The following is a 68,400-nucleotide window of genomic DNA, read 5'->3' on the forward strand; positions in this document are numbered from 1 at the left end:
TTTCCTAGCTGCACGGCTTTGAGCAAGTCACTTCATCTGGTTATCTTCCATTTATTTATTTATTTGTTTGTTTGTTTTGTTTTTTTTCGAGACAGGGTTTCTCTGTTTCTTTGTGTAGCTTTGGTGCCTGTCCTGGATCTTGCTCTGTAGCCAGGCTGGCCTCAAACTCACAGAGATCCGCCTGCCTCTGCCTCCCAAATGCTGGAATTAAAGGTGTGCACCACCACCACCACCACCCGGCTTTATTTAATTTTTTGAGATTTTTTAAATTTATTCTTTTTTTAATGTATTTATTTGTATTTTATGTACATTGGTGTTTTGCCCACATGGATGTCTGGGTGAGGGTGTTGGATCCCCCAGAACAGGAGTTATAGATGTTGTGAACTGCCATGTGGGTGCTGGGAATTGAACCTGGGTCCTCTGGAAGAGGATCCAGGGCTCCTAACCTCTGAGCCATCTCTCCAGCCCCCTTTTTATTTATTCTTTATGTGTTAGGGTGTTTTGCCTGCATGTAGGTCTGTGGACCACATGCATGCAGTGCCCACAGAAGCCAGAAGAGGGCGATGGATGCTGTGGAACCAGAGTTACACGTGAGCCGCTCGCTGTGTGGGTGCTGGGAATAGAACCCACCTCCTCCAGAAGAACAGCCAGGGCTCTTGACCGCTGAGCCATCCCATCAGCACCCGTCCTCCTTCCCCACACATTTTATTTTGTAAATAAAGTAAAGCTATATGGGTAGGATACTGTGATAATAGAATGTGATCGAATGTGTCAAATGCTTGTCAAAAACCAGGTGTCAGCCAAAAGCATACTAAGAGAAGCAGTGGGGTGGGCAGGATGACTTGGGATAGCCCCTAACTGGAGGGCTGGAGCCCTGGAGCAGTGAGGTGGGCAGGATGACTTGGGATAGCCCCTAACTGGAGGGCTGGAGCTCTGGAGCAGTGAGGTGGGCAGGATGACTTGGGATAGCCCCTAACTGGAGGCTGGAGCCCTGGAGCAGTGAGGTGGGCAGGATGACTTGGGATAGCCCCTAACCGGAGGGCTGGAGCCCTGGAGCAGTGAGGTGGGCAGGATGACTTGGGATAGCCCCTAACTGGAGGGCTGGAGCCCTGGAGCAGTGAGGTGGGCAGGATGACTTGGGATAGCCCCTAACTGGAGGGCTGGAGCTCTGGAGCAGTGAGGTGGGCAGGATGACTTGGGATAGCCCCTAACTGGAGGGCTGGAGCCCTGGAGCAGTGAGGTGGGCAGGATGACTTGGGATAGCCCCTAACCGGAGGGCTGGAGCCCTGGAGCAGAGATACTGAAGGGTAGAATTCAATCTCTGAGCAGCTCTGTAGGTGAGAACCCTGTAGTCTGACTGGTGGAGACTCTCCCTTGGAAAGTGGGATCCTGGACCCCATTTCTACTTCAGGGCTCCTTGGTCCCGGATGCCAGAGCCCAGAACACCATCAGGACCTTCTAAGTCCTGCCTGTGCCCCCAACACAGACAAGACTACATCTGCAGACACGTTGCCCCTCTGAGCTTAGGTCCTACCTAAGTGATGCCGGGAGGAGACCGTGGGAGTCCTGGGACTTTCGTGACAGTCGATGGCACACTAACCCAAATGTAAAGAGAAGCAAGCACTTGGGGACTCGTGGAGAGGAAGCACGGGGTGGGGGTAACCACACTTCTAAGTTGACTTTGAATCTCTAAGCTCAACTATTCCTCGCTCTTCAGCTGCCGCTGGGTCCTTAGATGGGAACCAAGGGCTGACTAGGGAAGGATCATTGAGGACACTGGCCTATCTTGGGGACATGGAATGAAGGTGTGCCCCAACCCTGGATCTGGACCAGAAAGGCCTCCAGCTAATGCTCGGTTACAAGGAATTAGATGTATGCCGTTGCTCCCGTTTCTGTCTGTCTGTCCTGTGGCAGAGGAAGGTGAGCAACATTTTTGAGCACCTACTGCGAGCCTCACCAGAGACTGTCACCAGCTCTGTTCTCCAGAGGAGAAAACGGAAGCTCTGAAGAGACAGTAACTCACCTCGGGGCATGTTGTAAATATCCAAGCTGGTGCTCTTCTGCTGGGACCACTCCCTTCACCCTGCCTTAGCATCCCACATCCTCAGAAATATTTTGCAAGTCTGGCCATCCATGAAGACTGAGCTCCCAAATCACAGATCCATGTATTCCGCTGTCTGGAGACAGCTTAGCACCCACAGTTCCAATTCCTCTGTGCTTCCCCCACTGTTTGGCTTTGCCAGGATCCAGCCGGGCACCTCTTTGCTCATCTACTTCCCACTTTGCTTATACACTACCTCTCCTCACCCAGGAAAGGGTCCACAGCACATAACTGACTGACACTCTTGCTGGTAACCTACGCCTCAATACTCACCTTTTTTTGCAACTCCCCGCATGCATGCGGCCATTTCTCAATAATCCTGCGGGCCAACCACGGAAGCAGAAGGAGCAGTAATAAAAACCCTGGCCAAGCACTAAGTGCTTTACATTTTATAGCTCATCGAATCCTCCCAATGATATGAAGTAGATGCTATTATTAGCATTCCCATTTATGGATAAAGAAACTAGGGTGACCCCTTCAATAAACCCGAAAGCACACTGCTCATTAGGTTGAACAGCCATGTCCTGAGCCCCAACACACTAAGGAAGGACAAGCCTGCCTTCCTCTCCAGCCATCAGTGAAGTGGTACTTGGCTCTGTCTACTTGGGGTCCAGCACTGCTCTTAGCCACCAGCGAGGCCAATCCAAAGGAAGCCCAGATCCTCCTGGCCCCGGAGGCTGGCAGCATGACAGAAGCAATAAAAACAATAGAACCAACTTACTTTTTCAGCTTTTACAGCGTATGTGATAAGCACACACATATAGTTATTCATTTAGTCCAGTGGTTCTCAGCCAGTGTGTCGTGACCCAACAAGGGTTGTGTATCAGACATTTACATTATGATCATAACAGGAGCAAAATTACAGTTAGGACGTAGCCACGAAATAACTTTATGGTTGGGGGTCACCACAACACGAGGAACCATATTAAAGGGTGGCAGCGTTAGGAACGTTGGGAAGCACTGGTTTTAGCTTCAAGGCTATCACCCCCACTTTACTGAGAGGGAAGGAAGGCCAACACTGAGGCTGAATCTCTGTGGCAGGCAGGGGTGGAAGGGACGCAGCTAGACTAATCGTACCTGTGACTTTTTATCATCTGTCTTTCTCCTCCAAGAGCCCCCAGGCCTGGCTGCTTGTCAGTAGGCACGAAACTTCCTCTGCTTTTTCTTGGCTGTGTCCCTCACACGGGCTGGCCCTTCCTCACTCCACCCTAGCAGAGCCCTACTGGGAGGTTTTCCCCTGAGCTGGGGGCTTAAGCAAGAGGCAGAGGTGGACAGAAATTTCACCTGTAGCTCCCCGGGTCAGGACCTCCCCTGTTCTGTCCAGCCCCTACCTCAGTTATTCTGGTCTCCAAGGCACAGGCCTGCCACCGGCTCCCAATGCTGGTGCTGGTCCTCCGGTGGCCTTCCTTGCCCTCTCCATGTCTCCAGGGTTCATCATTTGCTCTTGGAGTCTGGGTTGGACGGAGCCCTGAACCAATGGCAGCAATTTCTCAGAGCCCAGGACTGCAGCAGGAAGCGCCGTGGTACCAAGGCTCCCAAACCTCACCTCTGACCTGCCAACCCCTTATCCCAGCCCAGATGGAACCTTACCCCTCTCCACTCCAGGAGCTGGGGTGGGGCAGGCCCTGGCTCTGATTCACCCTGTCCTCTCTTCTTCCCAACATCCTTTTCTCATTCCCTTAGCAACCAAGCTAGATCCATCAAGGAGCAGGGCCTGGCAGCTGAGCTGGGAGAGACTAATAGCCCGGAAGGAAGGAGGGGCCTGGAGAGAAGAGGAAGGCTAGGGATGTAAGCCAGCGCTCAGGCTGGGCGTTGGCTCCGGCCCATCTCAGAGGACACACAGAAGTGGGGGAGCTCTGCCCTGCAGTATGAGGGAGCTGGCCAGCAGGGAGCCGCCCTCCCTCCTTATCCCAGTCAGGTGTCCAGCCTAGAACCCCAAACCTGCTTCTCTCACACCCATGACCCATCTGAGGTAGACCTGTCCTGCTTGAGAGTCCCAGAGTCCCTAGCGGCAGCAGACACATGGCTCCCAACAGACCTAAAAGGCCTCAGCATCCTTTCTCCTTCAGAGCATCCAAACTGCCTCTGTCCACTCCTGGACAGCCTGTGTCTGCATTCTGCAAGCTGCGTGACATACAAAGACCGATACCAGCCCTCTTGCTAACTGGTGTGTGTGTGTGTGTGTGTGTGTGTGTGTGTGTAAGGGGTGTAGTTGTGTATTTGTGTAATGTCTGTACACGCAGGCATCTGGGGCAGGCTGCACACATACATATTTGTAGGATCTACAAGGTGGCTCAGTGGTTAAAAGGCATCTGAGTGTGGACTTGTCCGAGGAGATCTCTCTCTCTGTCTCTCTCTGTCATCTCTGTCTCTGTCTCTGTCTCTCAGGGCACAGTGGGTGAGTACCCTTCCCATCTCACCTCCCTTTATCCACACCATTTCTGGGTACCTGAACTTCCTCAGCACTGGAGACTGGTGCCTGCCAGTCTCTTTGTCTCTCAGCCCTGGCAGCTGCTACCCCTCACCCCCCTCCCCTCCCTACTTCAGGAATTCCTCTGGTTCCCGTAAGACCTGTGACTGAGCCGCAGTGAGAGTGGAGGGGGAGAGAATCCGGTAAAGGCAGACAGATGGACTGCACACCACAGGTGCACTCCCCTCAGCCTCGGAGCTGGCAGACACCTATGAGCCCGACACCCTCAACCCCCTGTGAGGTGGCCACCTTGTTGAGGCAGGTGTTCAATCCAAGTTTGGGGGCTGTGTCTTTAAGGTGGAAACAGCAGCAAGCAACTTCTGCTGGACAAGGGCAGGGGGGAGGGGAGCTGGTCAGTCCATTAGCTGCAGAGCTGGCGCCAACCACCAGCCCTTTACCGTGCCCTGGGGAGCAGGCGGAGAGAAGCCCTTCCCCAGCCCCCTCTGCCTCAGCCCTCCTGTCCCCTATTTCTCTTAGTTGTGGTCAAGGAGCAGGCGCGGAGGGGAGGGGGGCAGCTGACAACAGGTGAAAAAGAACCCCAGTTTCAGGAGACAGGAGGAGGTACAAACTCCCCGGTTTAGGCCAGGCTAGCTCTCCCTCCACCTACCTCCCTTCTCATAGCCAAAAGCTTGCCTTTAACCTCAGTTCCCTCCTATTCCCTAATTTTTACCTCCTCTTCTGAGGGGGCACCCCGGGTCAAGTCAAGTCCTCCCACCCTAGGCTCCAGCGTTGGAGTCATGCTGGGACCCCCTAGGCCACCTCCATCCTGCTTGTCACATCCCTGATCTCTGCCAGCAACAAGGGGGAATCAAGGAGGCCGGGTGCCAGCAACCGGGAGAGGGAAGGGGTGGTGTCGCCGCTCTGCAGGGTGGGGCATCCCCCTCCCCACACAGTCCGTCTGTAGTCAGGCCAGTGGGAGGAGCTGTCGTGCCCCCCCCTCCCGCACCCCCCTGAGACCGCAGGGCTATAAAGCTGCCCCGCATCGGTCTGCGGCTCCTTCCCGCCCGGCCTAGCTCTGCCAAGCGCCGAATGCCATCCTCCGCCACCATGAGCCATCACTCGGGCCTCCGGTCCAGCATCAGCTCCACCTCGTACCGCCGGACCTTCGGGCCGCCGCCCTCGCTGTCCCCCGGGGCTTACTCCTACTCGTCCAGCTCTCGCTTCTCCAGCAGCCGCCTGCTGGGCTCGGCGTCCCCGAGCTCCTCGGCGCGCCTGGGCAGCTTCCGTGCCCCTCGCGCGGGGGCCCTGCGCTTGCCCTCGGAGCGCCTCGACTTCTCCATGGCCGAGGCCCTCAACCAGGAGTTCCTGGCCACGCGGAGCAACGAGAAGCAGGAGCTCCAGGAGCTCAACGACCGCTTCGCCAACTTCATCGAGAAGGTGCGCTTCCTGGAGCAGCAGAACGCAGCCCTGCGCGGCGAGCTGAGCCAAGCCCGGGGCCAGGAGCCGGCGCGCGCCGACCAGCTGTGCCAGCAGGAGCTGCGGGAGCTGCGGCGCGAACTGGAGCTGCTGGGCCGGGAGCGCGACCGGGTGCAGGTGGAGCGCGACGCGCTGGCGGAGGACCTGGCGGCGCTCAAGCAGAGGTCAGAGGGCAGGGCAGGGCCTGCCAGGCGCTCCCTCCGCTCCTCCCTTTCTTCCCCTGGGAGCCGACAGCCCCAGGGCGTGGCCGGGCTGGCCAACCCCAGCCGGTGCCGCAGCATCCTGGCCGGCCCCCTCCCGGCACTGCGCTCGGAGCGCCTAGGAGAAGTGGCCAAGTATTAAGGGGACTTTTCCCCCCCCTGTTCCCAGCCCGTTAGACGGGCGGGCTGAATCCCTCGCTTGAGGTCCAGGGCAGCTGCAGGAGCAGATGGGGGCGGGGTGCTGCATGTGGCCCGAGGGCTGGGAGGTGACCCGGCAGTTCAGTGTCTCCCCACTCCGCCTGCCAGGTTAGAAGAAGAATCCCGGAAGCGGGAGGACGCGGAACACAACCTGGTGCTCTTCCGTAAGGTGAGTGGGGGCCACGTCGAGTCCCACCACCCCATCTGCACCCCCAGCGGCGACTCCAGGGGGGTGGCATCAGTGGGTTAGGGGAGGCAACTCCGTGTCTCCGAGGCAGGCAGGGAAGGCCTGGCCCTTCCTCTGCCTGAAGAGCCTTTTCTCTTTCTCTTGACGACCCCCCCCCCTTCCCACACACAAAGGATGTGGACGACGCCACCCTGTCCCGCCTAGAACTAGAGCGCAAGATTGAGTCTCTGATGGATGAAATTGAGTTCCTCAAGAAGCTACACGAAGAGGTGGGTGATCGGGGTGTCTGGGAAGACTTGGGAGAGGCCTCGCTGCAGCGGCGGCGACCACAGGCATGCGGTGTGATGACAACCCCACCCTTTGCCCGGGCTACAGGTGGGTTGACTCCCACCCATGCGCCACCTGTTGGCGGTCGGGGTAGCTACACCCTGAACCTGACGACGGGCCTCGGGGCATCCCGGGCTCAGGTCTCAGAATCCTGGGCGCGCCGCACTCCCTAGCGCCCCCTTCTGTTTATGCAAGTGCCTCCCCGCCCCACACACTTCAAATTTTTTTTAAATTTTATTTATTTAATTATTTTGAGACACGGTCTCAAAGCCCAGATTGGTCTTGAACTAGTGAGTTTTCTGCCTCGGCCTCCCGAAAGCTGGGATTACAAGCGTGTACCTCCATGCCCGGCTAGGCATTCTTCTTTTCTATTAACAACCTCCACCCTTCCTGGCTGGTAGGAGCTTCGGGACCTGCAGGTGAGCATGGAGAGCCAGCAGGTGCAGCAGGTGGAGGTGGAGGCGACGGTGAAGCCAGAGCTGACGGCTGCGCTGAGGGACATCCGTATGCAGTATGAGAACATCGCGGCCAAGAATTTGCAGGAGGCAGAGGAGTGGTATAAGTCCAAAGTGCGAGAGCAGGGGAGGACTCTGGGGGGGCGGGTTCCTGGGGGTGGGAGGCACTGGGAACGGCGTGCATCCCAGCCGGACCTGTCTACCACGCCGCAGTACGCTGACCTGTCGGACGCCGCCAACCGCAACCACGAGGCCCTACGCCAGGCCAAGCAGGAGATGAACGAGTCCCGACGTCAGATCCAGAGCCTGACGTGCGAGGTGGACGGGCTGCGTGGCACGGTGAGCACTCCGCTGCTGCTGCTGCTGCTGCTGCTGCTGCTGCTGCTGCTGCTGCTGCCTGGACCGGTGGGTGGATGCTGAAGGACTTTCCGACGGGCCCCCTTCTTCTTCCCTTACCCCAGAACGAGGCGCTGCTCAGACAGCTGCGGGAGCTGGAGGAGCAGTTCGCCCTGGAGGCTGGAGGGTACCAAGCCGGTGCTGCGCGGCTGGAGGAAGAGCTTCGACAGCTGAAGGAAGAGATGGCCCGGCACCTGCGGGAGTACCAGGAGCTCCTCAATGTCAAGATGGCCCTGGATATCGAGATCGCCACCTACAGGAAGCTGCTGGAAGGAGAGGAGAGCCGGTGAGTGGCGCGGCTGCTGGGACAGGGAAGGCATGGTAGGGCACTGGGCCTAGTGAAGGGAATAACCAGGCTGTGTGTGTGTGTGTGCTTTGCCCGCAGGATCTCAGTGCCGGTGCATTCCTTTGCCTCCCTAAGTTTAAAGACGACTGGTGAGTCCTCTATGTCTGGCTTCCAGCCTGCATCTCCTTTGTACTTCTGCTCTGATTGCTTTGCCCACTCTCATCCGGGATTGACTCCTGTTCCTCGAGTAGTGAGGTTCCTGGCCTTCAGGGGTGGGAGTCTAAAAGGAGAGAATCCCAAACCTTCCCCTGTCCTCTCTCCTGTTTTCTCCAGTGCCTGAGGTGGAAGCTCCCCAGGACAGCCACAGCCGGAAGATGGTTCTGATCAGGACTATTGAGACCCGGGATGGGGAGGTGAGACAAATCCCTTGATCTGGGACCCACCATTTCTAATGTTTCTGGGACCTGATCTGGCCTGGCTGCAGATCTTAGGGTGTTCAGGGTACATGGTTCCTGGGAGAGACGCCAGATAGAAGGTGTGTGTGTGTGGGGGGGTGCACACCTGTGCCATGTGCTCATGTGGCGATCAGGGGACATTTTCAGGAGTCAGTTCTCTCTCTTTACTGTGAGTTTCAGGGATCAAACTCAGGTTGTAAAGTTTGTGTGACAAGTTCCTCTATCTTCGGATCCAGGGAGGGACACCAGACAGAAGATGAGTGGATAGCCAGGTAGTGGTTGCACACACCTTTAGTCCCAGCCCTCAGGATGCAGAGGCAGCCCTGAGTTTGAGGCCAGCTTAGTCTACAGAGTGAGTTCCAGGACAGCCAGGGCTACACAAAGACACCGTGACTTAAAAAACCAAGATAAGGCAAAGGAGGGGATAAACTGTAACCTCAGCAAGCTGTGACAGCCGGGGCACAACACGATCCCAAGGAGGGGGGTGCTGAATTATCCTTGTGTGCCTTGACCCAGCAGGTGGTGACAGAGTCCCAGAAGGAACAGCACGGTGAACTGGACAAGTCTTCTATTCACAGCTACTGAGCCCTCATCCGAGCTCGGACCCTGACCCAAGCCTACTCTATAGCTCCAGGCCTAACACTAGTGCTCATCCAGCCCCTCTCTGCATGCAGCATGATTCCCTCCCAGCCAAGCTGCAGCCTGGCAGCGTGGCTGGGCCTCTCCCTGCCCTGACACATAGATGTGACCCATAGCTTTCCTGTCCTTGTAAGAGGCAGATGAAGAAACCCAGGACAACAGGTCTGTTCAAGGATGCTCCCATGGCCAGTGGGGTGGGCCAGTGAGCCTCACTCTGAATCAAATAAAACTGCTACTGAGAGAAACTCCGTTGTATTTGTCTGGGGTCCTTTCTTCTCTGACTCATTTTCTTGGTGCTCATGATTCAGTGGGTCCTGTTGCGTTTTCTCAAACCTCCCTGTTCCTTCTCAACTTAAACAAAAAAAAAAAAAAATCTTTGTATGTAGCCCAGGCTAGCCTTGAACTACCTTTCAATCCTATTTCAATGTCTCAAGTGTTGAGATTACAGATATGTGTGACTATGTCCATCTTACTAGACGTTTTAATTGACTTTCTCTCTCTCTCTCTCTCTCTCTCTCTCTCTCTCTCTCTCTGTGTGTGTGTGTGTGTGTGTGTGTGTGTGTGTGTATGTGTGTGTGTGTGTGTGTGTGTGTGTAGGGGTGGCAATGTACAGTTTTGGCTTCTTTGTCAAAAATCAGGTGTTCATAGGTGTGTGGATTAATGTCAGAGTCTTCAATTCAATTCCATTGGTCCACATGTCAGTTTTTATGCCAACACCAAGCTGTTTTTATTACTATAGCTCTATAGTAGAGCTTGAGGTCAGGGATGTTGATGCCTCCAGAGGTTGCTTTATTGTACAGGATTGTCTTAGCTATCCTGGGTTTTTTGTTTTCCCACATGAAGTTGAGTAGTGTGCTTTGCAGGTCTGTGAAGAATTGTGTTGGGATTTTGATGGGGATTGCATTGAATCTGTAGATTGCTTTTGGTAAGATTGCCATTTTTACTATGTTGATTCTACCTATCCATGAGCATGGGAGATCTTTCCATTTTCTGATATCTTCTTCAATTTCTTTCTTTAAGGACTTAAAGTTCTTGTCATACGGACCTTTCACTTGCTTGGTTAAAGTTACCCCAAGGTATTTTATATTATTTGTGGCTATTGTAAAAGGTGATGTTTCTCTGATGTCTTTCTTGGCCCGTTTATCATTTGTATATAGGAGGGTTACTGATTTTTTTTAGTTAATCTTGTATCCTGCCACATTACTGAAGGTGTTTATCAGTTGTAGGAATTCCCTGGTAGAATTTTTGGAGTGCTTTTAATTCTAGTACTTGGGAGGCAGAGATAGATGGATATCTATGAGTTCAAGCCCAGACTGGTCTACAGAGTGAGTTCCAGGACAGCCAGGGCTACATAGAGAAATCCTGTCTTGAAAAACCAATAATAAGGCCAGGTGGTGGCGGCGGCGGCGGCGGCGCGGCGCGGCGGTGGTGGCGCACGCCTTTAATCCCAGCACTCGGGAGGCAGAGGCAGATGGATCTCTGTGAGTTTGAGGCCAGCTTGGTCTACAGAGATCCAGGACAGGCTCCAAAACTACACAGAGAAACCCTGTCTCGAAACAAACAAACAAACAACCCAACATGATCAAGTCACACTCAAAGTGGAAGACAACTTCTTGTAAGTTCTCTAACCAGATCAAAGAACTTTCTTTGAGTGTGGGAACAGGCAATGTTCGCCGGGTGTGGTAGTTAGTGCGCTCTTGTAACCCAGCCCTAGGTGATTGAGGCAAGAGACTCCCTAACTGGTTCAAGGCATTTGATATGCTACACAGATTAGCCTGGGAGGCATAGTGACAATTTATATCAAATAATAATAACAATAATAGTAATAATAATAATAATGACTGGTTAGTAGTCCACAGTTTAGATAACAATTCTTGGCTTCATTCTGATAAGAGGTAAGTTTGATGAGTAATGTAGTATTTACATAATCTCAATGTTCCCCAGTCCCCTATTCTTACTAATTAACAAAGTAAAGAGTAATTTACAGGGTGGGGGAGGGGAGATGGCTGGAAGGCTAAGAGCAATGACTGCTTTTCTGGAGGACTGTGGTTTAGTTCCCAGCACTCACATGGTAGCTCATAGCCTTCTTCTGGCCTCTGAGGTAACCAGGCACACAGATAGGGCAAAATTCCATGCACATAAAATAAAAATAAATAAATCTGCTGGGCGGTGGTGGTGCATGCAGAGGCAGGTGGATCTCTGTGAGTTTGAGGCCAGCCTGATTTACTGTTGGTGTTTTTGCTCTTTTGGGGGCCTGCCACCCTGCTCCCAAATAAATCACACACAGAGGCTTAATTATAAATGCTAGGCCTTAGCTTGGCTTGTTTCTTGCCAGCTTTTCTTAAATTAACCCATCTGTCTTTTGCCTCTGGATTTTTACCTTTCTCTAGTTTTGTCTACCCTTCTTTTTTACTCTGTGACTTGCTGTGTATCTGGGTGGCTGGCCCCTGATGTCCTCCTTCTTCTCTCGCTCCTAGATCTCTTCTTCCCAGATTTCTCCTTCTATTAATTCTCTCTGCCTGCCAGCTCTGACTGTCCTTTCTCCTGCCTCACTATTGACTGTTCAACCCTTTGTTAGACCATCAGGTGTTTTAGACAGGCACAGTAACACAGCTTCACAGAGTTAAACAAATACAACATAAAATAATGCAACACATCTTTACATCATTGAATAAATGTTTCACAGCATAAACAAAAGTAACACATCTTAAAATAATATCCCCTAACAATCTACAGAGTAAGTTCCAGGACAGCCAAGACTCTTATATAGAGAAAACTTGTCTTGGAAAACCGAAAACAACAACAACAAATCTTTAGAAACAGAGCAATTTATAGGACAGAAATCTGGCAGACAATGTTTCAATCAGGTCAAGTTCGAATGGGAACCACCTAACAGGAGGCATTAGGAAGAAGTCATGTGGGCCACCACTGCCTGGCCGGTGTTTGTTCTTAATGTTAATAAAGTAGACAATTCTGTATAATAATAGAAGTCAGGTGGTAGTGGGGCACACCTTTAATCCCAGCAGGTGGATCTCTGTGAGTTCGAGTCCAGCCTGGGCTACACAGAGAAATCCTATCTCAAAAAAACCAATAAATAAATAAATAAGAAAAAAGTCGGGTGGTGGGGGCACACACCTTTAATCCTAGCACTTGGAAGGCAGAGGCAGGCAGATCTCTGAGATGGAGAGCAGTCTGGTCTACAGAGTGAGTTCCAGAACAACCCGGTCTACACAGAGAAACCCTGTCTTAAAGCCTTCCCCCCTAAAAAAATAGTAAGAAAAACAACTCAACAAAATCAAGTAAAAATATTGGCGGCGGGCTGGAGAGATGGCTCAGAGGTTAAGAGCACTGCTTGCTCTTCCAAAGGTCCTGAGTTCAATTCCCAGCAACCACATGGCGGCTCACAACCATCTGTAATGAGATCTGGCACCCTCTTCTGGCCTGCAGGGATATGTGCAGACAGAACATTGTATACATAAAATAAATAAATCTTTTAAAAAAAAAATATTGGCGGCAATGTTACTGTTAGAGAGGAAGAACAGATTTTGGTGACTAGAGTTAACAAAGTATGTTTCTTTTTGTTATTGTTAAGACAGAGTCTGCTATGTAGAGTCTGGCTGGCCTGGAACTCACAGAGATCTGCCTATGCCTCCAGAGTGCTGAGGTGTGCACTGCCATGCCCGCTCTTCAAAAATTTTTAATGACTTCTTCATTTTTTTTATTTGCCTGCATGCTTATGCACTATGTACATGCCTGATGCCTGGAAAGTGAGGAGAAGACATCAGATTCCCTGGAACCAGACTGTTGCACAAATCCTAAATGGTCTTATAATAAAAATCTGGAGCCAGATATTGGGGTAAATGATGAAAGATCAGAGAGACAAAGGAACAAGCCACAGCCACTTCTCACCTAGCCGATCTCCATCCTCAGACTGAATGCCTCTGAGTCCTCAGCCGAAAGGGCCTAGTTCCTGTCTTCTCGTGCCTTATATGCCTTTCTCTGCCCAGCCATTTCACTTCCTGTCTCAAACCTCCTAGTGCTGGGATTGATGGCGTGTGTGCTTCCCAGATACTGGGATTGAAGGTGTGTGCCACCACTGCCTGGCTCTGCTTCTCTCCTACACTGGATCAATCTCAAGGAATCCAGGGTGGCCTTGAACTCAGAGATCCAGATGGATCTCTGCCTCCAGAGTGCTAGGATTAAAGGTGTGTGCCACCACTGCCTGTCCTCTATGTTTAAGTCTGTGGCAGCTCTGTCCTCTGATCTTCAGGCAAATTTTATTAGAGTACAACAAAATATCACCACACCAGACTTCCAGATGGTTGTGAGCCACCATGAATGCTAGGTCCTCCCACAAAAATAACAAGTGCTCTTAAGCTCTGAACCATCTCTCCAACACCATATAACGCATGGTACATTTTAGGCCAAGCATAGTGGTGTATTCCCTGAACCCCAGCTCTCTGGATGAACAAACAGGCAAATCTCTGTGGGTTCCAGGTTAGCCAGAGCTATAAAGTGAGACCCATTTTTTAAAAAATCACGTATTTCAAATGGTTACAAGATTTTGAGTGGCCTCATTCCAAATAAATAATATTTAATGGGTATGCTAAATAATTAAATCACCACAAAATTTATACACATTTAAAACCACCAAATATGTCCCAAATATATGTGTAATTATTATGTATCAATTGAACATAAAATTGGGCCAGTGTGATGGCTGTAATTTATATATATTTAAGAACCCAACTGCACATTTTCACACAAACAACTTATGCAAACACAGCTTAACTGGGACAGGACAAAAAAGGGCATTTAAGATTAAGGCAGCAAACTTATTGCTGCCGACAATATATATATTTTTTTAAGTCTCAATAGAACCTAGGTCTCCATTATTAGGTTAAGCTGGCTGATCAGCAAGGCCTAGAGATCTCCTTTTCTATGCCTGCTCAGCACTGAGATCAGAAGCATGAGTCACCACACCCAGCTTTTTATGTGGTCCTCATGCTTGCACTACAAGCACGTCACTCAACCCCCATATTTTTGAGACAGGGTCTCACTTTGTAGCCCTGATTAGTCTTCAACACGTTCCTTTTGCCTTTGCCTTCCAAGAGCTAGGATATCACTTCTTACAGGTTTTCCCTGTTTCTCCATGCACCCATTCAATCATTTATTCATTTATCCATTAACTTACTCAGCAAAGATTTAGGACTTTATAAACACTCACTGCAAACCACTGGAAATATGGAGGCAAATGAACTAGGGCAGCAGTTCTCAACCTGTGGGTTGTGAACCCTTGGGGTAGCATATCAGATCTCCTGTATATCAGATATTTATATTACAATTCATAACAGTAGCAAAATTAGTTATAAAGTAGCAATGAAATAATTTTATGGTTGGGGGGGTCACCACAACATGAGGAACTGTATTTTTTTTTTTTTGGTTTTTCGAGACAGGGTTTCTCTGTGTAGCTTTGCGCCTCTCCTGGAACTCACTTGGTAGCCCAGGCTGGCCTCGAACTCACAGAGATCCGCCTGGCTCTGCCTCCCGAGTGCTGGGATTAAAGGCGTGCGCCACCACCGCCCGGCTGAGGAACTGTATTAAAGGGTCACAGCATTAGGAAGGTTGAGAACCACTGAAATAGAGGTGCATCTCATCACCTTCTATCAGGAAAGGCAGAGTTTAATACTCATTGTATTCTCATTGATGAATGTATAATTACCAACTGAGCTACATACATGCTCCAAGTTAATGAACACTACCCGAAGAACACATAACCTGTTTGTCACACAGCTCAGAGGGTACAGAGAGCTGGTAACCAAGGCATCTTTCGCAGACTGAGGCAGCTTGTGTGTGGAAAGACTCCAGGAAAGCCTCCCTGAAGATGTAACAATGGATATTAATTTGGAGGCATAACTAGGCAAAATGAGAGCAAGGAAGCATTCCAGAGGCACTAGGGGAAGTATGACAGACCTGAGAACTTAGATGAGGTCATGGAATTAGTGTCAATGCAAAAACACAGGTCTCAAACTCAAAGACAGTAAGAGGTAGTTTATTCTGGTTCCAAATTCTTTTTTTTTTTTTTTTTTGGTTTTCCGAGACAGGGTTTCTCTGTGTAGCTTTGCGCCTTTCCTGGTACTCGCTTTGGAGACCAGGCTGGCCTCGAACTCACAGAGATCCGCCTGGCTCTGCCTCCCGAGTGCTGGGATTAAAGGCGTGCGCCACCACCGCCCGGCTGAGGAACTGTATTAAAGGGTCACAGCATTAGGAAGGTTGAGAACCACTGAAATAGAGGTGCATCTCATCACCTTCTATCAGGAAAGGCAGAGTTTAATACTCATTGTATTCTCATTGATGAATGTATAATTACCAACTGAGCTACATACATGCTCCAAGTTAATGAACACTACCCGAAGAACACATAACCTGTTTGTCACACAGCTCAGAGGGTACAGAGAGCTGGTAACCAAGGCATCTTTCGCAGACTGAGGCAGCTTGTGTGTGGAAAGACTCCAGGAAAGCCTCCCTGAAGATGTAACAATGGATATTAATTTGGAGGCATAACTAGGCAAAATGAGAGCAAGGAAGCATTCCAGAGGCACTAGGGGAAGTATGACAGACCTGAGAACTTAGATGAGGTCATGGAATTAGTGTCAATGCAAAAACACAGGTCTCAAACTCAAAGACAGTAAGAGGTAGTTTATTCTGGTTCCAAATTCTTTTTTTTTTTTTTTTTTGGTTTTCCGAGACAGGGTTTCTCTGTGTAGCTTTGCGCCTTTCCTGGTACTCGCTTTGGAGACCAGGCTGGCCTCGAACTCACAGAGATCCGCCTGGCTCTGCCTCCCGAGTGCTGGGATTAAAGGCGTGCGCCACCACCGCCCGGCTCCAAATTCTAATGACTATGCATTTGGTTACCCCAAGTTCCACTATTCCAAGGTGAAAGCATGGTGTTTTTACAAGAGTAGAACAAAGTAAGTTATAAATCAAGGCATTTTATTTTTTAATGCATTTTATTTCACTTTTGAGACAGGGTATTACTACCTAGCCTTGGCCGGCCTGGAATTGGCTATGTAGACAAAGCTGGCCTCAAACTCACAGGGACCCTGCAGGCCTCTACGTCCAGATTAAAGGTGTGCATTACCACAACCTGCCCTTCAAGACATTTTAAAAATACACGGGTGGAAACTGGAAGACGGCTCAGTGGTTAAGAGCACCTCTTGTACTTGTAGAGGACCTGGGTTTGATTTCCAGAACCTACATGGTGGCTTATAATCATTCATAACTCCAGTTCCTGGGGCTCTGATGCCTTCTTCTGATTTCTGTGGGCATCAGACATGCATGTGGTGCACATACATATATGCAGGCAAAACACACAAATAAAATAAATCTTAAGTAAAATAAAAATACACTGGTGGAAATATCAGAAAGGTGTGTTAGCCCATGTAAGGGAATCTCAACTATAGGCCTCCGATGGCACCTAATAGCATTTTTAGCTCTTTGATGGGTGGAGAACTGGGTTTTGTTAATACATCCCACAAGTTTAATACATTCCTCCTGTAGTTTGGATGGTAGGTGGGCAAGCAATGGCTCTGTGTGGGGGCTAAACACGGCCTCAGAGAAATTGTAGTTAGCTTCTGAGCTCCAACATTCCAACGGCTTCAGTCATTGAAGTTTTAATTAGCTTTCGTGGACACAGCTTCTTTTCAAGGATTCTCCTCACAAAAGGCAGAGTGCAAGGGGGCAGAGTGGCATGGCACAAAAGGTTAGGTGTGAGTGTGTTAGTCACCAAGGCACAGCAGTTACCAGATTTGCATTTTGGAAAAATTTCTCTAGCTACCATAAGAATGGATTCACGTAGACAGAATGACTGGAGGCTCCCGCCAGGGCTCAAGGAACTATTCAGAAAAGCAGGCAGAAAGACTGTAAGAGGGTCTGAAAACTGTAAGGCAATGGCTTCTTCCTGACACACACAGAACTCACAGGAACTGAGCCTCATGCACAGGGCCTGCACAGGTTCCAGCCAGACTGGGTTCCATCATTGAGAGGTGGAAGAGGACACGGGCTCCAATCCCTAAGTAAGAAGCTATCTCCAATTGACAACCTGGAAAGGAAAAATTAGTTTTCCCAAAGGGAGTCTCACTGGGTATATTAACCACACTTAGGGGTGGGCCATGCCAACCCAAAACTAACTCAATGATATCTATGTAAATTTTTTTGTTTCATATTGCTTTGTTTGGTCATTGTTTGTCTAACTTGTTTTTTGTTTGTATATTATGGTTTCCAATTTTGTGATTTTATGGGTGGGGTGTGTGTGTGTGTGTGTGTGTGCACTTCTAAAGCTTTTTTTCTTTTTTAAGATTTATCTGTTTATTTTGTATACAGCATGTATGACAACAGGTCAGAAGAGGGCACTAGATCTCATTACAGATGGTTGTGAGCCACCATGTGGTTGCTGGGAATTGAACTCAGGACATCTGGAAGAGGAGTCTGTGCTCATAACTTCTGAGCCACCTCTCCAGGCCTTTTTCTTTTTTTTTAATGCCGAATGCTGTTTATTGAAGGAGGGAAGAGGTCTTAAATACAGGCTTACGGCACAATGGGAGAACCCAGGAGGGCAGAAGTTCGCTCCGATGTTTTACAATCTTGCATCTAAGCTGTTAACACCCATTATGCAGGATACACAGACAAGGAACTTCCCTTCAGCATTCAGGAGGGTGGAATCCGGCAGGGAATTAGCATAGGGAGGATATCAAGGTCAAGGTCAGCCAGCAAAGCAACAGTTACCCAAAACGGGGGCCAGGATCCTACAGGTCCTTTTACTAAAAAATGAGCTTCTGACTTAGGTTGCGTGGGACGTCAGCAGGTCACCTTACCTGTCATGGAGACGCCTGCCCAGGCCACACAGGTGCTCTGTCTTAGGTTGGTGAGCACCCCCCCAGGTATTACCTGTCTCTGGTTTCTTTTCTTTTTCATTCTGGTGTGTTTGTTTTGTTTGCCTGTTTTTTTTCTTTTCTTTTTCTTTCTTCTTTTTTTTTCAAGACAGGGTTTCTCTGTGCAGGCCTGGCTGTCCTGGAACTGCCCTGTCTCTGCAGGCCACTTGCCTCTGTCTCCTGAGCCCACCACTACCAGCCTGTTTATTTTCTAGAGAAAGAAAGGGCATGGAGTTGGGTGTAGAGGATCCGGGAAGCTTTTGGGGAAAGGAAACCGTTATCAGAATATATTGCATAAAAAATTTATTTTCGGGCTGGAGAGATGGCTCAGCAGTTAAGAGCACTGACTGCACTTCCAGAGGTCCTGAGTTCAATTCCCAGCAACCACATAGTGGCTCACAACCATCTGTAATGAGATCTGGCGCCCTCTTCTGTATACATAATAAATAAATAAATTTAAAAAAAAATTTATTTTCAATAAACATATTAAAATAAACAAAGACTAGAGGGGTTGGGCAAGGAGACTATTTGGAAGATAATTGCGATTCCCTACATAAATGTGGTGGACTAAGGTGGTGATAATGAAATAGCTGATACATAAATCTATATATATGTCATCCATCTATATCTCAACATATGTGTATATATATATATATATATATATATTAAGACAGTTTAAGTCACTCGGGAGGTAGAGGCAGGTGGATCTCTGTAAGTTCGAGTCCCGTCTGGTCTACAGAGCGAGTTCCAGGGCAGCCAGGACTGTTAGACAGAGAAACCTTGTCTCTGGAAAAAACAAACAAAAAAAGATAGTCTTTCTATTTTTAATTCAGGGTCTCATTATTTAATCCAGGCTGGCCTAATACTCGCTTTTTAGCGAGTATGCTTCCAATCTGACTTGATGACCTAGGAGCTCAGAGATCCGCCTGCCTCTGCACACACCACTTTATATGGCTAAACAGCTGAATTCTAAAAAATGCTTAAAGGCAAAGTCTGTAGGCATGAAAAGAAATGGGGTATGGAAGGGGCAGTCCGGAAGCAGTTAACGAATAACGCCTATGTTCCTGGCTTGTGTATCGGCGTCCTTTAAACTTCAAACTGTTGTCTACGCAGGGCGCGTGCAATCCTAGCACACGGGAAGCTGAGGCAGGAGGCTGCGAGTTTGAGGCCCGTCTGGGATAGAGTGAGATTCTGTGTGTGCGGGTCGGGGTGAGACATTGTCTGCTTTCCAATCTCCATCCAGCAGCCTCACACCTGCATGCCAATGAGCAGCAGGTGAGCCCTCTCTCCAGATTAGGGAAAGGCGACCTGAAGGTACGGAGACCCCAGCCACGAGGGGGGAGCCCTTCAAGGCTGCTCAACCGGGCTCCAGCCACACCGCGTCTAACCACACCCACCAAGCTGTGGGGTCCGAGGGGACAAACGATTCCTTGGCTCCTGGTTCCTGCTGTGCTCAGCGCAGCCACCTCCGGCCCTCTCGCCCATTGGGGCAGTTCCTCATCTCCCGCAAGCCGTGCCCACGCTTCCCGGAACAGCCCCGGCCCTGCACCGCTACGTTCACAGTATGGTCCACAGGACTCGATGACCACCCCTTCCCACAATCCCGCGGTCCTGCTTGGCTGGCTCCAGGTCTCGCGAGAGGACGATAATGCCCGTTGCAGCCCAGATTCGCCTTCCCGGGCCTCGGAACTGCATCCTCCCTGGCTTTCCTCCAATCCTGCCGCTCGCGCTCCGCTCTCGGATTGGCTGAGAGAGCCGGTCAGTTTGTTTCCCAGCCAGAGAGCAGTTCGACAACTTCTCCGTCTCTGGCCCCGCCTTCGGCCGCTGCGGATTGGATGGCCGGGCGTGACGTCACGCGACCCCGCGTCAGCGGGGACTGGCCAATCACAAGCCTGGCGTATTTTACAAACTGGGGAAGCAGCCGCAGCCGCAGCCGCAGCAGCAGCAGGAACCCAGAAAATCGGCGAAAAGGCTGAGAAAGCCCAGGTGGCCCCGAGGGGCGCCTGGAGAGGTGCGGCACGGGATCGCGGAGGGGATGAGTCCTGTCGCGGTTCTTAGGGAGGACAGCAGTTTGGAGTCCTGGGGCGAGATAGCAGGCTTGGCGTGTCTGGAGGAGTCAGCCCCAGGAGCGGCGGCCTTGCTGCCGGTGCGGGCCTCTAGGCGCATGGATTGGGACCAAGGTGGAAGAATCAGGGATACCAGCCCCCATGCCTTGCTTTGGTCCTCAGTCCTGTCTGCCTTCTCCCGTCTCCATTACAGCCGCCATGACTACCCTCCACACTAGGAAGGATCCCCTCCTCCGAGGTGTATCTCCCACCCCTAGCAAGATTCCAGTACTCTCTCAAAGATGCCCAGATTTTTCATCCGTCAAGTCGTGCTCTCTGGACCAGGAGAACCAAGATCCAAGGGTAAGAGGGGCTGGATGGGTGAAGAAAGTAATAACATGGAGGCAGCTCACGTTAGCAATGCACCCCAGTGCTGAACCCCAGTTTCTTGTTCCCCTCAGAGACTTGCCCAGAAACCACCGCTCAGTACTCAACGTCCGCTCATCGACTCGGCAGGCCTCAGACCGAAAACCTCGCACCAGACAGAGAAATCACAAAGATTGGGGGGGATCACTCAACTCCGGAACCCTTTGGAAGAACTCAAGCCTAGCTCTGGGGGACCAAATGTGGGGTTTGTGCCTCACCCCCAGACAGGTACCTGTTGGAGGCCTGGGAATAGCCTACTTGGTTGAGTGAGAATGGGAAAGGCAGCGTGGGATTTGGGGGGTTTGCACACCCTCTGGTTTCTTGCATACTGTAAGAGTCCTAGACCCTGTCCTGAAAGCTCTTTGCTCTAAGAAGCCATCCCTTTACTTCAGCAAAATGTCATCTGTTGCCTGTCATGGTGGCAAATGCCTTTAATCCCAGCACTTTAGGAGGCAGATGCAGGTGGTCTCCGTGAATTCCAGGCCAGCCTGGTCTACATAGCGAGTTTCAGGCCAGCCAGGGCTACACAGTGAGACAGTGTGGAAGCCTTTTCAGCAACCCAGTCACGGTCATTTGCTCAGTGTTGTGCTGATTCTTTATAATCTGTCCATATTTCAGCTTGAACGCCTTCCTTTTCAATAGCAGGTATGTTTTTAAAAGATTTTATTTTCATTTTCTGTGAGTCAATGTAAGTACAGCATCCATGGAGATCAGAAGAGGGCATTGGATACCCTAGAGCTGAAGTTATAGCCAGCTGTGAGCTGCTGTGTGGGTGCCAGAAACAGAACCCATGTCTCCCAGAAGAGCAGCCAGTACTCTTAACTGCTGAGCCACCTCTCCAGCCCCTAAAAAAGGATTATTTTGAATTATGTATGTGTGTGTGGGTATGTGTGTGTGAGAGCAGGTGCCTGCGGAGGCTGGAGCCATTGGATTGTCCTGGAACTGGAGTTATAGGCCACCTGACGTAGGTGCTGGGAACCTATGCAAGAACAGTGTGTGTGTGCTCCTAATCACTAAATCATCTATCTCTCCAGCCCCCAGTGATATCTTCTGTAAGACAAAAACTTGGTTTATCTTTTGCTCCAATGGTTAGAGTAGTAGCTTACATGAAATTCTTCAGACATTTGATGAGCTAGATTCAATCGAAAGATCTCCTCCCCCATCTCTCCCTCCCCCATCTCTCCCTCCCCCATCTCTCCCTCCCCCATCTCTCCCTCCCCCATCTCTCCCTCCCCCATCTCTCAAGGTCTTACATAGCCCAGGCTGGCTTTGAGCTCTGTATGCTGGGGAGGCTGGCCTTGAACACCTGGTTCTCCTGCCTTGGTACCCTAAATTCTGGGATTGCAGGTGTGCACCATGAGGCCTGGCTTGGACATGTTTTGCTCAGGGTTGCTAGGGTCCCCTGCCCCTCAGCCTCCCCTGCCCCTGTTCCTTCTAACCCTGTCTCTTCCCTTTCAGAGGCTACAGGGGCTATAGATTTTGTCGCTGACCCTGCAGCCCTGGCCACCATCCTGTCAGGTGAGGGGGTGAAGAGCTGTCCCCTGGGGCGCCAGTCCAGTCTGGCTCAGAGAGTACTAGTTCGAGGGAGCAAGGGAGGCACCACCCGGAGGGGCCAGGTAATGAGAAGGATGTGAGGCCAGGCTGGGGTGGACTTAGGTGGGAATTCTGAGCTCTTGTTGATAGCCTCTCTTGGCATCCCAGATTGCTCGGTCTTCAGCATACCTGGCTCCCAGGACCCCCGTCCACCAACCAGATCCTGCCAGGGCTTCCTGCTTCTCAAGACTGGAGGGATTAGGACCCCGAGGCCGCACTTTGTGCCCACAGAGGTTAGAGGCTCTGGTGAGTACCCTTGAGGGGCTGACACTTAGTCTTTCTAGAAACTTCTTCCAGGGACAGTACCTCAAGATGAAAATGGGTTCTGTGGGAGAGGTGGGTTGGGGTTCGTGTCTAGTTTGATGCCTACTTTTCACTCTGCTTTCCTGTCTTGCTTTGGATCAGAATCCACCTTCAGGACCTTCCTTTCATTCCTCCACTCGCCCCAGTTTACAGGAACTAAGAAGAGAGACATGTGGTAACAGCAGGTAAGGAGAGGGTGTAGATTCCCTTTCAGCCCAGGAGGGGATGTGCAAAACAGGTCAGGTCAGGCCCTGGAGCAGGGGTCAGGCTTTCATAGCCAGGCCTTAATATGAAGGAACAGAGGGATAGGCAGGTGAGATGCTGTTTCTTTTGGCTACAGCATAAACTGACAATAAGTGGGTTTGAGTTGAACTCCTGACCCTTAACCACAGCTAGTCGTCCAAGCTTGTCTTACGTATCCGAGGTCTGTAACAGCGGGCCAGGATAACATTTGTACCACTAGAGGCTGTTGTGAGAATGCCATGAGATGCTGTTTGTAAAGCACTTAGCAAATGCCCAGCCTTGCTTGACTCTCAGGGATGGCTGTTGTACTTACTGTCAGCAGGACGTCAGCAAGCCAGCCCTCCAGATCGCTCCCGAAGACCCCCGCTCAGCCTGGTGAGTGTGTCTGGATCTAGAACAAAAAGGCAAGGGTGGGTTAACTGGCTGCACCAGGAACGAGACAGGAAAAAGGTCAGCAGGCCTTAGGGAGCGAAAGCAGGGTGAGGCGGCGGAGAGGCGGGGAGGCTAGGTCGGAGGAAGTGGGAGTTGGTGGTGGAGTGCTTGCCTGCCTGTCACATCCCAGAAACACACACTCATACACACAGAACAGGGGCCGAGACCGCCTGCATAGGTCAGAGGCGGGCCTAGCTGTCCCGTGTCTCTGTTCCTGCCCTCTCCCTGCAAAGCTGAACTTCCACTGTGTTCTGTCCCAGTCCCTTAGGAGCCTTGATCACTTCCAGCCTACTCGGGGCATTTGGATTGATTGGTGTTTGCCAAGATATTACTGGGCTCTGAGAGGGTGCTGAATGGGTAGACTTTGATGTTCTGAACGCTGCAGCAAATGTCCTGTCTCCTCCTTCTTTACCCCTCACAGCAGAACCTGAGGCTGTCCCTCACTCGGGTGAAGGAGGAAGAGCCCTACTGGGTCTGGCTCAACGGGTGCCATTAAGAGAGACCGGAGAAAGGACGCACACCAGGGTGAGATGGGACCCTCCCGGGGTGGGGGTGGGTGTTCAGGAGATGCACTGGATCTGGGGTAGAGTCGGCAGACCCGGGACTCAGGATGTTATTAGGTCTTAGTTTGCTGGGGTTGGGACCAAGTCCTCTTCAGAGTGGATCTGACTCCCTTTATTAGGTGTCTGGGGCCTGGGGAGAGAGGTGACAGCCTGGCATGCATGTGTTACCATGGAATCAGTGCTAAGGCCTAGACACATCCAGTTCTTACCAATCAAAAATATTAATTCCTGCCAGGGGGTGGTGGCGCAAGCCTTTAATTCCAGCACTCAGGTGACAGAGGCAGGTGGATCTCTATGAGTTCGAGGCCAGCCTGGTCTATAGAGTGAGTTCCAGGAAAGCCAGGGCTACACAGAGAAACCTGTCTCGAAAAACCCACAAAAACAATTTCCTTCAATTATTTACTAACTGGCTCTTGAATGCAGCCATGATTCTAGGTTCAGAATATACATATTCCAGAAGAGGGAAGCAAAAAAAAAAACAAAAAAACCCAAAAATATAAAATAAAATATAGGATGTCAGGAGGAGATACCGTGTCTCTAAAATTAAATACTTAAGTCACTGAAAGGATTTGGGAGGGGAAATTGGTGTCATAAATTGGTAGTTTAGAGCCATGCATGGTGGTACGTGACTGTAACCCAGCTCTCTGGAGGCAGGAGCATTGCAAGTGAGAGGACAGCCTGGGCTGCTCCACAGGGAATTCCAGGACAGCCTGGGCTAGGCAGCCAGACCCTGTCTTTAAAAGTAAAAGATGGTGCCGGGCGGTGGTGGCACAGGCTTTTAGTCCCAGCACTCAGGAGGCAGAGCCAGGTGGATCTCTGTGAGTTCGAGGCCAGCCTGGACTACAGAGTGAGTTCCAGGAAAGGCGCAAAACTATACAGAGAAACCCTGTCTCGAAAAACCAAAACCAAACCAAAACAAAACAAAACAAAAAACCAAAAAAACAAAACTAGAAGGTAGGTTTTAATAATAGATTAATATTTAGGACCGGTAGCTTAGCTCACATTGGCCAACTTATAACTGCCTATGATTCTCATCTCAGGGGATCTACTGCCTTCTCTGGCTTTCATGGGCACCCAAACACACCTACACATACATTTAAAAAAAATATATATTTTTTTAATGTTTTTTAAAAGGGATGCTAATCACTCTGTTTTTACAAAATATAGTTTGACTAGGGCACGGTCACTGAGAAGATGAGTGAAGACCAGGAGTTGAGGACGTGAACCATACAGATAAAAAGGGGAGGCCATAGAGTTATTGAACCAAGAGGGCTGCAGATGCGAAGGCCCTGGGGAGAGGATACAGCTAGTGCTTGTGAGCCGGCAAAATAGGCCAGTGAGATGGAAGCCTAGGAAAGAGGGAGAGGTGATGAGTCACAGTGGCAGCAGGTGAGAGGGACTAAGGAACACACCAGTGTGACTCCTTGGCTCCTTCGTGGGCTGAATGGAAAGCCCAGGGGAGAAAGTGTGAATGGGGAGAGGTACTTGGTTTCCCTTAAAAGCACCATGCAAGTACTGCACATGGTGGCACACACCTGCAATCCCAGCCTTGGGAGGTAGAGGCAGGAGGATCACAAGTTCCAAGCCGGCCTCTTGGCTACATGAGAATATATATATATTCTGCTGCTGTGGGGAGAACAAGGCATAGGAAGGTGAATCCAGAAAGGCCACTCTTCCTGCCTCTCTCCTCCACGGGGCGATGGCGACACCCACGCAACCCCTTCTCCTGCCCCTGTAGCCCAGCTCATGCCTGGCCATGTAGTGTCACCCTTTGTCACCAACCCCTCACCTTTAGACGGGCTCAGGGTGTTCTTTCCCCAGGCCTCTCAGCTGTGGTTTGTATCGACAGCTCTTGGGCTGGGCAGGAGCAGAAGAGTCTGGCTAGAGAGCCCCGCTCACCCCCACGTCTCTCCCCAGACCGCATATTCATCCTTGAAAAAGATCAACATTTGGTCGAAGACCCACTTCACACCGCTCCGATCATTACCCAGAGTTCAGCAGCAGGTAACAGAACAGAGGAGGCAATGGGTGTGGGCCAAGACGAGGGAGGGAGGGAGGGAGGGGGCAGGCACTGTGGGGGTGGGGGCCAAGACTAGGGAGGGAGGAGGGAGGAGGCAGGCACTGTGGGGGTGGGGGGTTGGTAGTAAGACAGGTGAGAGGAGACTATGTCCCACCCATGGGTGACCTGTCCTGTCTGGCGCAGGCCCAGTGGCCGAGTGGTCTCTCCCCTCATCTGTCCCCTCATCGCTCCCCTGAAGAGCCTGCCCTGCCCTGGGTAAGTGTCCAAAGCCTTCCTGTACTGAGGTCTGTGATGCTGTCCCGCTGGCCTGGAGGGTTGGCAGCCCTGTGATTTGAGGTAGGTGTACCGTCTAAAGAATCTGCCTTCCTCTTGCCTCTCCATCTGCCCTTCTTATCCTATGTTTAGAATGTCTGTCTGTCTGTCTCTGTCTCTTGTCTTCTGCTAGTCTGAGACTTTGAAGAAATTTCTTGTATGTATGTTTGAACATCTCACCAACCTGGGCCTCAAACTTTTGATTCTCCTGCCTCAGCTTCTTGAGAGCTAGTATCACCTCTGTTACAGGCCTGGACTACCATACCTGGTTTTTAGAGCCACCAGAGAGCTTTGACCCATTCCTGGAGAGGGTGTGGGCAGTCTCCCCGTCTTAACTCTGGTTTTCTCACCCGCCCCCTTCCCCTCTGTGTGGCAGGAGCAGATCGTTGTAAAGCTGTTTGACCAGGAGGGTCGCAGCATGTTACAGAAGGGATCCCTGGCAAGCACTTCTGGCCCTCACCCCAATAAAACCCCCAACCTCCAGGAGCTAAAGATGCAGGTGGGCCTGTAGTGACGGCACCTTTGATGGCTTCTGCACCATGAGAAGACTGGCGGGGGGAGCCGGGAGGACAGGTGGGGGAGACGACAGTGTGGGGAGACCCCGTGGACACAGCGGTGACACCCTGGGATGCTCTCTCCCACCGCAGCGCATCAGTGTTCTACAGCAGCTCCTGCGACAGGAGATAGAGGAGCTGGCAGTGGGCAGAGGTGCCCCTCTTAATGGAGGCTCTGCTCTAGAGATGACCGAACTTCAGCCCCAGCTGGCTGAAATTTCTAGAACTCTGACTGCTCCAGAACACAATTCTGGAACTTCCCTTCCCGGACTGTCAAAACACTCTGGTGTGACAGGATCATACCTTGCAGAAGAACGTGAGGAGCCACAGGCTTGCCCTGGAGAGGAGACTAAGGTGGTTCAGCCCAGCTCTACCACAGAACCAGAGCCCCTAGTACCATGCTGGATAGCTGGGCCGGAGCCCCCAGAGCCCCCAGAGCCTTGCCTTCCGGCACTGCCTGGACCCCTTCTGCCTCATTCCCAAGGACAGGCTGGACCCCTTGGGGCCTGCCCTAGGATAGAGCTGAGACCTTCGGCAGCCTGCTCTCTGGAAGCTAGAAATCCAAAGTGTAGCTCACAGGCCTGTTGCAGTCAGAGGCCTCCAGCAACCACCAGCTTGACCTTCTCTTCACAAAGCCCACTCTGTGCCAGCCCCCCTATCCACTCTCTCCAGTCTTTGAGGTCCCCAGCAGGCCAGTCAGGTAAGGAATTGGCTGGGAAAGGGTATGAAGCAAAGCTTCCATGTCTTTGGGAGTGGGCCCTCCCTTGCACTGGGCAATGCTGTGCTTGCTTTCTTTCTTTCTTTCTTTCTTTTTTTTTTTTTTTTTTTTTTTTGGTTTTTCGAGACAGGGTTTCTCTGTGTAGTTTTGGTGCCTCTCCTGGATCTCACTCTGTAGACCAGGCTGGCCTCGAACTCACAGAGATCCGCCTGCCTCTGCCTCCCGAGTGCTGGGATTAAAGGCGTGTGCACCGCCCGGGCAATGCCACGCTTTCTTTCCTCTGGCCCCCATTGAAGGGCTCTCCTGCCCCATGCTTCTAACTGGCTGTGCTGCTGGGGGAGGGGAAGAGTCAGCCCCTGGAGAGACTGTAACTCCAGAGGGTCTCTAAATTCTCCATGGCCTCCAGGCCCCAGCAGCCTGGCCCCTCGAACTCTGGCTCTGAGGCAGCGCCTCAGAGCCTGCCTCACCGCCATCCACTGCTTCCATGAGGCTCGCCTGGATGATGAGTGTGCCTTCTACACTAGCCGAATCCCACCTCCTGGGCTCACTCGGGTCTGCACCAACCCTGTGGCCACGCTGCTTGAACGGCAGGACGCCCTGGTGAGCCTTCAGTTACAGCCAGACCACACTGCCCAGCAAACCCACGGGACAGAGCTGGGGGCTAGCCTTGCTTCCTTTACCAAGAAGGAAGGGAACGTGACAGAGTCTCTCTCTCTCTCTAGTGTTTCATTCCAGTGGGTTCTGTGGCCCCACAGGACTCTCCATCGTGACTGCAGCCTCCACGGAGCTTCTGTTCTGCTTCGCCCATCCCTTCCTTTTTAGTCTTATTTATTGTTGCTCTGCCCATTGGACTGGGAGCCAACACCCTTTTCCCCTTGAATAAAGTTTCTGTAAACCGAGTGTCCCAATAGGGCCACTGCTGCTGTTGCTCTCCAGTGGTCCACATGGTGGCAGTGTGCTCCAGTGAGGGGACATAGTGCTCCTTACAGAAGCTGTCCCGTCTTCCCATGCCCGCCCAGCCACCTTCTCAGCAAACTCCTGAGTGCGTTAGCGGAAACTGTGGAGCCTGTTCTGAGATCAGTCTCACTCCAGGGGCCACCAACTATTTCCTCATCTAGAGTACCTCGGTCAGAACTCTTAGTTGGGCACCTGTGGCCCTAAGCTACTTGGAAGCTGAGGCAGGAGGATCACTTGAACCTAAGAGTTGGAGGCCACCCTGGGCCAAAAACTATGACCCATCTCAAAAAGAAAACCCACAAAGAGACCAATAACAAAGGCAGGCGAGAAAACTGCTAGAATTCTCTTCCGGGGCAGGCCCACTAAACCCAACTTTAGAATCTACTCAGCCTTCCACATCAGAGCTGAAAGCTGCATTCCTCCCCCTCTGGAGAGGCACGCCTGGCCAGGCTTAACTGGATAGATCAATGTCCTAGTTGAGGTTGAAAGCGGGCATGGGAGTCCTTCAAGGGCATCAGGCAAAAAGGGTCAGCCACTGTCCCCACTCTGTGCCAAGGTAGGCAGCCACACACAATCCCCAGCCTCACTTTATTGGAAGAAGTAACAGTATCTGTAGCTCCAGGACCTAGCCTGGAGAGGGGTGGAACGGGGACTGTACAAAATGGGTTTTCAATGCTAGGAAGGAAGTCGTTGGGTCCTCCCGTTCACGGGAAGGCTGTCCAGGCTAGAGCCTGAGAAATGGAGATGCAGGAGGGGGAGGGAAAGAGTGGCTACTGAGGTCCGGTATCTAACCCGTGTCAGTCAGTCTCCTCTCACCTAGACAGGCTCCCGCGTCAGTCCTTTCCCTCCCAAGCTGCCGGCGCGTCCCTTTGCCCTGTGAGTCTTTGATCTCCATTAGTGAAACTGTTCCCCAGCTTCAGGCAGAAGGGAAGGCCGTGACCTCCTCCGTCCGTCCGTCTGTCCCTCAGCGGCAGGGTTTCATTGGAGCACAAATGAGGTGGTCCTTCCCTAAGCGGCTCTCCTCTTCCCACCTCTCCCAGCCACTTAAAACCCTTGAGCCCCAAGAACCCGCCCATTTAGGTAGCCTGGGGAGCAGGAGAGTCCGCAGCCTCTCAGAGGATGGGGCCTTGGGTAGAGCTAGCTGGAGGTGAATGTGGATTGGAGCAAGGGGGCCAAGGGGCGGGCAAATGAGAGTGTGCGGGAAGGTGCTGGGCTCAGTCTGGGTAGATGATGAAGCCTGAGAAGGTGCTGTACTTGTTGGTGTTGCCGCCGTGAACTTTCCCACCGTCCAGCTTGATGAAGACCTCGTCACCCACATCTAGGTGCAGAATGACGCTGTTGCTGGCATAGTCGTAGTTCTGATCCGCATCCTGAGCAATGGCGCTGGCCCGGACCTGGGGAGAGGACAAAAACAGACCCATATCCTGATGCTCTGTGCAGAGCTCGGTTAACTGGGGGGTTGAGGCCAGTGGCTGCTGGAGCAAGTTCGGCTTAGGTATGGGCGATGGGGGCCAAACAAGCGTTCTCAACCTATGGGCGTCAAATGACTCTTTCACAGGAGTTGTGTATTAGATATTTACATTACAATTCACAACAGTAGCAAAATTAGTTATGAAGTAGCAACAAAATTATTTTATGGTTGGGGGTCACCTCAACATGAGGAACTGTATCAAAGGGTCACAGCATCAGGAAGGTTGAGAACCGCTGAGTTAGGAGACTGCAGGGTTTCTCAGACATGACTTGGGGGCACACATGTACCTTCTCTGGGCCTCTGTTAGAGCAATGGGGGTAATAATAATGGAACCCACCCCATGAGGTGGTTAGGATTAAATGGGTAATTACTCCTGGAGTGAGTTCAGAACCATATGCTGTATACAGAAAATGTAACTTAGAATTGCTATTCTCATGCTAAAAAATAAAAATAGCTTTCAGGATTCTTCTAGGAGGCCATGCTCAATTGGAATTCCTAAACTAGCTTTTCTGTGGGACTGGGGAATATGTGTATCTACCCCTGTCACACCTGTGTCACATCGGTAGGAAAGTGAACTGTGTCTCTCTGGCCTCCTGGGCCCCAGTTTCCCTGGGGAGTGTTCAGTCGGTCCCCCACCGTGTGGAGGGCTGCCTCTGGTCGGGCTCTCTGGTCTGCAGCAGTCACACCGCCGGCCCCTTCCCTCAGTTTCCATCCCACCGGGACCGGTTATTAAATCATTAATTATTCATCATTATTCTAATCATTATTTACCATTCCCAGGGCCGCAGTGCCGGCTCCGTGGAATACAGAGTGGAAGCTGTGCCACCCCACCCCCTCCAAAACCAACACACCCCAGCCTCCTCCCGGATTCCTGGCACAGACCAAATCTACCTACTCAGTGCCACAAGAAGACAGACACCAAGCTTTCCTTAGACCTTGGCATTCCCCAGTCACAGGTGCACTGGATCATGTGGCCGTTCACTATCAACCCCAGGAAGATGCTCAGAGCCTAACAGTTCCCTTTCCTCAGGCTCTGGAGGGAGGGACTTGCTAGGAACAGACCCCAAAGATGAAGCGGAAGGTTGAACAGGGGTGACATTCTCTTGGAATCCAGGGTCTTTTCAGCTATAGAGCAGGGCTCAAGGCTTAGGGAGCCCTGAGGAGTAGACCTGATGCACCAGGGCCCCACCCCCTCCGTGGAACATTCAGAGGTCACTGCTCGGTCCAAACCTTCCTCTTCCTGCACAGTATAAGCAGCTCCCTCCGCCCCAGCCTATGGCATCTTGCTAGTTCAAATGCCGGAGTCTTTTGGGAGAGCTAGTCCCTCAAACCTAGGTGGCAATGATTTTGACTACCCCCTGAAGCAGAACATAGTGGCATCCGAGAGGTTCCCAGGGAGGGTGTAGAGCCTGTAGACCAGGCCTCCTCTCCTCCTGTCCATTGCCTCCTAGCTTTTCCAAACCAAAATTCAGTTGGTTCATCCTTCCACCTATGTGGCCCCTGAGCCGGTTTCCCACAGCTGCCTACAGAGTCGGTGTTAGCTGAGGGCAAGACTTGGTCTAGGTTTGGCCCCAGGCCCAGGGGATGAACAAATAGGACCGCTACCTAACAGATGGGCAAAATGGTGTTTTCTTCCTTTTTTTCCGCCTTTTCTTTGAAAATCCAAGCTGAATGACTCCACCTGGGGGAAGATGGCCACTACCCAAAACAAGATTCCATTCTAATTCCTTGAAACCAGGTTCCCTAATGGCTTGTTCCATGCCAGGGCTGGGAAACCCACGGACTGAGAAGAGTGGCCCAGTAAAGACGGGAGGCAGCTCAAGAGAAGGGGCTGAGGGGTAAGGTAAGCACCAAAGACATGATGTGGCAGGCTACGGTTGGAGAGTTGATGCAGAGGCATGCTTTGAGTCCTGAGTTCCAGCTCTGACATCACTCTAACGCTCCATGAGACTTTGGACAGGTGACTTTCTTTTCCAGGCCCCCCATTCCTCCTCTTCTGATTAAATTAAGTGACCAATTGTTGGTGGCCTAGCATTCTTGGATACCTGATAGTGTTTCAGGGGAGAAGCTGGGTTGCGGCTGAGTGCAGGGAATTTTAGGAGGTCCCTAGTAAGATCTGGGGCTAAGGAGAGGGGTAATCAATCTCACCTGCCCGTTCTTCATCAAATCGGCCCACATGCTGGTGCCGTCGCCACCGCGCATGAGCACATGGTAAGCGAAGAAGTAGACGCCTGGCATGGGACAGGTGAACTTGCCGCTGGCTGCCTCGTAAGCGTTGCCCACGTTGGTCACCACGTCGTCAAAGCGCAGCACTTCATAACCCTCGTGAGGCCGCCGGAGACCCGCGTAGAAAGCAATTCGGGGTATATAGCCTGCAGGGGGCGCTGCCCCTCCAGGGCCTGGGCCAGGAGGACCTGGGGGACCTGGCCTGCCTGGCTCTCCGGGGGGCCCTCTGGGACCTGGGGGTCCTGGGGGTCCCCGCAGGCCTGCCTTCCCTCGGCGCCCCACCTCTCCCTTGGCACCTGGAGGGAAGGGAGGCGCCGAGGCGGGAGCGCCGTCGGGGCCTTGGCCTCGGGGTGCGTGGGGGTCGCACACCATGCGACATCGACCCAGCATCTCGTAGTGTGTTGGTCCGCGGGAGCTGTGCACCAGGAGCGGGATGGCTACCAGCAGCAGCAGCACCATGGCCACCCCGACGGCCGCGCCCGCCACCCGCTTGCGGCGGCTCAGCCGTGACGCGGCCAGGGCCAGCAAATCCTCCTCACTTTTGGGCGCAATGGCGGCGGAGGCCCGGGGCTCTCCGCGGGCTCGGGCCCCGGTGCGGATCTCCCGACGGCTGTGCCCGACCACCTTGCCCCGGCCGATGCCTCCTGTCACCGTGGAGCTGTTCCCCAAACCGGCGGTCAGAGTGGAGGCCTCCCCCGTGGGTTGGGCCAAGGACAGCCCTTGAGGGTTCAGAACCTGTAGTCTGATGTGACCCTCGGGTGCCGTTCTAACGATCCAGGGCGCCTGAGAGCCACAGCTTCTTGGACGGCTGGTTTCCCACAGGTCTAGGATGCCTGCTCTCCAGACAGTTGCTTTCTCGCGGATGGCGGTGCCTGGGTTCCCGGGCGCCCTTCGCTGATTTCTCCCGGCTAGACCGGGAGACCTCTCCCCGCTCTCCCGACGTCCCAGGCTGTGAGCTGCAGGGGGGCACTCACTGGACGCGACCTCGTCGATTTTGCACTTTAGCTCTTGGGAAGCACAACCTGCCTCCTTCAGCAGCCTTGGCCTCAGCCCTCGTCAGAGCCCTAGCCAGGCAGGCGTCCCTCTCCCGCAAGCGCTCTTCCCTCTCTGCGTCCCTAACCTTCCTCCCTGGCAGCAGTGCGGGTGGTGTGAGTCGCCGCGCGGCGGGAGCCACTATAAGCGGCCGCAGGCGGAGCGACCCCTGGCGCCCGGAGCGGGAAACGCGGGGGCGGGGCAGGCCGCGCCACCTCCCCCCACCTCCCCGCCGAGCCCCCCAGCCTCCAGGTTCCCTGCCTGCTCCCGGGGCTTTGCAGCGATTCTCAGCCCCCACCGTATCCTCACTTTCCACCCTGTACCTGGAGTTTGGCATTCTCGGAGCTTAGAGGAAGATGGACTCAGTGATGGGGTAAACAGGGATCAGGCTACAACGCACATAGAAGACCTCAGAGGGGACCGCGGAGCTAAACAAGGGGGGCGCGGGGTGGGGTGGGGGGCTCACATACAACAAACAGAAAACAGAAATAAAATGCGATTCGCCACCACATGTCCCCCGGTGCCCCCAACCAAATACCGAATATGGCAAAGGGTTCAACTGTTACTTGTTGACCAGAATGGGAACCTGGCCTCTAAGATTAGGGGATCGCATAGCAGCAGCAGAAGAAGGAAGAGGAATAGGAGAAGGAGAGAGAGAGAGAGAGAGAGAGAGAGAGAGAGAGAGAGAGAGAGAGAGAGAGAGAGAGAGAGAGAGAGAGACTGGGGAACAAGCAGGAAACGGACATCCGAGAAATCAGAGACCGAAAGAGACACGAAGAGACAAAGCTTCTAAAAGAGACTGACTGACAGCCCCAAAGCGGGAGAGGGAGAGACAGAGACAGAGAGAGAGAGAAGGGAGCCTAGACAGGTTGACAGATCTAGAGAGAAATGTAAATGGCGCGCTGCGGAGAGACACCCAGGTCCGTGTTCGGACTCCAATGTGACATATCAACTGTGAGGAAGACGCGGGGGCGGGGCAGTTCTGCAAGCAGAGTGGTAGGCTGTGGGTCTGCGTGTTGTGACAGTGCTGGATACTGTGTGTGGGGTGGGGTGGCCCCAAAACCCTGGCCTTGCTGTCCCTGGGTGAGCAGGGCTGTGAATTGTGGGCTGTCTTTGTGTACACATGTGTGAGGTTGCTTGAAGAGGGAATTCGTATGTCTCTCTGTCTTAGTCCTAAAATCCGAGACCCACAGAAGCCAGTTCTGTCTCAGGACTGAAGCCCTTGGGACCTCCTGGTGAGAAAGAACCATCCTCACTTGCCCTGTCCAGACTGGCACCACCCGAATCTTGCCCTGATACCAGCTTTCATCAGCCTCCCTCTCCAGTTGTTTATTATCAGAGAAAATCTAGAGAAATTAGGCTCCCAATAATGGATGTTTGGTTGATTATGCATAGTAACACAATTCAAATTTGGATTAGGTATTAGCCGCCAGCCTATACTGCCTAAAACGGTGACAATGTCTGCTTTCAGAGTGGCCAAGAAGGAACACTGGCTTTCATCAGAGTGCAGAGGGAAAGCCAGGAGCTGTGTCTTCTCAGGAAATAGAAGGTGAGAGGCTGGCAGAGTGGGGTTCAGGACTGAAGGATCTAGGGGTGTTTGGAGACCTAACAGTAGACAGCAAGAGAGGCCTCTTGGAGAGTAGGTAAACACCAAGAGCGTGGTGTGTGGACTATGCTGTGTAAAGCAGAGGGTACAAGGTACACCGGGTCACAGTTGTGATTCTTCATCTCTCCTTTCCTGTACTCCTTCCCTGGACCCCCTGCAACACCTGCAATCCTGAGAAAGAAGTGACTGGAGCTGGGCTTGGCCCCCGTTGGGGGTGGGGCAAGGTCCCGACCTGCCTGAAAGGATTGGGAGAGAAAGGATTGGCAGCCCGTGGGGGAAGGGCTCCTCCTCCAACCATAAATACAAATTTTATTCAAGGTCTTTGTCACCATTTGTCTTCCTCGGGGGGCTGAGGGCCATGTCGGCCCTGTGCATGTCTAATTCCTGATCTGCTCCCCCAGGCTGCATGATGGATGGATCAGAGAAAGCAGGTCTCCGTTCACACCAGCCTCCCCTGCAGAGCCTCAGGCCTCATCCACCCCAAGTCCCAACACCCCTCGCCTTTCCTCCCCACCGTCTCCTCCCTCCACTCAGCAGAGGCCCTCTCTGCCCAGCTCTTCACCCACCCCACTAATCCTAGTTCCCATCACTCCCCTTTGGATCCCCTCACCTTAGCCCCTTTCAGATGCCAGGCTTCTTCACTGGAGCATCATCTGCGCCTATCCTCAGCCCAAGCTGTGAGCAGCAGTGACCAGGCAGGGCTGCAGGAGGCAGCGGTTGTGTTTGGTGTGTGTGGGGTGGGGTGGGGTGGGGGGGAGCAGGCTTGGCTCACAGGGAGCCAAGGGGCCAGCTCTATGAATTTATTCATGTTCTGTTGCTCTTTCCCCACGCTCTGGAATGAAGCTGCCAGCTCACCAGGTTCTCATAGCTTCCCCTGCAGCTGTCACATTAGTCCAAGGGGGGACCTAGTTAGGGCTAAGACCAGTAGGTCTTCCTGGGGCCAAAAAAAAAATCTATGAGAGGATGCTGGGGACTGGGGAGAGGTCAGGGGCATTGTACCCAGAGCCTGTCTGGTGATTGAAGTAGGAAGTCCTGGTGAAGTGGTGAGCGTAAGAATGGGGGGATAGACAGCCAGGGGTGCAGCAAGACAACCAAAGCCTGGCGCAGGGGTGATGGGAAGAAGGTGAGGAGCGGAAGACCTCCGCAATCTCCTAATCAAAGCCTAGCCCAGTCGGAATCCTGCAGTAACCTCTGCCAATGACTCTGCACTTCCACTGTTCCTAATCCCAAATTACACACGTAACTCCTAAAACGAACCTAAATTCCATAACAAGACCCTAAGGGGAATCCTGCCTTTCCTAGAACCCAGGGGGTTCCCCAGAATTTCCCCCAAGGCTACAGCCAGGTGTGAGTCAGAGCGCTAAGGGCCAGACTTTAGATTAGCATGTGATTAGCATATGATTTGCATGTGTTATGTGCCTTCTACTCTGCAGAAGTTTTCATGTTAAATTTTTATGAAGTCTGGCGGAAAGGTCCTGGCTCCTTGAAGATTCTTTCTTTTTGTTCTTTCTCTCATACTTATTGTCACTGACCCAGACGCCCTCTAGGGAAGAAAAGGGGTGAGGGGGTCAGAAATAGAGAGGGTGGGAAGACGCCTGGCAGCATGGCTTCCTTCACTTTACAAGCCTCCGTTTCCTCATCTATTAAGACAGACAGAGAGACAGAGACAGAGAGACACAGAGACAGAGAGACCTCCTGGCTGGTGTCCTGTCGTCAAAATCTGAGAACCCATTCCCTTCCTCCTCTTCAGGGCCAGTGATACTCTCCCTAACCTTCCATGCTTTGCTCTCCTTTCCACTTGGGAGGACGCACAAGCCAGACACAGCATGGGTTGTCTGGCACTAGACCCCTTGTATAAAAAGGAGAGAACTCCGTCCACCTTAGAGGACAGGGCCTTGCATGGGACTGGAGAGGATGTGAGTAAGCGCTTGTTTAATGTGGGTTTTTAACATGTGAGTTCTCATTGCATCCTTCTGGCGTCCCTAAGAGATAGGTGCATTATCCCTATCTGTAAAAGATGAGGAAACTGGGGTCCAGAAGTGGGGGGAGGGTTGTCCAGTTACCATCCTGTAAGGAGATATTCCTAGAATGGGAGGGGGATGTTCTTAGAACCGGGGTTTTGATGTCTCAGCTTCCTTCCCAGTACGTGGAAAAGGGACAATGGCACTAGAGGCGATGCAAAGGCCAGAGAAGCTGGACAGGAGTAGGCAGCACGATTTTTACAGGGACCCAGCAACCTACATGTTGACCACAACAGGCCAGTCTTCACTTCACATGTTCCCAACCTCTGCTCTGGCTGTCAACTCTGGCACCATCAAGTTTCAAATACCGGCTAACAGAAGGCCAAAGTTAGTTACTGAGAACGGTTCAGAGAGAGAAGGGGGCCCAGAAAAAGGAGGGGATGAGAAACGAAGTAAGCGAGGAGAATTTTGCTTCCTGAGCCAAAGGGAAAATTGAAAGTCCCCTTGTGACCAACGGGGAAAAGCCGTTGGCTTGACCTGCACACACACACACACACACACACACACACACACACACAGTTTGCCTTCTTTTGGAGATTATGTGCCCACACTGAAGACTCAGAGGACCCCTGCAGCAGCCAGGCCAGGGTTTCCACTCATCAGCTGGTCAGTCCCCTTGACCTAGAGCCCCATACAGCCTTATTCAAAGCCCTGCTGGTTCCCCAGCGAGTTTAGTAGAGTGCTTCCAAAATGTTTATTAGACCCGAGTACTGATTTTCTTCCTTCCGCAGCCCAGCACATCTATCCAGATGAGGCTTCCAGTCGGCACCCTTTCCTCCTCCCTTTGAGCTGGCACCCCCACCCCTTGGCCCCTGTCACCACCTCTGGCCCTCTCCAGTGTCTGATTAATGAAATGTGGCAATTGGCTGCACAGACAGCTGTCATACCCCTCATTTCTCCGCTGGGATATTGAATCCCTCGCCGGGAGACCGACAGGTTAAAGGAGGTGGATGGGGTGCAGAGAGCTGAAGGAGGGCCGCGGGCTGCTGAGAGCTGACAGCCCAGGAGGAAGCGCCAAGCTCCAAGTCTCCAGGGCTCAGCTAAGTGATGTAGGCCCTAGGATACTCCTTCTGTCCGGGGGCCCCTAGATTTTTCTTTTTTTTATTCTTTGACAAGCAGCAGACTTAACCAGCTCCATACCCAACGCCCTCCGACAATAGCCGACCTCACACTTCTTGGCTTCACCCAGGGCCAACCGTGGCTTCAGTGAGCTCAGCCGGCAACGCCTGAGAGCCCGCGGCGGCAGCCCAGTGCTTCCTGCCATCTTCCATCCCTTCCCTCTCGCTCCCCCTCCTTCCTGCGCTCCCTCCCCCGCGGCCGCGGCCTTTATTAGGGATTCCGCGGCTGTCGGTCCCGCCATCCATCCTGTCCGCCAGCAATTAGGCGGCCAGACAAAGAGCAGCTTCGGATGGATGAGGGTCCCGGCGGATCGGAAATGTGAAGGGTCAGCGCTGCCGCCCGCGGCGCACCCCGCTCCCCCTTCCGCATAATCACCCGCTGCCCGTCACTCAGCCGGCCGCCCGGGAGCTCCGGGGCCCGGGAGAGGGCGGGGCTGGGACTGCAACCTAGGCACCCGGGCCTGGGTGGAGCAGACTCCTGCAGGTGCGGCTCCTGCCGGGGAGTGAACGGTCCTCCGGGGCACCAGCAGAGGAAGAGGAAGGAATTTGGGCATCCCCTAAGGCGAACTTGGTACCCGTGGCCCGAGGCCTTCCTGAGGGGAAGCGGAGACTAACTAGTTGCCCGAGAGAGGCAGATCAAAGTCCTGGGTGTCCCCTGCTGGGAGACTGGAGGACTAAGCCTTTAGGGTCTCCATTCCCCGGCAAATGGAACTAAACCCGAGGCCACCCCTTTCGGCGGAAACGCCAGGCCTCTAGCCTATGGCGCCTCCTATCGGACTAGAATGACACTGCGTTTCTTATCCCCGCTCTCCTGAGTTAAAACCATCCATATCAAATCAAGAAATGCTCCAAATCCGGGCGAACCCAAGTGGAGCCAAGAGGAAGTTCAAGGAGTCCAGGTTTTACTGCGGATTCTTTGGCGCTGGCTCCCAGCTGCCAAATCAACATCTCAATCTGACAATTAGTGGTCCCGGGTTGGGGGGGCGGGGAAAGGGCCCTTGACGCCCGGGCCGCCGAGCCCTCCCGGCGGGAGGCAGAGGTGGGCGGTGCTGGCAGTGATGAACGACTCAGGGGGGGCCCAGGGCCCCGAGCGCGCATTCATTACTCCACTGACAGGCGGACAGGGGCCGGGTGGGCGGCGAGTGGACGTGCCGGGAAAGAGGCCAGTGGCAGACGCGGGAGCAAGGGAGCGTTTAACAGTCCCATCGCTCCCTCTATTCCTGGCTTTTCACTCCGACCCTGGCCTTGGCTACCTTGAACTTGGCCTCCTGGTTGTTGGCCATCCCCTTAATTAAAGAACTGCAGAAGGGAATCGGAGATGGAGACAAACTCTGCCCTTGGATTGGGCGATTTAAGGTCAAATACCGAGAAAGGATGTAGACAGGCTTTAAGAGTAGGTGGTTTGGGTGCCTGACCTCAGAAGGATTGTGCGTGATTGCTCACTCAGACAAAGGTGTGTGCGTGGCCGTGATTGATAGAGCAGACGGTGCATCAGCGCCAGTACTATGAGTGCCAGTGCCAGGGATGTGTTCCCCCGGATTTCATCAGTGGAGGATGAGCCACCACACCCTCCCTGCCTGCGTGTGCCCCCCTTCGGCTCGCTGTCAGTTCTGTCTGCAGTTCTGGGGGGGATGGCAGTGCACAGGGTGACAGCTGAGGTGTGCTCCTGAGGGTATGTGACATGTTAACTGTGAGAGTGCTGTGACCACTGATCTCTTCTAGCACCTTCCCAGAGCGAGCGTTGAAAGCAGTGGACACGCTCCCCTCCCCAAAGTCTAGATACCTAATTGCTTGGTCTTGGAGAAAGGAATCACTGCCAGAGTTCTATCTAAGCTACAGCCCGACTTATAGAGCATCTACAGTCTCCAGTATAAGATGTGGTCTCCAACCCAGCTGGTCTCCCCTAGCTGGTAGTGATCTGGGAGGAAGGAGTGGCTCCTGAGCAGACACCTGTGTGATGTGCTGGGTGAGAAAACCCAGATCTTTGACTCTCCAAGAGAATCCATTTCTTAGGGCCCAGGGAAACAGTAGTTGCCGGAGACCCCAGTGTTTGGACTCTTGAGCCTAGTTCACACCTTGGGAAGATAATGCTAATTACACTACAATCATCTCTTTTCATCTGGCTTTGTCTCCAACCTTCCACTCCATTCTCAAACCATCCTGAAGTTGAGCCTGGCCTCTCCAGGGCTGAATCTCCTCGACCTACAGAGCAGGGGATTCTGGGTCTCTGGAACATTGCTTTATACAGGGCACCTCGAAGGCAGGTTCCATTTGCCTTGGTCTTTCCAGGGCTGGATTGTTCTTGGGGGGCCTCTAGAGTTTTGTCTCTTTCCCCTATGATCTCTTCCGAATTTGTCTCCCCAGGTTTGGGGTGATCTTGTTCCTCTTTGGGCTCCTACCGGGGATTAACCCGGTGCAATAGGGCAGTGCTGTGGGGATCAAAGCCGTAGGGTAGAGCTCCCTTGTTGTCACAACTGAGAACACAAGAATGACCAGGCCATGCCAGGGCACGGCCGCCTTCGCTTCTCATTCCGGGCACAGGCGCCTGGTCGATGCCTTGCTGTCCACCCCTCTTGCAAACGGCCCTCCTCCTGGCCCCCGCCCCCTCCGCCCGCCTGGAAAAGGCAAATTTGACATTTTTAAATCCCGAGCCTTAGAGGGATCGATGCGGCCCGAGGGCCCCGCCCGGGGTCGATATTCCTGATTGGGAAGCGGCCGCTGAGCGGAGCCGGCGTGTAAATCACCCGGACTGGGGGGGGTGAGGTGGTGGGGTGGGGGGCGGTGGGTATCGGGGAACCTACTGAATCCCAGGCGCGCTCAGCGGGAAGGGTCCGGGTCCAGGCAGGACGGAGGGCGACCGGATGAGAAAGACAGGCTTTAAAAGAAGGGGAGAGGAGCCCTCCCAGGGCCTCCCCCCTCCCTCGTCTGGCCCTGCCAACTCCAGCGGCCGACTCCGGTCTCGCTTCAGCGGCCGCCATCCTCCGTTGCCCCTGGAGCCGCGAGGGAGGCCGGTGTCGGAGGCAGCCATGCAGCGTCTCCTCTTCGGCCGCTCCCGCGGGGCCCCGGCTTCGGCGGCGGCTGTCACGGAGCCGACAGGCTGGGCTGGCGGGGAAGAGGCGGGTGGCGGGTGGCGGGTGCTGGGGGCGCGGGGAGGGGGGCTCGGGGGGGGGTAAGGTAGCTGGGAAGCTCGCGCAGTTCTCGCTCAGTGGGCGCAACAGATGTTTGCAGAATCGAGGGGCAGCAAGGTGGTCCAGGGTAGCGAGGGGCGCGGGGGCGAGGGGACGTGGGCACACTTAGGGATGAGCCTGGCCGACCTGTGAGGGTGAGCCGGCACTCGAGGGCGCCCCGGCACGAGGGAACCGGCGAAAGGTTAAGAAACTCTTGGCCGCACCTGGTTAATCGCCTGGGCCTCCAGCCCTGGCCGCGTTCGGGTGGGGAAACCGAGGCAGCTGAGATCGAGGGGGCGGGCCAGGACGGTGGAAAGCGGAATCAGTGATGAAGGTTGGGGTGGCAATCAGTTTCCTCGTGGGTTTCTGTAGTAACCAAGGCCAAGCCTGGGCCAGGAGCGGGTAAATATGTTACCATGCCCTCGACAGCTGCTCACTCTCCCCTCCCGCTTCAGCTTGTCAGATCCCACCCCCACCCCCCACCCCGCGCCAGTTTATAGAACAACAATTTGGGGAAAACAATCCCGGCCAAGTGACGGCCCCGTAATTGTGACAAAGTGAGTGCGGGCGGCTGGAGAGAGCGCTCGGGCGGGAGCGCAGCGGGGTGAGGCGCTGGCAGGGGCGCCTGGCGCCCACCCCGTCACCCCCTTGTTCTCATTCCGGTCACCTCATCCCTCTCCTTGACTCTTCTCCAATTCCTCTTCCCTAGGCCCCTTGCGCCTCCCTTCTCTCGTTTCTCCATCGCTCTGCCCTTTCCTCACAGTGACAGCTCTTCTCTCGCCCCTCCACCGACCCTCCCCCAGACGCGCCTTTTCCTCGCTCATTTCTCACTCTCTCCTCCACCCTCCACTCTCTTCTCCATCTTTTCCTCGCGCTTCCATTGCCCTCGGGCCCCAGGCTCCACCGCAAAATCTGCTTGGTTCCCCTTGCTGGTCCTTCCTTCCAGGGCTGGGCCCCGCGCCTCCATCCATCCATCCATCCATCCATCCATCCATCCATCCATCCATCCATCCCTCCGTCCCGGGCACTTCTGGGTTCCTGCTGCTCCCGGGAGGCCAGGCTGCCCGCCGGTCCCCTCCCCTCCCTCCCGCCGCGGCGGGCGGTCCGCACCGGGGCTCCCGGCAGGCACCCTGAGCGAGTTTGTTTGTCCAGAGGCGGCGGCGGCGGCGGCCCGCGTGTTTGCCCAGCTTAGCGCGCCCGCCGCGCAGTGCGGGCCCAATTAAGTCTCATTCATTATTCAGTGGCCCTGTCGCCGCCCCCACCCCTCCGCCCCCCCAGTCCCCAGCCGTGGCTGGGCTGTCGTTTCGCTGCCCCTCCTCGGCCCTAAAAAGGCCTTATCTGGAGCTGCCTTCTCATCCCCAACTAGGGGTAGGGGGTGTTGGGGGGAGCTAGAACATTCTGCCTCCTGTTGGCATGTGACCCTAAGTGAGGCCCACTGGCTCTATCCCTACCTCTCGTCAAGACCAGAAGATCTTGTAGATCCAAGCTTCTTTATAAAAAAAAAAAAAGAAAGAAACTGAAGCTCAGGAGAGGGTGTGACTTGGCCAAGGTCACTGAACCGCACCAGGGATTGGAGCCTGGAATATTGAAGGCGTTGTGTGTGCCGCCAGCTCCATTCCAGCTACGAAGGAAGAAGGCGGTTCCTCTCCCCCTGAGTCCCGCTGTGGTCATACTCTTCCGAAGAAAACGCGCTCCTGTATCCCTTGCTAGCTAGTGTGCTTTCCCTTTGCTTCAGGCTGCAGGGTCAGAACAGCTTCGAGGCTCTCTGGATCTGGGGCTCTGCAGGGTCAGGCTCATGTTTGGGTGTGGAGTCCCCTAAAACTGGAAGACCTAGAAGTAAGACAGGGAGGTAAAATAGAGGGGGTTGATGGGCGCTCCCTTTTGCATACGGGTGGATGTCTGTCCCTTAAGAAATTAGAAGTAGCCGGGCGGTGGTGGCGCACGCCCTTAGTCCCAGCACTCGGGAGGCAGAGTCAGGTGGATCTCTGTGAGTTCGAGGCCAGCCTGGGCTAGAGAGTAAGTTCCAGGAAAGGCGCAAAGCTACACAGAGAAACTCTGTCTTGAAAAACCAAAAAAAAAAAAAAAAAAAAGAAAAAGAAAAAAGAAAGAAATTAGAAGTAATACTACAATGGCCATCTTGAAGCTCTTGCTTGGAGCATGGAGAGAAGCATGCAGCCCGAAGTGGGAGAGGGAGAAGAGGTAATCAAGAATTTAATTTTATTGATGGGATCGCCTTTTTTCTCCCTCAGGTAGCCGCACAGTCGGGACAGCTTTGGCCTGGGGTGTCCCAACCTTGCGAAAAGGTGATCAGGGACTTTTTTGGGGGGGAACCTCCCTTCCGTAAGCGGCACCGCCACCTGGCGGTTGTAGTGACGTTCTGCAAGAGGTGCGCTCCGCCGGGAGTGGGGCGCGGTTCCAGGCCCTATCATGGAAAATGGGGCGAGCCTGGGGAGAGCTTCCTACAGTTATCCCAGAGGGCGGGCAGGGGAAGGTAGGACCGGAAGGTGACTCCGAAGGGGCTGACGAGGGCTTCGGGGAGGGGCCTGGCGGAGGTGGCCTGACTTCAGACACACAGTCAGCAGCACTGAGGGGCAAAGTCCACTTGTGTGGAAGTGGGAGCAGAGAGAGAAAGAGAGAGAGGAGAAGGGCCATTTTGATCCTATGGTCAAAGGAAGTAACTAGTCTGAAGCGGCCTGAGCAGCCAGGTACTGCTGTCTACCGGGACTGCCTGGGGGTGAGTTCGCTTGAAGTAGCTAGGGCATGTTGGCAGGCACTCTCAGGCACTGGATTTGATATTCTGAGGATTTTTGCAGCCTCTTTGCAGAGGCTCTTCAGTCTTGTTTGGGAACAGGATGGTTGAGCTGTGGGGTGCTAAGGTCTAGGTCAAAATGCTTTCCAGAATGTTTAAGTGGAAGGAATTCAGGATCCCTTTCAAGTTTGACTTGTGGGAAATTTTCATGGCCTGGGGAGATGGGAAGGCTGGAGAGAGGCTCAAACCTTGGGCCACACACACATGGAGTTAAAGGGGTGGGCGTTTAGATAAGGCACTGGCTTTCAGAAGGTTTTGAAATTTTGAAAAAGTGTTCTGTTACTCTCCGCCCCCCATCCCCCTTGAACCATTAAGGGGAGGTCTGAAATGTAAGCTGCTTTTTCTTCTTCCTTTTTTTTTCTTTTTTCTTTTTTGGTTTTTCGAGACAGGGTTTCTCTATGTAGCTTTGGAGCCTCTCCTGGAACTCGCTCTGTAGACCACGATGGCCTCGAACTCACAGAGATCAGCCTGGCTCTGCCTCCTGAGTGCTGGGATTAAAGGCGTGTGCCACCACCGCCCGGCGTAAGCTGCTGCTTCTTCTTCTTTCTTCTTCTTCTTCTTCTTCTTCTTCTTCTTCTTCTTCTTCTTCTTCTTCTTCTTCTTCTTCTTCTTCTTCTTCTTCTTCTTCTTCTTCTTTTGTTTGTTTGTCGATACAGGGTTTCTCTGTGTAGCTTTGGAGCCTGTCCTGGATCTCACTTTGTAGTGAGGCTGGCCCGAACTCACAGAGATTCGCCTGGCTGGGAGTAAAGGTGTGCGCCACCACCGCCTGGCTGCTTCTTCTTTTTAAAATTTACTTCATGTGTATGAGTGTATTCCTTGTATCTATGTGTGTGTACCGCATAGTGCTTGATACCCTCGGAGACCGGAAGAGGGCATCTATGAGCTGCCATGTGGGCGCTGGGAACTGAACGGGGGTCCTCTGGAAGAGCAGTAAGTAACCCCCGGGCCATCTTTCTAGTCCCAAGCTTCTAATTTGTTTGTTTGTTGTTGTTGTTTTTGGGTTTTTTGTTTTGGTTTGGTTTTTGGTTCAGGCACCTAGTTCTCAGTATCTCAACTGAAAACATTTAGAACATTCTCATCCCTGAGCGTGGTAGCAGATACTGTGAGCCCACTATTTGGGGAGATGGGGGCAGGGAGAGCAGGGGCTCAAGGGCACCCTCAGCTATGGCCGCATAAGACCAGCTTGGCTACATCAGACTGTGTCTCCAAAATAAATAAATACTAATAAATTTTAAACCGAAGCACTCTCCTCCCCTAAATTTCGAGCCACTGTATCAGGCCTGGGGTGCTAACACAAGAGACAGCTAACACCCAAGAGCCCATCAGGGAGGAGCGGACTTGACTTGCATTACGGAGAAATGGTCTTCTGTGTTGGGGATTGGATGTAGTCTGATGAGTCTGCTTTTTCCCCACTCTTTCCATCTCTTAGGGTCTAAGGAAACTCTCGGGACTATGGTGATTCTCACAGAGGATCTTGAGATTTCTGCATTCTGATCAATGTCAAATGCCACTGGATTTGTTCTGAGACTCTTGCCATAGAGGATGGCAAAAGGCCTCCTGGTGACCTATACCCTTTGGGCTTTCGGGGGTCCTGTCGGACTCCACCACCTGTATCTGGGAAGGGACAGCCATGCCCTGCTCTGGATGCTTACCCTGGGAGGTGGTGGGTTGGGCTGGCTCTGGGAGTTCTGGAAACTCCCAAGCTTTGTTGCTCAAGCCAACAGAGCCCAGGGTCGGAAACAGAGGCCAGGAGAGGGGAGACCACCTCTGAGTCTCCTTCGCTTTGTTGCCCAGATGATAGTGGGTATCTATTTTGGTCTCGTGGCTCTGATTAGCCTTTCTTCCATGGCCAACTTCTACATTGTGGGCCTTCCGTTGGCAGTTGGCTTGGGGGTCTTGCTAGTGGCTGCTGTTGGCAACGAAACGTCAGACTTTAAGAACACTTTAGGAGCAGCTTTCCTCACTTCCCCTGTGTTCTATGGCCGCCCCATAGCCATCCTGCCCATCAGTCTGGCTGCCAGCGTCACAGCCCAGAAGCATCGCCGATACAAAGCTTCCTCGGAGTCAGAGACCATTAGCGTGCGGCTCTACCGTCTGGGCTTGGCTTACCTCGCCTTCACAGGCCCACTGGCATATAGTGTCCTGTGCAACACAGCTGCCACCCTTAGCTACGTGGCAGAAACCCTTGGTTCCTTCTTGAGTTGGTTCAGCTTTTTCCCGCTTCTTGGCCGCCTCATGGAGTCTGTCTTCCTTCTGCCTTGCCGGATCTGGTGGCTACTGGTTGGGGATCCTGGCTTCAACAGCAGACAGTTCCAGGAGTGGGAAAGGCTCTATGAATTTGTTGACAGTTTTCAGGATGAGAAACGTCAGCTGGCTTACCAGGTAAGTCTTTCTTTTCCGGTAAGTCCCCCGGAATAGGGAATGTGTTCTGAGGTCTGCTGGCTGAGCCCTGAAAGGGTACCCTGGCTTCTTTGGGCTTCTGTGTGTACTGCTTGAAGGTATTACTGATGAGAAATACATATGAATAATAGTTTTTTAAAAATATTTATTTATTATGTATACAGTGTTCTGTTTGCATGTATCCCTGCAGGCCAGAAGAGGGCACCAGATCTCAATACAGATGGTTGTGAGCCACCATGTGGTTGCTGGGAATTGAACTCAGGACCTCTGGAAGAGCAGCCAGTACTTCTGAACCATCTCTCCAGTCCTTTTTTGCTCTTTAGAGACAGTTTCTCTGTGTAGCCATGACTGTCCTGGAACTCAGAGACCCGCCTGCCTCTGTCTCCCAAGTGCTGGGATTAAAGGCGTGCGCCACCACCGCCTGGCTGAATAATACTTTTTATTGAAGTTTAATATATAAAGTGTACATGCCCCTCAGGTTAAGGAATGGAACACCACCAGCTCCAGGAAGATTTCTTCCTAGCCCTTCCCATTCTATACTCTTGCCTTGGAGGTTACCTCCTTTCTGCCTTCTGTTACTGTGGATTAGGGGTGGTGTAGGAGATTAGATCCAGAACCCCTGGGTATGCTACATGAACACTGTAACACTGAGCCACATCCCGAGTCCTATCATGATATATTAGGTTAAAAAATTTATTATTGCCGGGTGGTGGTGGCGCATGCCTTTAATCCCAGCACTCGGGAGGCCGAACCAGGCGGATCTCTGTGAGTTCAAGGCCAGCCTGGGCTACAGAGCGAGATCCAGGAAAGGCTCCAAAACTACACAGAGAAACCCTGTCTCGAAAAACAAAAACAAAACAAAACAAAAATTTATTATTGTGTATGTGTCCATGTGCCACAACATGAATGTAGGGGTCAGAGGAGAGGCCAGTCGACAAGACTGGAGTCTCTCTTTCCCACCAAGTGTGTTCCAGCGATCCAACTCAGATCATCAGACTTGTCCTAAATACCTTTATCTACTGACCCATCTTGTCAGCCCAGTGTTTTTGTTTGTTTTTGAGACACTCTCACTATGTAGCCTTTGACCTGGAACCCAAAATGTAAACCAGGCTGGCCTCGAACTTGTGATCCTTCTGCTTCTACTTCGGCCTCCCAAGTGCTGGATATTATTATTATTATTATTATTATTTTGGTTTTTCAAGACAGGGTTTCTCTGTGTAACAGCCCTGGATGTCCTGCCACTTGCTTTGTAGACCAGGCTGGCTTCGAACTCACTGAGATCCACTTGTCTCTGCCTCCCAAGTGCTGAATATTAACAGCACATGCCACTGTATCAGCTAGGTGAGTTTTTTGTTGTTGTTGTTTGTTTGCTACATTTATAATACTACCATGCACACAGATATACAGCTGGTTCTGCACACTCAAGGATATTTGTAGCAGTCCCTTAAACAATTGTTTACTCAGGAATCAGTCTTTCTAGGTTGAGAACAGTGGCTTTTCTTTTTCTTCTTTCTTTTATTTTTTAATTTTTTGAGACAGGTTTTCTCTGTGTAGTTTTGGAGCCTGTCCTGGATTCTCGCGCTGTAGACCAGGCTGGCCTCGAACTCACAGAGATCCGCCTGCCTCTGCCTCCCGAGTGCTGGGAGTAAAGGCGTGCGCCACCACCGCCCGGCTGAACAGCGGCTTTTCTAATCTTCAGCAGAATGCTCCATGATTTTCTCTGTGGGAATTCAGACAGGCTCTCACTGTGTGCTAGCTGGTGTTAAGTCCTCTCCCCACTTGCTTCAGCCTGTCTTTGCTGGGGTGTCAGACCTGAGCTGCCACAAATGGCTCTCGGATTTTTTTCAAGGGTTAGAGATTTCTTGTCAACCACAGAGCATTTCCCGAAACTCACTGCAGATTTCTTTCTTTCTTTCCTTCTTTCTTTCTTTCCTTCTTCTTTCTTTCTTTCTTTCTTTCTTTCTTTCTTTCTTTCTTTCTTTCTTTCTTTCTTTCTTTCTTTTTCTTTCTTTTTTCTTTGCCTGAGTTTTGTCTATTCTTGAACAGCAAATACATGGGATCACCTAGTACGGATCTGGCATTTTTCATCCAGCATCATGTTCACAAGATGTAGCTAACATGCAATTTGAAATAGTTTGTGTTAATTCTATATCATATCCTACTCACAGCTATTTATTTACTCTATTGTTAATATTTAGGTCGCTTCTAGTTTAAGCCTTTTTTTTTTTTTTTCTTTCGAGACGGGGTTTCTCTGTGTAGTTTTAGAGCCTGGCCTGGAACTTGCTCTGTAGACCAGGCTGGCCTTGAATTCACAGAGATCTGCCTGGCTCTGCCTCCCGTGCTGGGATTAAAGCCATGCGCCCCTGCCTCCCGGCTCTTTTCAGGACTTTGGTGGATATATGTACACTCATTTCTTCTGTGGGGAGGAGATAGTGTCAAGGATGTGAAGTTCTCGGTTGGAAATGCATTTGTGGTTAAAGGCATCCTAGCTCTTACATGACACCCAGTGTTTTATTTTTTGAGGTGGGGGGTGCTTTTATTTGTTTGAGTTGTTTTGTTTTTCTTACTGTTGTGGATCAAACCCAGGACCTTACTCTAGTTAGGGACATGCTCTGCTAAGGAATTTCCCCTTGGCCCAAAGGGCTGAAATTCTGTCTGAGGCTCTGGGCTAGTCTAGATCCCAAATAGGCTGGGGTTAGCAAGAAGCAGGGAGAGACCCAGGGCTCCGAGCACTTATGAGATGCTCATTTGTGAGCTCTGTTTCCCCAAGGTTTTGGGCCTTCCAGAAGGGGCAACCAATGAAGAAATACATCGGAGTTACCGCGACCTGGTGAAGGTCTGGCACCCGGACCACAACCGGCACCAGACAGAAGAGGCCCAGAGGCACTTCCTGGAGATCCAGGCTGCGTATGAAGTCTTAAGTCAGCCCAGGAAACCCAGAGCATCCTGGAGGTGAAAAGCAACATCGAGGTTGGACTCACTCTCGGCAGAGCTGGGCAGCATATTCACACCCTCGCATCCCAAAAGTGTTAGCGAGGCTGCTTGCAGCGGAGACGAAAACTTTAAAGGGACGAGAAAGTTTATGGTAGAGAATGTATTTATGTTCTGAATTTCTAAGTTCTTGGCTACGGTATTCTTGACTCTATTTTCTTAAACCATATAGTGAAAGGTAAATTATAAAATCAATAAAATATCTTTCAAAGAATAACCCACCGTATTCTATCGCAGTACATTGATGTACGATGGAGGAAGGTTATTTTAATGTTTATAAATGTGTAAAGCACTGGGTTGGGAGACTGAAAAATATGAAGATTCTAATATTTCAAATACTGTCATATGACAAAAGGGATTCCAAGAGGTAAGACAGAGTTTAGAGATGTCAAAGTCCCAGAAAAAATGTTTTTATTCCATTTATACTTTCCTGTTTTATACTTTTCCCAAAAGGAACAAGTTGCTGTGGCATGGGCGAATCGCTTCTAATTGGAACAGTGTTGTAGAGTCCCTCATGGGTTTTGAACGGGCAGAATTCTCAGGTCTGTTCAGGACTTGAAGTCTGATTGTGAGCATCATGCCTCTCTCTCAGGAGCATCTATTCCCAGAGGGGATCATAACATGGGTATAGAAATATCAAAGTCTGCCCTGTTCTCTGCTTTGAACTAAATGTCATAGGACTATAAATGATGTATTAGGGTATTGGAAGAGGAGCAGATAATGTTATTTTATGGGGATCTGTAGACCAGGCTGGCCTGGAATTCACAGAGATAAACCTGCCTCTGCCTCTGGTCCTGGGAATAAAGGCCTGTGCCATCATGCTTCCAAAGTGGTGGTGGTGAGTTTTAATTGTCAACTTAACACTGTCTTGAATTACGAGAGAGAGAGAGAGAGAGAGAGAGAGAGAGAGAGAGAGAGAGAGAGAGTCATCATTGAGGCATTATCTACGTGAGGTTGACTTATGGGGAGGTCTGTGGGGGATTTTCTTAACTAGGATAACTGTGAAGTGGGAAAACCCAGCTTGAACGCAGACAGTACCATTTTCATAGACTGGGCCCGGAATTGAATGAAAAAGGAAAATAAACTGTGTACCGGCATGCACCCATTCAGGCTCTGTTCCTGATTACGGAGTCCGTGTGACCAGAGCCCTCGAGCTCCTGCCTTGACTTCCCACATGATGGACTGTGCCTCGCCTGGAAGCTGAAAGGAATCCTAAGTTACTCTTGTCAGGGTCTTTCATCACAGCAACGGGAGCTGAAACTGAGACAGGACTGATGGGAAGATTCATGATTCTATATCTCGTGTGTCTTTAAGGCAACTCCGGGAAGCCCCGGGCAACTACCACTTTGTGGATTTCAAGGAGGCCTTATTAAATTCCAGCTGGATGTGGAAAAAGAGGCCAGGATGTTTCCCTTTGCAGTGGAAGACTGAAGACCAGAAACATGTTAAAATTATACTGTTTTTTTTTGTTTGTTTGTTTTTTTTGCTTTTCCAGTGTGTTTTAGTCACACTTTTTCCCCAAAAGTATTAAAATTTAAAAACCCTAAAAGAGGGCTGGGGGTGGTCACACACATCTTTGACCCCAGTACTCAGAGACAGAGGCAGGCAGATCTTGGTGAATTCAAGGGCAGCCTGGTCTACATAAAGAGTTGTAGACCAGCCAGGGCAAGAGTAAGAACTGTCTCAAACAAACAAGCAAAAACAAGAAATAACAACAATAAAAGGAAGTTACTAAAAACTGAACAAATGAATTGTCCTTATTTTATTGCTAAGCTGAGTTAATAAAATCTAATGTTTTCACATTCTTTGACTTCTACAAAATTCAGACTCTGTATTGGAAGGGAATGGAGAGAGCCACAGCCTGAGTACCCTACATCACAGAGTCTTGAGAATTACATCACGGATGATCGTTTTCACTTTTGCTTGAATTGGAAATCCCTTCTGGCTGGGCGGCGGTGGCACATGCCTTTAATCCCAGCACTTGGGAGGCAGAGGCAGGCGGATCTCTGTGAGTTCGAGGCCAGCCTGGTCTACAGAGCGAGTTCCAGGAAAGGCGCAAAGCTACACCGAGAAACCCTGTCTCGAAAAACCATTAAAAAAAAAAAAAAAAAAAAAGAGTTTTCTGAAAAAGTACTGCAGTTTAGTAGACAGGAGCAAAGGAGTGAGGAGCTGGGCCTCTGCTGCTACCCCATCAGTTAGGGTCTCATGTAGCTCAGGGTAGACTCAAACTTGCTCTGTAGCTCACAATCTTCTTCCGCCTCTTAAGCTCTGAGATCCCATTTGTACAGCACCAGACTCTGCTACTTCTGCCTTCTCTACTGCCCAGGAGGGGGACTGGATGAGTCTTCACCATTGTCTTAGGGAGGGGGTTAGGCTTAAGTGACCTTTAAGATAACAGTTAACGTTGGGTTCTGTGGTTTCTTTCACTTGAGGCTTATGTTAAACAATTTGACTTGCCATCTTCTGGCTGCCCTCTTGTGGACATTATTTTGGTAAGAAACTAAATTAGCAGAGAGTGGTGGTGCATGCCTCTAATCCCAGCACTTGAGAGGCAGAGGCAGAGAGCTCTGTGAGTTGTGAGTTCAAGGCCATCCAAGGCTATCAGTGAGACCCTGTCTCTAAATAAATAAATAACTTATTTTTGAGTCAGGGTTTTGCAAGTGGAACTCCTCTGCCTTTGTTCCTACGTGCTGGATAACAGGCAGATCTCACTTTATCCGGTTGGGCTAAGGAAAAAACAGGTTTTCAGTTAAAAAGTTTAGTTTAATTGATTATTACTGTCATTGTGTGTGCACCTATCTGTATGCCAGAGAGCATGTTTGGCGATCAGAGGAAAACTTTCACGACTGTTTTCTCCTTCCACGCTGCGACCGGGAATTGAACATAGGCCACCAGGTTTATACAGACGCTGCTTTTGCTCACGAAGGAAGCTATTGGACTGGCCCTAAAAGAGATTAAGGAGAGGGGGTTGGGGAATGTAGCTGAGTGGTAGAGTACTTGTCAAGAATGCCCAAGGCCTTGATTTGATTGCCCCTAAAATGGTGGTTCTCAACCTATGGGGTCTCGAGCCCTTTGAGGGGGTTGAACAGCCCTTTCACTGGGGTCACCTAAAGGTCATCAGGAAACACCGATGCTCACGTTACGTACGATTCACAACAGTAGCAAAATTACAGTTATGAAATAGCGAGGAAAATAGATTTATGGTTAGGGGGGTCACTACACCACGAGGAACTGTATTAAAGGGCCGCAGCATTAGGAAGGTTGAGAACCAGTGCCCTAAAAGGAAGAGAGAGACTCAATGAGGCATTGTCTAGATGAGGTATAAAATGTATCCTTTTTAGTTTCGTTTTCTTTTGTTAAGACAGGGCCTTATTCTTTTACAGCCCAGTCTGACCTTCAACTCGTAGTCTTCCCATTTCTTCTGCCCAAGGATCGCAGGCATATGTCACCATGCCTACCAAGCCCATTCGATTTGTTTTGTGTTGTTTTATGGCAGGACTCATGTGACCCTGGCTGGCCTTGAGCCCTCAGTGGCTGAGGAAGATCCTGAACTGCTGATCCTCTGGCTCCACCTCCTGAGTCCTGACGACAGGCATAGAGGAACGCTTAGCTAAATTCATCCTCTTAAAGTATACAGTATTAACCCAACACGGGGGAGGTAGCCGTAGGCTGATCTCTGGGAGTTCAAGGCCAGCCTAGTCTACATAAAGAGTTATAGGACAGCCAGGGCTACATTAAAAGACACTGTCTCAGCCTGGCGGTGGTGGCCCACACTTTTGATCCCAGCACTTGGGAGGCAGAGACAGGCAGATCTCTATGAGTTCAAGACCAGCCTGGTCTATGGAGTTAGTTCCAGGACAGCCAGGGCTACACAGAGAAACCCTGTTAAAAAAAAAAAAAGTTTACAATGTTATGGTGTTGTGCCTGTTCACAAGTATAACCATCGGGACTCACTCTCTAATTCTACAGTTTCACACATATTCCAAAAGTGCCCCCCACTCTCTGTCAGTCACTCTTCCTTACTGTCTCCCAGGAGCCTTCTTCTTCTGTCGCTGGCTTATTCTGACGTCTGCTTTCATTAACTAATTAATTACCCCTAGCTCCGTTCCCCCTCCTCTGCCCCGCCACTGTCCACATTCTCATTCTTGTCCACCTTCCAGCCTGTATCTATTTTTTTTTTTTCTCAGACAGGGTCTCATGTATCCCAGGCTGAGGATGACCTTGAACTCCTGATCTGCTAGAGTGTTGGTAGGACCGGCATGCACGACCAAGGCAGATTTATCGATTTTGTTTTTTGAGACCGGCTCTTACACTATAGCTCAGACTGACATGGAACTTACTGGTAGCAGGCTCTGGCCTCAAACTCCTGGCCATCTGCCATAGCCTCTCTAGTGCCAGGATTACAGCCGTAAGCCACCACACTCAGCTCTATCCTGGATGTTTTGTATAAATGGGATCGGACAATATGTTGCCCATCGTGTGTGCCAGGCTTCTTTCATGTAGCATGTAGCATGTTTCAAGGTTCGCCATGTTATTGCACGCATCATTATCATATTTATTTTATATTTAAATAATTTACATTTTAAAATTGTTCATCCCTTCTAGGAAACATTTATTTTTATATACACACATAGATATGCATGTATATGAAAGGATGTTGCATCGATACCTTTCATGTCTCTAATTCATCTATTCTCTTGAATTATTCCCTTAGAATAAATTCCCGTGAGTGAGATTATTAGGTCAAAGGGCATGAACATTTTTACAGCTCTTGTCAATATTGCTCTTAAATTGTGGTGCCCAGAACTAATGCAATTCTCAGTGTGCTCAGACAGAACAGGGTGCTGTGGGCCTATTAAGTTCTCAAGGTCTGGACAATATATCATCCTTTAAATCAAGCAGCCAAGAATTTATTAGTGGTTTTTTTTTTTTTATCTTTCTTTCCTTTCTTCCTCTCTCTCTCCCTCTCTTTCCCTTTCTTTGTTTTTGGTTTGTCTGGCTGTGTTACTCAAGCTACCAGCTGACGAAGGCCCTTGCATGTCTCCCCAGCGTTCTATCTTTATTTATTTTTCCGTTTTGAGACAGGATCATCTCATGTCTGTAGCTGAGGATGACTTTGAATTGCTGTCCCTGCCTCTACCTCCCAAATGCTGAGATTACAGACACTAACCACCCAATCTTGGGTCATGGGGTGCTGGGGAATCAAACCCAGGCATGCTAGTGGAGCGCTACCAATTAAGCCCCACCCCCACCCCCCACACTGCCGGTTAAAGCTGAGTTTGCAGCTATTCTGAGACCTAGGAGGCTTTTTGAGGATCTGGTACTTGAATTTAGCATGTCTGAGTGTAGCAGGCTTTTTCTTTTGGGCCACCAACCAGCTCCCAAATCATGACACGGAGACTTATTATTAGTTTTGAATGCTCGACCCAGCTTAGGCTCGTTTCTGGCTAGCTCTTTTTTTTTTTTTTTGGTTGGCTAGCTCTTTTAACTTAACCTGTTCCTCTTTATCTACCTTTCCCCTCAGGGCTTTTTGCTTTTCTTTCCTTCTTCATGTCTTGTTTTCACTGCTTCATGGCTGGCTGGCACCTGCCTGGCTTCTGGCTCCAGGCGCCTCCTTCTCTTTCTCTCTCTCGTTCTCTTCATCTCCTTCTCTTCTCGAGTTCTTCTCTCCTATCTATTCTCTCTGGCCAGCAGCCCCACCTATCCCTTTGCCTAGATATTGGTCATTCAGCTTTGTATTAGACCAGTCAGGTACCTTAGGCAGGCAAGGGGAAACAGATGCAACACATCTTTACATAATTAAACACATATCCTTACATCGCTAAACAAATGCAGCATAAACAAATGTAACACATCTTTACACAGTTAAAATAATATTCCACAACATCCTGGTTTTCTTTTTTTTTTTTTAAGATCTTCCTTCCTTCCTTCCTTCCTTCCTTCCTTTCTTCCTTTCTTCATTCATTTATTTACTAAGCATACGATGTATCCCTGCCCACCAGAAGAGGGCATCAGATCTCATTACAGATGGTTGTGAGCCACCATGCAGTTGCTGAGAACTGAACTCAGGATCTCTGGAAAAGCAGCCAGTGCTCTTGACCTCTGAGCCATATCTCCAGCCCGTCCTGGTTTTCTTTAAAATTTTTCAAAATGTATTTTTTATGTGCACTGGTGTTTGGCCTGCATGTATGTCTGTGTGAGGGTGTCAGATCCCCTGGAACTGGAGTTACAGTTATGAGCTGCCATGAGGGTGCTGGGAATTGAACCTGCATCCTCTGGAAGAGCAGTCAGTGCTCTTCACCGCTAAGCCATCTCTCAAGCCCCTCTTTAAACGTTTTTTTACCTTTTTTTTTTTACCTTCCTTTCTTTTTTCTTTTCTTTTCTTTTCTTTTTTTTTTTTTTTTTGTGTGTGTGTGTGTGTGTGTGTGTGTGCTTTGCTGGCATGAACGTCAGCAAGAGGGCCTGGAATGCCCTGGACCTGAGTTACAAGATGGCTGTGAGCCACCATGTGGGTGCTGGGAACCAAACCCAGATCCTCTGGAAGAGAGGTCAGTGCTCTTCACCACTGAGCCATCTCTCCAGCCCCGCTTCCCCTTGTACTTTTTTAAAAGTCTGGTAGTGGCCCCTCCTGAGGAAGATAATTTTCAGAGTTCAGTTCTTCCCCTTCTTTGTGCAGAACAGAACAACTGTGAAGCTGAGTTGGGGCATTGTGACATGCAAGCTCCGGTTGCAGGGCTTTTAGTTGCCATGTGATTTCCTGGGGAAATCTGGAGTAGTCTATTTCATTTTGCTTGGGCTCCGTGATAAAGGCCCTTGTGTGCAGTTTGATGACCTGAGTTTAGTCCCTGGGTCTCACAGGCGGGCAGGAGAGAACCAGCTCCTGAGAGTCGTCCCCTGACCTCTTACCTCCAGTCCTGTGCCCTGAGAAGCTGGCCTTGCTTTTGCTTCAATCATCTGTTATCTTTTTTTTTTAAGGTTTATTTATTTTTTTGTGCGTTGGTGTTTTGTCTACATGTATGTCTCTGTGAGGGTGTCAGTTTTGTACAGTTGTGAGCTGCCCTAAGGATGCTGATATTAAACCTCGGTCCTCTGGAAGAGAAGCCCGGGCTCTTCACCACTGAGCCATCTCTCCAGTCCGGACTTGTTATCTTCAGCATTTTTAAGGCACCATAAGGGACTGAAACCTACTCAGCTGTTTTGCTGGTTGGATTTAGTTTTGCTTTGTTTTTGCTACAGTGAGTTTTAAACAATAAAATAAAAGAAAATTATGCGGCATTCTGGCTGAATGAGATGTCATTTTAACAACTGTTTCCTTTCTCTTCTTTCTCCTTTTCCCTCCGAGTATTCTCTTCCTTTGTCCCACTGCTCACCCAAACTTTGGTCTGTCCCTCTGCTTGTTTGCAAATGATTATAACGCTAAGCAAGGACTTTGGACTTCAGCGGTTTAAATCTTCCTAACAAGTTTCAACAAAATAAAACACTGTCCTGTATGGGAAAGTTGAAAAGGAACAATTTTAACTCATAATGTTCCAGACCTCAGTTCCACTTCTGTGCTGAGAAAAACTGGGCAGTGAATCAGTTAGCTTGAAAACTTGGCTTTTATTTGTTTGTTAGTTTTTAAGGTGTGTGTGTGTGTGTGTGTGTGTGTGTGTGTGTGTGTGTGTGTGTGAGATATGGTGGGGACTTGTGCATCATGTGAGTGCAAGTGTTCAAGGAGGCCCGAGAGGGTGTGAGATCCTCTGGGGACGGAGCTGTCAGTGGTTTGCGAGTCACCTGACACAGACACTGGAAACCAAAACTGCGGTCTCGGCAAAACAGCACGGGTTCTTACCTGTCATCTCTCCAACCCTAGACCTGGCTCTTACAAAGAAAAAAAAAGTGCTTTAGTGTGGGAGACAGAGACTGAAGAAAACTGACCTCTGGCCTCAGCAGGCACATGATGCGGACATAACTCAGGGAAACACTCCTACACATTTAAAATAATAAAAAATAAAGGAGTCAGGCTTGGAGGTGCATGAGTTTAAACCATAAAAAAAAAATAAAGCAGTCACAGGCTTTCAAATTCCAATTATATAGAAATGCAGTCATTTTAAACTGCTGTGGGGTTCCAGGAAGGAAAGAGGAAAAAAAAAAATTAAGTCCAAAGTGAAGTAATGAGAACCTTGATGGCTCTGGAGACATCTAAGCAGAACACATTGATAGGCCCCCAAGCTCTTCCCTTTCTTTTGTTTGGCTTTTGTTTTCAAGACAGAGTCCCTCCATGTGGCCCTGGCTGTCCTGGAACTCGCTCTGTAGACCAGGCTGGCCTCGAACTCACAGAGATCCACCTGCTTCTGCCTCCCGAGCCTGTGACTGCTTAATCCAGCCCAGAGAGTAGGAACTCACTTCTCTTAGCAGGTGGCCTCTCTTCTGTAACTGAGGGGAGCATCTGGCCAGTTAAGCCCCTCAAGCTCCAGTTCCCCGTCAGGGTGTGGCTGTTTCTGCTGTTCCTATCTTTGCTGACATCACTCCTGTTTCCTATAATTCTCCCCGCCCCCCAGTCTGAATCTTTGCCCTTCTTTTATGACCTAGCTTAAAGTTTATCCCTAAATGACACCTCCACTGACTAGTTCTACCTTCAGTAATCTTTCCCTCTGAATTCCTTAGTATTCTTGTCTAAATTGCCCTGGCTTTTTTTTTTTTGCTTTGCTTTTTCGAGACAGGGTTTCTCTGTGTAGCTTTGGCGCCTTTCCTGGATCTTGCTCTGTAGACCAGGCTGGCCTCAAACTCACAGAGATCCGCCTGCCTCTGCCTCCAAGTGCTGGGATTAAAGGCATGTGCCACTGCCTCCCGGCTCTTTTCAGGTCTTTGGTGGATATATGTACGTTCATTTCTCCTGTGGGGAGGAGATCTTGTCAAGGATGTGAAGTTCTCGGTTGGAAATGCATTTGTGGTTAAAGGCATCCTAGTTCTTACATGACACCCCGTGTTTGTTTTGGGGGGGTTGCTTTTATTTGTTTGAGTTGTTTTGTTTTTCTCTCGATGCTAGGGTGCCCACATGTGCCACTGTGTACCACAAAGTGCTAGGGTGCGGTGCCCACAGGTGCCATTGTACGACACATGCTCTTCCATCTTCTTTCTTTCTTTTTTTCTCTGTGTAGCCCTGGCTGTCCTGGAACGCACTCTGTAGACCAGGCGGGCCTCGAATTTGGAGATCCATCTGCTTCTGCCTGGGATTAAAGGTGTGTGCCACCACCACCTGGCATTCTTCTTTCTTTTTAACAAGACCTCCCTTTTCTTGAATGAGCTGCACATATATAATAAGTTTTTCCGTTAGGACTAGTGAGGTGGCACAAGGTGTCTAGGAACTCATGGACAAGTCTGGTGACCTGAGTTCAAGCCCCGGGCCCCACGTGGTAGAAGGAGGAACTCACTTCCATAAGCTGTCCTCTGACTTCCACACTAGCATGTGATGTGGTGCATGTGGCAGTGCACATATGCCCACACAGAATCAGAGAAATGAGCCACTAAATGTCCCCGCTACACAATACTTTTCGGAGAGGCACTTTGCGTGTGTGCATGCATGAGCTGCATGTGTGTGGGCAGGCAGGTACTTGTGTTCCTGCACACACACATGCAGGATATGCGGTGTCTTCCTCTGTGGCTGCTGTATTACTGTGAGACGAGGTTTCTCACTGAAGGGTGAGCTTGCTGTTTCTGCTCAGTTTGCCGGCCAGCCAGGGAGCGCTCCAGATCTGCCCGTCTCTGCCGCCTCTCAGTGTTGGAGCTATGGGCTTGTGCAGCTATTCCTGGCTATTTATGTGGGTGCTGGGATTTGAACTCAGCTTCAGGCTCACAAAGCAAGCCCTCTTACCCATGGAGCCATCTTCACAACCCCAGCAGATTAGTTTTAAAGAATGTAGACTCCACTGGGCATGGTGGCCTACACCTTTAATCCCAGCATTCAGGAGGCAGAGGCAGGCGGTTCTCTGTGAGTTCGAGGCCAGCCTGGTCTTCAGAGTGAGTTCCAGGACAGCCAGGGCTACACAGAGAAACCCTGTCTCGAAAGACCAAAGCCCAACAAAACAAACAAACAAACAAACAAAGGAATGGGGACTCTGTGGCACCTAATGAACTTGTATTTGTTTTGCAGCAGCAAGGGTTTATGCATTTCCTGAATGACTTTAGGTGGTGAAGTCTTCAGCAAGGAACAGCATCCTTACTAACAAGGGCTGTAGCATCCTGTTCTTACTCCATTTGAGTAGCAATGGAAACTGGGGAATAGTTAGCCACTGTTCTTTTGTTCCTCTGTCATTCTGCAGGTCTCTAATTAAACACATATCATATCATTATAATTAATCACTGAATTGCATTAGCTTCTGTGGTGATATATTGTGTACCCTGACAAAATTTGCCTGAAGACCAGAGAACAGAACAAGCCACTAGATTAAACATAGAGGCCAGGCAGTGGTGGCACACACACTCGGGAGGCAGAGATCTGTCTGGATCTCTGTGAGTTCAAGGCCACACTGGGCTACATGAGATTGACTCAGTCTAGGATAAAAACAGATCCAGGCAGTGGTGGCACTTGCCTTTAATTCCAGTATTTGGGAAGCACACATGCCTTTAATCCCAGAAAGTGATGGCTGGGTGGAGAAAGTTATATAAGTCCTGAGGAGACAGGAACTAAAGGCTTTTCAGCAGAGGCATGCCTTTCAGCTAGAGACTTTTTTGGGCTGGAGTCTTTTCGGCTAGAGGCCTATTGGCTGAAGCTTTTTCAGGCTGAGGAGTCCTAGAGGTAGGACCTGGCTTGTTCCTTTGTCTCTCTGATCTTTCAGCATTTACCCCAATATCTGGTCCCCGGTTTTTTAATTGAAGACCATTTTACATTCGAATTACAAGTTTCCTTTATAACTGGATACTCTTATTAGAGGTGGTGGTGTCTTTGTTTTCTAAGTGGCCCGATCGATGCCTACATGTGTAGATGTAACCAACCATCTTTTTAAATAAGAAACACAGAACCGGCCGGGCGGTGGTGGCGCACGCCTTTAATCCCAGCACTCGGGAGGCAGAGCCAGGCGGATCTCTGTGAGTTCGAGGCCAGCCTGGTCTCCAAAGCGAGTACCAGGAAAGGCGCAAAGCTACACAGAGAAACCCTGTCTCGAAAAACCAAAAAAAAAAAAAAAAAAAAAAAAAAAAAGAAACACAGAACCAATGCAAAGAAGAAAGCCAAGAGGTCAGAGCTAAGAGCTAAAACCTTACCCTTCCTCCTGCGGTGGTCCTACCTCTCAGAACCAGAGCTACTTTCTGTGTTAAAGTCCTTATATAGAATTTCTGTTCTGCCTTCTCATTGGTTGTAAACCCAACCAATGACCGCCTTGTCACGGCCTGTCTGTATAGACCTCCAGGTTTTCCAGGTATTGAGATTAAAGGCATGTGTATCCAGTAATGGCTGTATCCCTGAACACACAGAGACTTACCCAGCTCTGCCTACCAAGTGCTGGGATTACAAGCATATGCCACCACTGCCCTGCTTTCCTATGGCTTGCTAATAGCTCTGACCTCCAGGCAACTTTATTTATTAGCATACAAATAACATTTTAATACAAATAAAATATCGCCGGGTGTGGTGGCGCATGCCTTTAATCCCAGGAGGCAGAGGCAGGCGGATCTTTGTGAGTTCGAGGCCAGCCTGGTCTACAGAGCGAGATCCAGGAAAGGCGCAAAGCTACACAGAGAAACCCTGTCTCGAAAAACCAAAAAAAAAAAAAAAAAATCACCATATACATGACATTCACCATTTGTTCGGTTCTTTTTTTTTCTTTTCTTTCTTTTTTTTTTTTTTTTTTTTCGAGACAGGGTTTCTCTGTGTAGCTTTGCGCCTTTCCTGGGACTCGCTTGGTAGCCCAGGCTGGCCTCGAACTCACAGAGATCCGCCTGGCTCTGCCTCCCGAGTGCTGGGATTAAAGGCGTGCGCCACCACCGCCCGGCTCTTTTCTTTTTTTTTTAATTAAAAGATTTTCTATTCATTTTGTATACCAACCACAGATCCCCCTCTCCTCCCTCATTTATTAGGTTCTTACATCAACTGAGCAAAAGGAAAGAAAGCAGGTATCCGAATGCTTTGCTTCTATTCCCTGCATTTGTATATAGATTCCCTAGTCAGCTGATGTCTGAAGTAGTGTCTCAAGTGGGCAGATGACCTAGGCTTTTGCTGTGTGTGTGTGTGTGTGTGTGTGTGTGTGTGTGTGTGTGTGTGCCAAAAATAAAGAAAGTATTTATTTGAGACAGGGTTTCACTAAGTAGCCTTGGCAGGCCTGGCACTCACCACATAGCTCAGGAAGTGGTCTCCAAATCACAGAGATCTGCCTGCGTCTTCCTCTTGAGTGCTGAGATTAAAGGTGTGGGCTGCTACACCTAACCTATCTTTCGTTTTTTGAGACAAAAACTGGCCTGGAGTGTTCCAAGTAGGCTAGGCTGACTTGCACGCAGGCCTCAGGGATCCTCCCCTCTTCATCTCCCAATGTTCACCTCATGCTGAGGTAACAAGTCCAAGCCACCACTCTTGGTTTGTGTTTTTGTTTTGCTGTATTTTTAGAAGGGCTCCAGGAATTGAACAATTCTGATCCTCTTGCTTGCATGGCAAGTGCTTTATCAACTGAGTCCCGTCGTTTGCCTCTTACATCTGTAAAATTCATGTCTGGAGTAGATTGGGCATGTGTTAACCAGGGCTCATTGTGCTTCAGAGTTCTTTGTTTTGTTTTCATTCATTCATTTATTTTATTTTATTTTATTTTATTTTTTGAGACAGGGTTTCTCGGTGTAGCCCTGGCTGTCCTGAACTCCCTTGGTAGACCAGGCTGGCCTCGAAGTCACATAGATTCCCCTCTGCCTCTGCCTCCCAAGTGCTGGGACTAAAGGCATGCAGCACCACAGCTAAATTTATTTTTAGTTTTTAAATTCTATGCATGTGTCCTGTCCGTGTGTATGCACAGGAGTGCAGGTGCTCCACAGAGGCCAGGGTGTAGGGTACCCCGAGAGCTGGAGTTACAGGCGGTCGTGAGCAACCTGGTCTGGTGCTGGGAACTGAACTCAGGTCTTCTGGAAGAACAGTGTGCACGTCACCACATAGCCATCTGCAGCCTGTGCTTCAGCTCAGGCTGGTTTAGAACCCACTATGTAGTCCAAGGCTGTTCGGAAACTTGGGCTTCCTCCACCCACCCTCAGCCTCTTGAGTATTGGAATTACAGATTTGCATCACCACAACTGGTTTGGCTCCAGATTGTTTTTAGCTCCTACCCATGTAAAGTTAAGGAACATAAAACTGGGCGCCTGGAACTCACTAAGGACACCAGGCTGGACCGAAACTCATAAAGGCCCATCTATCTCTTAAGTGCTGGGATTAAAGGAGCATGCTACTACATCTAGCAACTTGTTTCTTTTTTTTTTTTGGTTTTTTCGAGACAGGGTTTCTCTGTGTAGCTTTGCGCCTTTCCTGGAACTCACTTGGTAGCCCAGGATGGCCTCGAACTCACAGAGATCCGCCTGGCTCTGCCTCCCGAGTGCTGGGAGTAAAGGCGTGCGCTACCACCGCCCGGCAACTTGTTTCTTTTTAAAAAGACAGTGTCTTGGTGTGCATCCCAGGAGAGGTTAGAACTCAGTCCTCCCACATCAGCCTCCTGAGGGCTGGAGTTACAGTGTGTGCCACTATACATTGTTCAATATCTTTTATATTCTTTTTTTTTCTTAAAAAAAGAGTTATTTATTATGTATACAGTGTTCTGCCCGAGTGCCAGAACAGGACACCAGAGCTGTGAGCCACTATGTGGTTGCTGGGAGTTGAACTCAGGACCTTTGGAAGAGCAGCCAGTGCTCTTAAGCTCTGAGCCATCTCTCCAGCCCTCTTTTATATTTCTATATAAAGAAGAGTGCCCAGGGGAGAGCAGTTAGGAGCACTTGCTCTTGCAGAGGACCTGAGCTTGGTTTCCTAGCACCCACATGGTGGCTTAGAACCGTTCACAAACTCCCAGTTCTTGAGGATCCGATGTCCTCTTCTGACTTCCGCTGGCACCAGGCATGCATACAGTGCACATACATGCAGCCAAGACACACACACACACACACACACACACACACACACACGCACACGCACACGCACACGCACGCACACACACACACACACACACACACATCAATCTAAAAACATTAAAATTACATTGAAAAAGAACATTGCCTAGTATCTTTAAGGTCAGGGGGTGGAGGGCACCAGCACCTATTCAGCATGGTGTAGACCTTAGACCTCCTAGTACTCAGGAGGCTGAGGCAGGAGGATCCAGAGTTGGAGGCCAGCAGAAAGCTTCACAGCCAGATCTTGTCTCAACAAAAATAAAACCGTGCAAAGCAAAAAGAACAAAGATCAGATGAAGATGCATGACTTGGCCGGCACATACTGTATGTAGTACAGTCAATTATATGACCGGGGACTGGAGCGATGAACGTATGGAAGCCGAGACTGTGTCCTACCTGTAGTGCCCATCTAAAGGCGCGGGCACAAGCTTGAGGTAGTTCTGCCTATTCAACGATCTGCTTGGCTTCAAAGGAAGTGAGGACAGGAGGACAGACTGCAGTTAATATTTTCAGTGATTTAGTCTAAATCTCGGCTTCTACCAGGAGTGTCCAACCTTTTGATATTGGGACATGATTGTCTTCTACAAAGTTCACAATCCAGGCCAAAACAGAACTCATGTTTAAAGTAAGTTCCTCGGCTTGCATGTGAGATGGACATGCGTACGAGGGGGCCCCTTCTAACCTCTCTTGACCAGCCAACCCCGTAAGACGCTAACTCAAAAGATCCATCATCAATACTAGAGATGATTCTGGCCCTGGAGAGGTTGGAGGTTTCGAGTACTGATTACGAAGATAGGTATTTAACAGAAAGGTTCTCGGACAACAGGCGTTCCTAAGCACCGCCACGTAGAGGGATGTGAGGTTGTTTGCGCGTACATCCATCCTGTTTCCTGACCCTCTCCCTCCAGGCTGGGTGGCCCCGTGGCTCTGGAATGACCTTTAGGAGCAGAGGTGGGTCCGGCAGGGGTCCAGATTAAAGGGCGTAGTCGTGAGCGGTTGAATTGTACACGGCCAGAGAGGACTGACCTCCCCGCGGGCCCGGAGCAAAAAGCGCTGGGTTCCCCTTTGGGAACCTTCGGCCACCTCCGGAGAGTTTCGGCTCTTTCCGCCAGTTCCCGCTCGCTCGGCTCTTCACTTATCCCGGCCGCTGCGTCCAGCCTTTTGGCGGTCCCGCACGCGGACGCGAGTCCGCGCCCCACCCCTGTCGCCGTTCCTTCTCCGTTTGGCCCCTGACCCGCTCCTTCAACCCCTCAGGAACTCCCGGTCTCCCGCAACTCGGGGGCGCGAACGTGGCGGGGAGGAGGAGCGCCCGAGAGGAGCGGTCCCCCGCCCGGCGTCCCCCCGCCCGCCCCCGCCCGCCCTGCGCGCGCCCTCCCGCGAAGGGGCCCGAGGCTCAGGCCCCCGTCGCGCGCCCCTCGGCCGCAGCCTCTGCGCGCGCGCGGGGCATCGGCGTCGCGCCGGCGCGGGCACGCGCCCCGCGCGCCGGGTCGCTGGCTGGCTGGCTGGCTGGGGCGCACGCGCACGCGCGGGCTCCGAGGCGGGGCGAGCGGGCTCCGAGGCGGGCAGGCGGGCCGGCGAGCGAGCGAGCGAGCGGCGCGAGTGCGGGCGGGCGGGCGGGCGGGCGAGGGTCGCTGTGGATCCGCGGGCACTCCGGCCCCAGCCGCGCCTGCGAGTCTCTGCCCGCCGCCCGGCGGACGAGGGAAGCGGGGAAGGCGGCGGTGGGGGCGGGGCGGCGTCGGGCCTTGGGCGAGCTCGGGGAGGAGGAGCGCGGCAGCGACGGCGGCGGCTCCCGGGGACGAGGACGAGGAAGAGGAGGAGGAGGAGGAGGAGGCTCTTCTTTCCTCATCCCAGACCCAGGAGCGTCCGGACGGGACGCAGAGCCCGGAACTGGGGGGACGCGGCGACTGCAGGGAGCCCGGGCTAGGTGAGGCTGAGGGTGTTGGGTGAAGTGGGTGGCGGGGGCCAGAGGTGGAGGGAGGGGGCTCGAGGTGAGGAGAAGAGGGAAGGAAGGGGCAGTTGTTGGGGGTTGGGGTACCTAGAGGAGGGGGGCCGTGAGCCCTGTGGGACCTGCAGTGTTCAGAGGGCCGAGGGTTTGCGGGGGTTAATGGGGCGAGCGGAGCACCGGGGTCCGAGTCGGGGAGTTTCCAAAGGGTAGGCCGGAGAAACAATGGAGTGAGGGGGGACTCTGGCGTGAGCGTGTGTGCGGGACTGGGTTTAGGAAACTACGTGCAGGATCGAGAAGAATGAAGTAATGGGTCACTGGAAATGTGAAGTGCAGCGAATCGGGCATGTATAAAGTCTTCTGCCTGGGTGTCAGCGGTCCTTAGGACGCGAGTGCCATCATGGGACTTGAAGGATAGAAGGACAGTTTCGGAATTAGAGACATAGGAGTTTGGTCTTGAATTAAAGCACAGTATAGGATAGGTGCGCTAGAGAGGTAAGCGTCTCTCAATTCATCCAAGATGATCGAATTTTTTTTAGAAAGTGGGTTAGTCTCAGACTTGGCCCCTTGCTAAGGCATGCAAGCCAGTCTTTCAATCATTTTGTTACTACTTGTAGTCTATTGTAAGGGAAAGCTGTGCTATTCATTCCCGATCAGCTCAGCAGACTGCTGTACATAATTTCTCAGTATTTATTGAATCAGGAGAGGACACGTTACCAGAAATATCTTGCTTAGGAGTAAGGTCAGTGATACCTGCAGAGTTCAGGGTGCTCGGACTGCAAAGTATTGAATAGCTGTGATTAAAAATCTAAATTGTTTATCCTTTGTTAGAATTTCAGTTTCCCACTGAGAAATGTTCATAAACCATCTAATTCTGGTTTTGTGCTTGGGGAAGAGAATTGGGGGTTTTTGTTTTGAGAAATTGTTCAGTGATGCGAATTCCTAATGATCAAGCTGCCTCAGTACCTTCCAGTTCAAGTTAAGGTGATTTGGGAATGCTGTGAAAAAGTATTTGTGAGTTGTGGAATTTGTAGCCGCCGCGGCCCCCCCCCCCCCCCCCACGTTGGAGGGTCTTACTCTGTAGCCCAGTCTGGCTTGGAACCAACTGTGTAAACCCAGTTGCTCTTGAAGTGATACTCTTGCCTCAGACTCCCCAAGTACTGAAATTACAGGTGTGAGCCACTATGCTGGACTTGTGTTTTCTTGATACTTGGATTCAAGACCAAATCTGATCTAGCACTGACTAGAAGACCCTTGGTTTCGAAGCTGTCATTATTACTACATATTCATAGGTGTCTCTGTTAAGCTTTTCATTTGTGAGATGTTATGTTTTGCTGACTCATCTGAACTAAAATTTCTGGGCATTTATCAGTTTATATTTTTCAGCTATGTTTCTGATAGCAGGCAGTACTAGGCTACCTTATAAATGTCCAAAAATCATGATCTAAATTATACTTTTAAAAATCCTTTGGGGGGGGGCTGGGGTGGTGGTGCACGCCTTTAATCCCAGCACTTGGAAAGCAGAGGCAGGCAGATCTCTGTGAGTTCTATGCCAGCCTGGTCTACAGAGTGAGATCCAGGACAGTTACACAGAGAAACCATGTCTCGAAAAAAGTTTCTGTGTGTGTCAGTGTGTGTGTGTACGTGTGAGTGCAGTGCCCCAGAGGCCAGAAGAGGGGATTGGATTCCCTGAAACTGGAGGTACAGTCAGTTTTGAGCCTCCTGAAGTGGGTACTGGGAATTGAACTCTGATCTTCTGCAAGAACAGTACATGCTCTTAACCACCAGAGCCATTTGTCAGGTCTCTAAATTGTTCTTAAATTTAAAAAAATGTATATGTTTTGAGATGATAACACTCTATATCGGGTCTGTAATTCATAGTAATTGATTCTGTCTCGGGCTCCAAAGTTTTGGGATTACACACAAATGAAGCAATCATGCCTGGCTTTTATAGGCTTTTTCTAAAGCCCAGACTCACTTGGAACTCTGATCCTCTTACCTCAGCCTCCCAATTGTTAGAATCCCGGGAATGAACTGGTGTATCCACCCTTACCCTTTTGAAAAAAAGAAAAAAAGACGTGTGTGTGTGTGTGTGTGTGTGTGTGTGTGAGATGCAGGCCAGAAGAGGGTGTCAGATCTTCTGGAGCTGGAGTTACAGGCAGACAGTGAGCTTCCTGACTATGGGAGCCAAACTCCTGTGGAAGAGCTCCTAACTGCCAAGCCTCTCTCAAGCTCCTCTACTCCGGTCTTGGTTGTTGTGAAGCAGTATGAACTGGTGGAAACTTGAGTCGGGTATGACAAGAGTAATTTGTTTCCTTCTTGCCTTCTGTCCCCCGCCATCGTCTGTCATCCTCTGGTGTTTGGAGATGATCTTGTAATATAGCCCAGGTTCTCCCTAATCTTTTGGCCTTAACCTCCCAGATGTTGCGATTACAGGCATGTACCACCATGTCTGACAGCAAGCGACGCTTTTGCTTAGGATTGGTTTGTAGAATAATTCCATCTGTAGAATTTTTGACGTTTATTGCTTTTTTGGTTTTAAAGTTTCTAGGTTCCAGTTTTAGTGCTAAAAAATGTCACTAAGATTCATCCTGTGATCACACTTGCTTTTGCTGTTTAGTCTAGCTGAAGTAGTGTGCCGTGCAAGGCACTCACACTTAGAGAAGTCAAGATAGCCAGCTGCAGAGCCAGAGCTAATCATCTTGGGAAAACAATTGAAAACTGCTCGGTGCTCAAGTGCTCTCCAAGCACCTGTTGATCCCACAGTTGATACTGACATTACTTCTAAATATAGACAGGATACTGTTAGAAACCCGGAATGAATAGAACAGAGAAACAGCTGGGGCCTGAGGGAGGAGCTGTAGGTTACCGTCCAAAACATCAGCACAGTCCATGGGGAGGCTGATCAGGGTACAGAGGCTAGTTACTAACAGAAGGGGAGGGGGAGAGGGAGGGGATGGAAAGGCATTCTCTTTTGTTGAGGTTTTATGTATTCCAGGTGCTGTACTATATAGTCACTCAATATTGGTATCAAAAGAAATTCATATTAACTACTCTTTAAATTGCTACTTGTAGCTTCCCGTTGCAGAACCACCACATTAAAGCTGGGAATGAAAGAGACAGCATTCGTTTGGGCCACTTCTCTTTTAGAAGTACACTGCTTATGTACTTCTTGCTGAGTTCACTTGGGACTAGAAGGAAAAGCTTGTATTTGTTCTGTTTCAGGGAAGGAGGGGTCCTTCCTTATGTGACTGAAAGACCTTGTAGAAGAGGACTCAGCCTTAG

General features: G+C 51.0%; 5 protein-coding genes across 13 annotated transcripts in view; 4 read left to right on the plus strand and 1 right to left on the minus strand.

Annotated features, from left to right (window-relative positions):
- The first annotated feature begins 2,881 nt into the window (after positions 1–2,881).
- Prph (peripherin) lies at positions 2,882–9,375 on the plus strand. 4 transcript variants are annotated; one of them, XM_052748891.1, is made up of 9 exons: positions 2,895–6,151; positions 6,494–6,554; positions 6,746–6,841; positions 7,301–7,468; positions 7,568–7,693; positions 7,816–8,036; positions 8,136–8,185; positions 8,370–8,449; positions 9,011–9,375. In XM_052748891.1, the coding sequence occupies exons 1-9, from the start codon at positions 5,601–5,603 to the stop codon at positions 9,074–9,076; spliced, it is 1,419 nt and encodes a 472-aa protein (XP_052604851.1). In that variant the 5' UTR covers positions 2,895–5,600; the 3' UTR covers positions 9,077–9,375. The 4 variants fall into 4 exon arrangements, with proteins under 4 accessions (XP_052604849.1, XP_052604848.1, XP_052604851.1 ...); XM_052748890.1 differs by having other exon boundaries at positions 2,900–6,151; positions 9,008–9,375; XM_052748889.1 differs by having other exon boundaries at positions 2,882–6,151; positions 7,301–7,693.
- An 8,822-nt stretch (positions 9,376–18,197) lies between these two features.
- Positions 18,198–28,168, plus strand: Troap (trophinin associated protein). 6 transcript variants are annotated; one of them, XM_052748892.1, is made up of 14 exons: positions 18,198–20,071; positions 20,320–20,468; positions 20,567–20,759; positions 21,990–22,147; positions 22,233–22,370; positions 22,530–22,612; positions 22,990–23,045; positions 23,524–23,627; positions 25,583–25,669; positions 25,869–25,940; positions 26,374–26,496; positions 26,645–27,251; positions 27,676–27,869; positions 27,992–28,168. In XM_052748892.1, the coding sequence occupies exons 1-14, from the start codon at positions 19,642–19,644 to the stop codon at positions 28,037–28,039; spliced, it is 2,442 nt and encodes an 813-aa protein (XP_052604852.1). In that variant the 5' UTR covers positions 18,198–19,641; the 3' UTR covers positions 28,040–28,168. The 6 variants fall into 6 exon arrangements, with proteins under 6 accessions (XP_052604852.1, XP_052604854.1, XP_052604853.1 ...); XM_052748894.1 differs by having other exon boundaries at positions 23,527–23,627; XM_052748893.1 differs by having other exon boundaries at positions 22,993–23,045.
- A 632-nt stretch (positions 28,169–28,800) lies between these two features.
- C1ql4 (complement C1q like 4) lies at positions 28,801–33,089 on the minus strand. The gene is made up of 2 exons (XM_052748898.1): positions 31,846–33,089; positions 28,801–29,620 (listed from the first exon to the last, which is right to left on the minus strand). Exons 1-2 carry the CDS (start codon positions 32,380–32,382, stop codon positions 29,441–29,443), a joined length of 717 nt encoding a protein of 238 aa, XP_052604858.1. The 5' UTR covers positions 32,383–33,089; the 3' UTR covers positions 28,801–29,440.
- An 11,258-nt stretch (positions 33,090–44,347) lies between these two features.
- Positions 44,348–49,991, plus strand: Dnajc22 (DnaJ heat shock protein family (Hsp40) member C22). The gene is made up of 2 exons (XM_052747516.1): positions 44,348–46,058; positions 48,847–49,991. The coding sequence occupies exons 1-2, from the start codon at positions 45,219–45,221 to the stop codon at positions 49,030–49,032; spliced, it is 1,026 nt and encodes a 341-aa protein (XP_052603476.1). The 5' UTR covers positions 44,348–45,218; the 3' UTR covers positions 49,033–49,991.
- Positions 49,992–64,826: 14,835 nt separating this feature from the next.
- Spats2 (spermatogenesis associated serine rich 2) overlaps positions 64,827–68,400 on the plus strand; it is a 71,741-nt gene continuing 68,167 nt past the window's right edge. The window contains exon 1 of the mRNA XM_052748899.1: positions 64,827–65,097. The gene's annotated coding sequence lies outside the window, so the exon portion shown is untranslated. The remainder of the gene's footprint in view (positions 65,098–68,400) is intronic.

Source organism: Peromyscus californicus, unplaced genomic scaffold, assembly GCF_007827085.1.
Source record: "Peromyscus californicus insignis strain IS unplaced genomic scaffold, ASM782708v3 Scaffold_20__1_contigs__length_68692818, whole genome shotgun sequence".
Taxonomy (NCBI): Eukaryota; Metazoa; Chordata; class Mammalia; order Rodentia; family Cricetidae; genus Peromyscus; species Peromyscus californicus.

Coding starts and splice junctions, on each gene's coding strand:
- Prph (XM_052748888.1), top strand. CDS start 5,601: ATGCCATCCTCCGCCACCATGAGCCATCACTCGGGCCTCCGGTCCAGC. Junction 6,152..6,493: donor CTGGCGGCGCTCAAGCAGAG/GTCAGAGGGCAG, acceptor TCCGCCTGCCAG/GTTAGAAGAAGAATCCCGGA. Junction 6,555..6,745: donor ACCTGGTGCTCTTCCGTAAG/GTGAGTGGGGGC, acceptor CCACACACAAAG/GATGTGGACGACGCCACCCT.
- Troap (XM_052748892.1), top strand. CDS start 19,642: ATGACCACCCCTTCCCACAATCCCGCGGTCCTGCTTGGCTGGCTCCAG. Junction 20,072..20,319: donor CCCGAGGGGCGCCTGGAGAG/GTGCGGCACGGG, acceptor TCTCCATTACAG/CCGCCATGACTACCCTCCAC. Junction 27,252..27,675: donor GTCCCCAGCAGGCCAGTCAG/GTAAGGAATTGG, acceptor CATGGCCTCCAG/GCCCCAGCAGCCTGGCCCCT.
- C1ql4 (XM_052748898.1), bottom strand. CDS start 32,382: ATGGTGCTGCTGCTGCTGGTAGCCATCCCGCTCCTGGTGCACAGCTCC. Junction 29,621..31,845: donor ATTTGATGAAGAACGGGCAG/GTGAGATTGATT, acceptor TCCTCTCCCCAG/GTCCGGGCCAGCGCCATTGC.
- Dnajc22 (XM_052747516.1), top strand. CDS start 45,219: ATGGCAAAAGGCCTCCTGGTGACCTATACCCTTTGGGCTTTCGGGGGT. Junction 46,059..48,846: donor AACGTCAGCTGGCTTACCAG/GTAAGTCTTTCT, acceptor TGTTTCCCCAAG/GTTTTGGGCCTTCCAGAAGG.